This window comes from Equus caballus, chromosome 6, assembly GCF_041296265.1.
Source record: "Equus caballus isolate H_3958 breed thoroughbred chromosome 6, TB-T2T, whole genome shotgun sequence".
In the NCBI taxonomy this organism is placed as follows: domain Eukaryota; kingdom Metazoa; phylum Chordata; class Mammalia; order Perissodactyla; family Equidae; genus Equus; species Equus caballus.
In genome coordinates this window covers 52059508-52131596 of record NC_091689.1, presented here as the reverse complement: position 1 = coordinate 52131596, position 72089 = coordinate 52059508, and the positions used below count along the sequence as shown (strand labels likewise).

At 35.5% G+C, this 72089-nt stretch overlaps 3 protein-coding genes, 1 long non-coding RNA gene and 1 pseudogene across 4 annotated transcripts; 4 read left to right on the top strand and 1 right to left on the bottom strand.

Annotated features, from left to right (window-relative positions):
- The first annotated feature begins 10265 nt into the window (after window positions 1–10265).
- Window positions 10266–11174, top strand: LOC100065752 (putative taste receptor type 2 member 33). The gene has a single exon (XM_005611042.3). It carries the CDS (start codon window positions 10266–10268, stop codon window positions 11172–11174), a length of 909 nt encoding a protein of 302 aa, XP_005611099.1.
- Window positions 11175–12206: 1032 nt separating this feature from the next.
- LOC111773798 (uncharacterized) lies at window positions 12207–18904 on the bottom strand. The gene is made up of 3 exons (XR_002808426.2): window positions 18672–18904; window positions 17547–17626; window positions 12207–12475 (listed from the first exon to the last, which is right to left on the bottom strand). It is a non-coding gene; the product is annotated as an uncharacterized lncRNA (long non-coding RNA).
- Window positions 15365–16273, top strand: LOC100065729 (putative taste receptor type 2 member 33). Its single transcript, XM_001496240.4, has one exon. It carries the CDS (start codon window positions 15365–15367, stop codon window positions 16271–16273), a length of 909 nt encoding a protein of 302 aa, XP_001496290.2.
- A 28445-nt stretch (window positions 18905–47349) lies between the features above and the next one.
- Window positions 47350–49600, top strand: LOC102150630 (taste receptor type 2 member 43-like). Its single transcript, XM_014740511.1, is given in 2 exon segments — window positions 47350–47493; window positions 48671–49600. Coding segments are annotated over 2 exon segments (1074 nt in total).
- Window positions 49601–59295: 9695 nt separating this feature from the next.
- Window positions 59296–68419, top strand: LOC100146409 (taste receptor type 2 member 50-like; annotated as a pseudogene).
- Window positions 68420–72089: the final 3670 nt, after the last annotated feature.

Genomic DNA, 72089 nt, shown 5'->3' with positions numbered 1-72089 from the left:
TTCCATAACTTAAATGCTATTATATAAAATGAACAACACTTGAATATCATGATATTAAGTCTATATACTTTATGTTACATGATAAGGGAATAAGAGAGGGAAGAAAACAAAGATGTTTGCTTTATATATATATGTGCATATATATATATATATAATTCATGCACAAACACACATACAAATGTACTCATAACAAATAAAGAGATACTCATAACAATTAGAGTCCTCACTTTTGTAACTGGCCACATGGTCATAGCTGGTATTTATAATTACCTTCTTCTAGTACCCATTCTGTATTCTCTTTGTATTCAGGAAGTACCTCAGCTGGTCCTGACCTGAACCTTCATGCCTGAAGCATCTGGGTTATTAGTAGTCCTGCCGGGATTGCATTGTTGTAGTTTTCCATTGACCTGAATCACCTTGCATGATAATACTAGAAGACTACCTAGAAGATCTCTGCATTCCAGGCATACTCTTTCCTTCTTCCATCCTGGACCAGTAGTCTAATTTCTCCTTAGTAATGAGGATAAATTACTCCAGCCAGCACAGTATCTCCCCTCTTTGCCTGTTGATTCAGAGGCCTGAGGAGTCCAAAGTGGCTGGGCAGCAGTCTAAACTTACAATTCAATGGAATCATGATTGTATCTCCTGGTAGAAATGTTCCTCTCTTTTAAACTATGACCTCCAGGCCAACAGAGCATAACGTCATGTGCACAGGAAGCAAAAATTTTGTTATTGGGTTACTAGGTTACTGGGGATAATAATGAATGGTACCACTTTTATTTCTACCCTTGATTGATGGACTCATGAATTCTGGCTATTGGAGAAAGAGCACCATATATTGGATAAAGGTTCCAAGCATATGGAGCCTTCTAGAGAACCTTGCTCCAGATCTGCAAGTTATTGCCACCTACCTGACACTGTGAGTCTTCAAAAGACCATTCCACCATTCTGTCAAGCCAGCTACTTCAGGAATGTAGGGAACATGATAAGACCAGTGAATTCCATGAGCATGAGCCCATTGAAACATTTCTCTTGCTGTGAAGTTAGCTCCATGATCTGAAGCAATGCTGTGTGGAATAACTTGATGGTGGAAAAGGCATTCTGTAAGTGTGTGGATTACAATTTGGCAGAAGCATTGTGTGCAGGGAGAGAAAGCCCATATCCAGAATAAAGGTCTATCCCAGTAAGAACAAGTTACTCCTTCCATGATGAAAGCAGTCCAACGTAGTCAATCCGCTACTTGGTAATTGGCTGAGCCCCTTGGGGAATGGTGCCATCCATATCTGGGACTTAGTGTTGGTCTCTGCTGCTGGTGGATGAGGCATTTGGCAGTGGCCATAGCCAGATCATCCTTTGTGAGTAGACGTTCATGTTGCTGAGCCCACGCATAATCTCCACCCCTGCCACCATGGCCGCTTTGTTCATGAGCCTATTGGGCCAGGTCAGGGTGGTTGGGGAAAGAGGCTGACTGGTATCCACAGAATATGTCATCTTATCCACTTGATTATGAAAATCCTCCTCTACAGAGGTCATCCTTTGGTGAACATTCACATGGGACACAAATATATTCATGTTTTTGTCCATTCAGAGAGGTCTGTCTACAAACCTTTTCCTCAAATTCCCTTTTCATGAATTTTCCAGACTTGTTCCTTCCAAGTCTCTGACCACTTAGCTAAACCATTGGCCACAGCCCATGAAACAGTTTATGATTGCACATCTGTCCATTTCTCCTTCCAAGCACAGTGAATAATCAGGTACACTTCTTGGAATTCTGCCCACTGGGAGGACTTCCCTTCACCGCTGTCCTTCAGGGATGTCTCAGAAAGGGGTTTTGGTGCTGCAGCTGTCCACTTTTGAGTGGACCTTCATATTGGGCAGAATCATTTGTAAACCAGGCATAAGTCTTTTCATTCTCTGTCAACTGATTGTAGAGAACTCCCTCTAAGGCCATAGAGTCAGGCTGGGAAAAAGAGACAGTGTAGCAGAAGCAGGGATCATAGGCATTTACCACTCCTTCATGCTACTTCTGCCTCCATATACCACTTCATTTGATGATAAGTGTTGCTGTTCATGCCCAACTTTATTGCTTAGTGGTTTAGACAACACCCAGTTCATGATGGGCAGCTCAGGTTCCATGGTAACTTGGTGGCCCAAGATAAAGAGATCAGTCTCTGCTAAGGCCCAGTAGCAGACCAAGAACTATTTCTCAAAAGAAGAGTAATTGAGCTAAGGGAGGTGGCAGGGCTTTGCTTCAAAAATCTAAGGACTTGTACTCTGATTCTTCTATAGGGGCCTGCCAGAGACTTCAAACGGTATCCCTATCTGCCACTGACACTTCATATAAGAGACTTTATAATCTATTTTACTTATATTCTTCAGAGGTTGGCGAAGATTTAGTACTCATACAATAACAGGTAAAGCCTTTTGTCAGTTGTGGCAAGAAACACAGAGAGCTTGCTGCTTTAATTGTACAACATCAGCCTCAGGACAGAATAAATATAGAACCCCCAAATTCACTAGTATAAAGAGCACCATTCTCCTTTCCTGAAGAAGCAAGACATATTCTGGCAAAAAGAAACAAACAGATTAACCAAAGCCTAGCAAACCAAATTCTGGGGCAGTTCTCACCTGACAGAGAATAGATCTTCCCTACAAAACAGACCAAAAAATCAAATTCTCAATCATTGCTGCTGTATTCATGTGCTATCTCTGTGTCACAGATAACTTAAAATTTAGTGGCTTAAAACAACAAATTCATGTTTGGTATCTCACAGTTTTTTGGGGTCAGGAGTCTGGCCAAGGCTTAGCTGTGTTCTCTGCTTCAGGGTCTTGCCCAGCTGCAATCAAAGTTTTGAAAATACTGCATTCTCATCTGCATGCTTGACTGAAGGAGAACCCTCTTCCACACTCACTCAAGTTGTTGGCAGAATTCGTTTTCTTGCAGCCCTCTCCACAGATACTTCATAACATGGCTGCTTATTTCTTCAAGTCCAGCAAGAATCTCTCTCACTCAGGGGAGGCCAAGCCACTCTTTTAAAAGCTTTACCTGATTACAGGCCCATGAAGGGTAGTTTCCCTTTCAATTAACTCAAAATCAGTTGATTTGGGATCTTACATATTTAAAAACCCCTTCATGCTTGCCATTTTCTGCAGGCCAGAAGTGAATCACACTTCCTACCCTGCACTTATGGGAAGGGAACTGTACAGGGTGTCAACATCAGGGAGCAGTAATCACGGGGACCATGGTAGGCTCTGTACACCACAGCTGCCACAAATGAGGAATAATACAATGACAGCGCACAAATTGGAACCACAACCAAACTGGCCAACATTCAGAATCGTAAATAAAAACACAGATTCAGGAAGAAAAGGGAAACATCGAGTTGGTGAAAATCCAATTCTCTTGCCCCTTGGGACTTACTTGGAGCCTGGAAGAGACGTGCCTGGGCTTAAACAGCCTATAACTGACTTTTCTTTGGCCACATGATTTAGTTAGTTGGCTCTATCACATGAATCCACCTGGGCATCCTCTGGCCATGAAGAGTCAAAGCATAATTTTCAAAAAGTTGAAAACATGAATCTCCTAGAAATATAAAGTTAGAATGTGTCAAAGATGTATTTGACTCATTAATGGGAAAACAGCAGATGGTAGGGGTGATTTCATATCTCTGACTTTCCAGCTGGGGTAAGATTCCTTCTTCTTCAAGAGCATCTTTTTTAGAATTTCCATTAGTGAGGTCCTGCTGGAATTTTGTTTGCCTGAAAGTCTTTGTTTTACCCTCGTTTTAATTTATTGTGTTTACTTTAAAATTAACCTTATTGAGGTATAATTTACATATAGTATATCCATTTTGAGTATATATTTTGATGAGCTTTAACTGTTGTATACATACTTGAAACAATAACCATGATAAATTATAGAACAAAATTCCCCAAAGAGGATAATAGTATCACCCGCATTTTAGGGATGATTATATTCAGGCAGAGAGTACTTTTAAAACAGAGCCCAAGATCAGAAATATATGATGCAAGGAATCTGGGTTTTCCCTCCTGGCAGTCTGGTTCCCAAGATCCTCTGCTAAAGACAGTTATACTGTAAAAACTGAAACTGAATAAAATCCAAAAGTAGAGGCAGATTCTAGCATCTACCAATCTTAAAAATGTTAAGTAGTCAAAATGAATTAAACAGAGAAAATTAAACAGAATATTTACACATAAAGAAGTCTGGACTCTTCAATGGAAACTACATATTCTTTTTCAGTTTTCAAGGAATATGTTTAAAATTTCTGAATGTCTTAATTAAATAATTAATATTTAAATATTAAATTGACTCAAGAGGGAAACTTTATCGAAGGCTTAATCATGAGATATAAGTGATAACTAATAATAACGAACTAAAAAGCCTAAATGGGAAAAGATGGATTTAAACCCAGATGACCTCCCTGAGACTCATTTTCTATTTTGGAAATTATAATAATTCTTTCCATCCATGAGATGTGTTGTGTGTGTGGGTGCATGCTTATCAACTTGTGGAACATAAATTTGGTACATAAATGTTAGTTATCAGCAATCAGACTTTAGGGAGTATTGCCCTTACTGGGATTCCCAAGAAAACCTTGATGCTTGAATAGGAAAAGCTTAGATTCTTTCTATACAAATCTGACATTAAAAAAAAAAAATCCATAGTGACGATGATCCTAGTTATGATCAAGCTCCATATAACAATTTAAATATTTACCATATATGCTATGTAGTGGCTTTTAAAATTTTACTAAATGACAAAGTTGATGAACACAAATTATGGAGAGGTTAAACTAGGAAAAATTTGCAAAGGAATGCAAGAGAATATGTCTTTATTTGAATGCTAGAAATGAGAATTCTACTTTCACTTCAACATCAGTTATGAAATATTCCATCCTACAACAAGGGCATAAAGTATACGAATAAGAGTTAATTTGAGCTGTTGGGGGAGTGACAATATTTTTTCATAAAGACAGCACTGAGCCCTTCCATTAGCATAACCTGATGTTTCCCTACTTGACATTGGTCACAGAATTTAAAAGAAATAAGAATTTTACTGCACATTGAGAAATCAGTTGCACATAGAAGTTGAGGTCAGAACTTTAAAGGAATCACAACCAATGATATTACACTTGGCTTTTTTTTTAGACACGATAAATTTACTGAAAAGCATTTTTTTTAATCCTGGACATGATAGATACCAATTTAATATATGGAGAAAAGTCATTGATTTATGTACCATAATTTATTACTATTGTTACTGTGAATACATTTTTAAGATAAGGAAGATCTGAGTGTTCTTATCACAAGTTTGAGAAGAATTTTTAGGTAGCAAAATGGAGGAGACGATTGCCAATTCAGAGGCCCCAAGGTAGTTTAGGGGAAAACTGAATAATTTAACATCAGATGTTAACTTCAAAAAAGGTCTTCTTAATGGGGCTGGCCCCGTGGCCGAGTGGTTAAGTTAGCGCGCTCCGCTGCAGGCGGCCCAGTGTTTCGTTGGTTCGAATCCTGGGCAGTGGACATGACACTGCTCATCAAGCCATGCTGAGGCAGCGTCCCACATGCCACAACTAGAAGGACCCACAACGAAGAATATACAACTATGTACCGGGGGGCTTTGGGGAGAAAAAGGAAAAAATAAAGTCTTTAAAAAAAAAAAAAAAGGTCTTCTTAATTCAGAAACTGTAAGAAATTATTTTCCTAATTGCATCTGAAAACATAGTAGCATTGAAAACAAGTCATGACTGTAAGGACATATCTAGAGAATATTGATCAGTATTACTGTGATTATCAAAATAAAGAGTATTATGATAAAAATAGTATATTTATTTCTGAACTTCAACTACTGAGATTCATTTTTGCCAAGTTTTCCCAATTTATGAATTATTTTCAGCCACCTGAGATCCTCCAGCCTAGGTAGAGGTGAATTATTGTTGCTTTTTATTTGATTCCTATTACAGTATTGTAGTGAATGATGATGCTGATTGTGAGGTGATGATGAACTTCCATCTCTAAATTCAGTTTTCTAAATCAATTTTAATTCTGAAGATGGCTCTTAGAATCTCCTACTTTGGGATTTTGGGCTTTTTTCAATGTCCATTTTTGAGTAGGGCAGAAGGTGAAACAATGAAACAGAATCTTTCTCCAGTGGCATGTAAGCAAACTAAATTCTATTCTTCCACTCACATTAGAACATAAGTTACAGTACATATTACTATAAAAAGAGGAATATCCACTTTTGCTGTCAAGGATATCACAAACTAAGACTTTTTAAATGAACTGAAATGGCTTTCACAATGTTAGCTGAGGACCAGTGCGATAATAGGAGTTGGTGTTTATTGAAATGGAATGGAAGCCCCAACAAAAACAAAGAAGCGCCACAAAAAATTCTAGTTTTGAATCCATCGATTGATCAATAGTGCTATTGAGGATGGTAATTTTTCACTCAATAGAAATGTCAAGTGCACAGGACAATGTCTTTTTGGTTGTTTTAACTATGGAATTCATACTTGATACTTAGGGAAGTGGATTGATTGGAATAATGAACTGCATTATCTGGGTAAGACACAGGAAAATCATCTTCATTAACCTCATCCTCATGAGCTTATCTATAAACAGAACGTGTTTCTTGATCATGGGGTTGATTGATTCATTTCTGCTGGTGCTGTCTGCATAGCCACATAGAATGGTCAAATTGGAAAAGCCAATCTTCTGTTTTATGTCACGATCAACCACTTAAATGTCTGGTTTGACACCTGCTTCAGCATCTTCTGTTTCCTGAAGATTACTACATTTTACATCTTCTTTTTCTTTGATTAAAGTGGAGAATTAACAGGGTGGTTAGCATTATTTATCTGCAGTATTTGCTCTTTTTACTTTTTAGCATCCCAGTGATAGATCATATAGTTGCTGATATTTTAAATTTAGAAATAAACAAGACTTAGAGGATTAATGTGTATAAAACACAAACTACTATTTTCTTAGTGTTCATCAGTGTTGAGTTCACCATGCCCATAACTCTTTCCATAGCATTGGCTCTTCTGTTACTTCTTTCTCTTGGGAGGCGCATCTGGAGGATGGAGTTCAGTATCGCAGGGTCCCAAGGTCCCAGAATGAAGCTCATGGAAAAGCCATGAGAATGGTGACTTTGTTCATCTTTTTCTTTTTGATTTATATGGTGTTCATTCTTATAATAGTTTACAGCCATTTATTGTCCCCTAACAAGTTGATGTTGACATTTGGTAAATTAACAGCATCTACCCATTCTTTAGGCCATTTATTTATCCTAATTTAGAGAAACAGCAAGCTGAAGCAAGCTGCTGTTAGGATTCGGGGGCAGCTGAAGTGCTTTTTAAAAGGAAGGAAAACATAAACTCAATAAAAAATGACTCTCAAAAGGGAAAATAAGTATGCTAAGAATGTTTGGGGAGTTTAAAATATCTTTTTCTACATTCACCGATTGGACTTTCTTATATTTTAAAACATATTTCTTGAATAGAATCTTTTCTATATGGCTATATGTATATATTTATAATTATATAATTTACAATGTATTTATAATTTCCCAATTTTATAATGAAATCAGATGCATATTTATATGTTGAATGACACCTGAGGATACAGGCAAACTGTATTGTTCTTTAAGAATTATCCATCAGCTATGTAATAGACTATCACAAATTTAGTGGTTTAAACCGACAAATCCATGTATTATCTCACAGATTTTTGGGGTCAGGAGTGTGGGCAAGGTTCAGCTGTGTTCTCTGCTTCAGGATCTCACCTAACTGAAATAAAAGCTTTGCTGATATTGCATTCTTATTTACAGGCTTCACTGGAGAAGAATCCACTTACAAGCTCACTGAGGTTATTGGCAGAATTCATTTTCTTGTGGCCCTCTCCACAGGCACTTCATAATGTGGTTGCTTACTTCTTCAAGGCCGGCAGGAATCTCTCTCAATCAGGGGAGGACCAGCCACTCTGTTAAAGCTTTACCGGATCACATCAGGTCCAGGAAGGATAATCTCCCTTGATTAACTCAAAATCAGTTGAACTGGGATGTTAATTATATGAGAATTCCTTCATGCTTGCTGCATTCTGCAGGCCAGAAATAAGTCACAGATCCAACCCACACTTTGGGTAAGGAATTACACAGGCTGTGAACATCAGGGAACAGTAATCACAAAGAGCAAAAGTTTCAATTTAACGCAGCCCAATGTATTAGTTCATTAATTTTATGAATCATGATTTTGATATTTTATCTAAGAAGTCTACCTACCCTAAGTTTAGAAAATTTTTCTTCTATGGTTTCTTCCAAACTTTATAGTTGTTCCTTTTACATTTAGGTTTACAATCAATTTAGAGTTCATTTTGTGTATGATATGAAATAAGGACCTGAATCATCTTTATAAATTTGAATATCTTATTGTACCAACTTCATTTGTTGACAACAAGATCATTTTGCCATTGATTACCTTGACACTTTTATGGAAATCAATTGACCATGAATGTAATTGTTAATCAGGGCTCTCAATTTTGTTTCATCCACATATGTGTGTCTGCATGTGAGTACCACACTATCTTGATTATTGCAGCCTAGTAGTAAACTTTGACCTTAGGCATTGTAATGGTCCAACTTTGTTCTTTTTAAAAAAATTCTCTTTTAAAAGAAGAATTTCCATATACATTTTAGGAAAACTTTCTGAAAATAGAGCCCTCTGGCATTTGATAGGGATTGCACTGAATATAAGTCCATCTCTTCAGTGAAAAGACTCCCCTCATTCCAGATCTCAGTTGAGTTTCTCCTCCTTCCTTGCTCAGCTCTCTGATGAATTTAACATATAATTTTGACAATTTGTTCTCTGTATCCTTGTTGTTTTAGGAGGAAATTTTGCCTTTTAAACCTACTACTTGACTCCTAAGTGGGAGTGCTTACAGGTTAACTCTGAAGTATCAAATACCACATGATCAAATGAGTAAGTAACAAGCCTCCATGCCTGCTCTGTAGCGACAGGCAAAAGGGAACGTGCTTTACATAGACAGGATGCTCACTCCTCACAAAGATCACTGGATGAGGATCACATTACTATCTGCATTTTACTGACGATTGTACTCAGGCAGAGAGTAGTTTTAAAAGAGTCCAAGACCAGAGATATACGAAGCCAAGAATTTGGGTTTTCCATCCTGGCAGTCTGGGTCCAAGATCCTCTGCTAAAAGCAATTATAAGTGCTATAAAAACGGAAATTGCTTCAAATCCAAGGGTAGAGGCAGATTTTAAGACCTATTAATCTTAAAAAACACTAAATAGTCATAAATGAATTAAGGAGAAAAAATGATATTCATATATGGAAAACTCTGGAATCTGTAATGGAAAATACATGTTCTTATGAAATACCCAAGGGATATTTACAAAATCCCTGAATATTTTAGTTAAATAGACTCAAGAGAGAAACTTCATCAAAGACCTAAGCATGAGAGAGAAGTTTGATAGCTATGAATAATGAGCTGAAAAGCCTGCATGGGAAAAAAGGGGGATTTAAACCTAGATGACCTCCGTAACCTGATTTTACATTTTAGAAATTGTAGAACAATGATTCCATCCAGGAGATGTACGTGTGAATTTGTGTGTGTGTCTTCATGAACTTGTAAACAAAGCTATTAGTTTTCATCAACCAAAGTTTAGGGTATACTCCATTCCTGCGGTTCCCAAGAAAATCATGAATACTTTTGATAGGAAAAGCTTTAATTCTATTCAGAAATCTGGTATTAAAAAAAATAAATCCATAATATCGATGATTCTACTTATGAGAAATCTCCATCTAATAGTTTAGAAATTCAGTGTATGTTCTATGTATTGGGTTTTTAAATTTTGCTAACTAATGTTGATGAACACAAATTATGTACAGTTTAAACATGGAAACCATTGCAAAACATCTCATTTGCATGCCAACAAATGAGAATTTACATTTCACGTCAACATCAGTTATGAAATAACCCAGCCCATGGCAAGGACACATAGTATATAAATAGGAGTCAATTTGAACTGTTTCGGAAGTAACGATGTTTTTCATTGAGCTCTTCCTTCAGCATACCTTGTTGCTTTCCTGGTAGATATCAGTCACAGAATTTAAAAGAAACAAGAAATTTACTGAACATTCTGAAATCAGCTGCACATAGGAGTTAAGGTCAGAATATTAAAGGAATCACAAGCAGTGATATTAGACTCTCTCTTTTAAATCTAGACATGATAACTTTACTACCAAGCATTTTTTCCATCCTAATAACAACAGAATTTTTTCTTGGCAATTTTGCCAATGGCTTCATAGCACTGGTGAACTGCATTGACCGGGTCAAGAGACAAAAGTCGTCCTCAGCTGATCAAATTCTCACAGCTCTGGCGGTCTCCAGAATTGGTTTACTCTGGGTAATATTAATAAATTGGTATGTGACTGTGCTTCCTTCAGTTTTTTGTAGTTTAGAAGTAAGAATTATTGTTTGTGTTGCCTGGACAGTAAGCAACCATTTTAGCATCTGGCTTGCTACTAGCCTCAGCATATTTTATCTGCTCAAGATAGCTAATTTCTCTTGCTGTATATTTCTTTACCTAAAGTGGAGAGTTAATAGTTTACTTCTTGTAATACTGTTGGCAACTTTGGTCTTTTTGGTTCCTCACTTTGCAGTGCTGTGCGTAGATGAGACTATGCAGACTAAAGAGTATGAAGGAAACGTCACTCGGAAGACCAAATTGAGAGATGTTGTAGGCCTTTCAAATATGACTCTATTCACGCTAATACACTTCATACCCTTTACTATGTCCCTGACATCTTTTCTGCTGTTAATCGTTTCCCTATGGAAACATCTCAAGAAGATGCAGCTTAATGGCAAAGGATACCAAGATCCTAGCACCAAGGTCCACATAAGAGCCATGCAAACTGTGCTCTCTTTTCTCCTGCTATATTCCGGTTACTTCTTGGCTCTAGTTATCTCAGTTTGGAGTTCTAATCGACTGAAGAATGAACTAGTTCTCATGATTTGCCAGGCTCTTGGAATGCTGTATCCTTCAAGCCACTCATTCATCCTGATTTGGGGAAACCAGAAGCTAAGAAAGGCCTTGAAAAATGTAAGACAGATTATAAGATTACCACACGATTAACCAAATTTTGTGAGGTAAGCAATCTAATTTTACTAAATATTGTAAGAAATTCCTCAGGATTAGGAAGCAGTGTGTATTTCACATACTTATTCTATGTTATTATCTTCAAATTGAAGAATTTATGATCTATATGCATTTTTAAGAACTGACAACTTATCTCAGAAAATCGTTGCTCTTTTCATTGTAATTAGGACCAAACCTATGTACCGCAGTGTGTGTAGATTTTTTGTTTGAACCTCCAATCTTTTGGGTGTAATGATATTCAATTCTAAATCACACATTGAGAATGTATGATTGGGATAGATGTTATTTCTCTTGAATTCTTACTTCATGGTTAGTAGAGAACAGTCAGAACTATTGTTAAGAAAAGATGCGCACAATAATATTTGAGTGGCAAACATATTTAGATTAAATTTTATATATGTGTGCAATAAACAGTACTGCAGAATACTACATTTAATTTAAATAGATGAAACGCTTAGAAAAATATCAACTTGTACTATAGGGATGAAGAACAAAGAAAAACAATCATCACCTGCTTTTAATGCTGCAATGTTTCATATGCAGTTAGAAAGTCATTTCTTATGGTTTTTAATTAAGAAGACCTCTTTCAAAGTTGAGATCTGATATCAAATTATTCAGTTTTCCTCCAAATCACCTTGGACCACTGTATTGCCAATCATGTTCTCCATCATGCTACCTAAATATTCTTTTTAAACTTCAGATAAGAACACTAAGATCTTCCCCATCTTAAAAACATATTCACAGTGAGAATACTAACAAATTATGGTACATAATTCAATTACTTTTCTGCACATATTAAAATGGTATCTGTGATGTCTATGTAATACTTATAAGGAATATCTTCAAGATCTGTCTCATTATAATCTTTTGGAAATGAAATAGAATGTTAATATATTATTGATAGCAAGTTCTATTATAAGAAAGAAATTTATAGCCTTGTTTAACAACTGAATTACATTTCTATATTGATCCTTAGTATTATGAAATTTTAACAACACTATCTAAACATGAGATAAATCATTTCCACTTTATTGATTTGTTTTTAATCATGTAGAGAACATGTTATCACCAATAGGCTTCAAAACATAAAGTGACTCAAACAAAAATACTTTTAATGTTGCTCTTTTAGCAATACTGCTGTGTCTGAGGGAGCTTCTGTAGGCAGTTGTCCCAGGCATCAGGCTGATCAAAAGTTTGCCATCTTTAACCTGTGGATTCCAAGATTGCCTTGGAGTCATCTCCATCCCAGACAGCCAGGAGGAGAAAGGTGTATGGAGCTGTAAAACAAAAGAAGTTTCTCTGTTTACAAGCACCGTGTAACTTATACATGTCACTTTGATAATCGATATATGTCCTTACTTCAGTCTTGAATATAGGTTGTTTTTTCCTATCTCTTCATAAATTCTAAAGAATTTAAGTTCAATGTAAATGTTTCTATCTTCCTAAAAACATAACTGATTCTACAGTGTGGCACTTGTGGCTTCCTCATGATTATTCCCAGGATATTTTGCTTATAACTTCTGATTTAGCTCCTACAAATATTAAGTACTAATTATTTATAGTTATTATTCTAAGACTTGGATGTGTTCTGTGAACTAGAAATAATTGCATTAAATTATTTCTATAAATCATACTGAATCAACAAAAATACTTGAGAGGCAGAAGGATCTTGTTGATGAGTAACACATAATGACTGAATTTTTAAAATATAATATTAATTTTAGTTATTATGCAATTAATTTTTATTTTAAAATATGTTTGTTCTAGCAATTACTATTCAAAATCTAAAACACTTGCATTCAAATGTATGCCTCAGGGGAGATAAAGTATAAATTTGTGGAAAATAATCTCTCTCACATTTGCATGTTTACACACCTGACTTTATCCTTTTACTCATTAGCACAAATGGAAATTTGCAGCTGCTGCCAGAGTTAAGTGGACATCATTAGCGTTTACTCTGGAAACTACATAGTGACTGACTGAAAGTAATAAGAGGAGTATACATGAATCTTGTCTCTCTTAACAGGACTGTTTGGTTTACCACTGGAATTACAATATAAGGAGAATGAAGTATTTCATGAAGATCTCAGAAACCATATCACATAATAGAATTTTGGCTTTGCTTTCTGGAATTATGATGAAAACATTTATAAAAAGCATCGTAAATGGATGTCAATCTGCAACTGTTTAACTATAAAGCTGTCCATGAGGCACAATATTAGAAATATTTTCATGGAAATGTCATTTGGAATGAAGGCCTCCTTTCTGGTCGTGGCAACAGTAGAACTCATCTTAGGAACACTATCATATCCCTATTGATTGCCTTGATACTTTTTTTGAAATCATTTGACAATGAATATAAATGTTATTCTGGGCTCTCAAATGTGTTTCATTGATCTATATGTCTGTCTTCACGAGAGAACCACACTATCCTGATTAATGCAGCCTAGTAGCAAACTTTGATATTAGGAACTGTAATCCTCCAATGTTTTTCTGCTTTTAAAATAATTCTTTTGGCTATTCTGGGTGCTTTGGTATTTCCGTATACATATTTTAGGAAGTTTTTCACTTTCTACAAATAAACCCTGCTGGAATTTGCCAGAGATTCCGCTGAATATACTGATCATCTCTTTACCTGAATAGGCTCTCCTCATTCCAGATTTCAGCTTGGTTGGTCCTCCTTCCTTGCACAGCTCTCTGATGAGTTTAAAACCGTTTGGCCATTTATCCCCTGTATCTTTGTTATTGTAGGAGGAAATTTTGTCTTTTTCAACCTGCTACATTGTACTCCTAAGTGGGAGTCCTCACAGGTTAACTCTGAAGTATCAAATACCACAGGATCCAATGAGTAAGCAACAAACCTCCATGCCTGCTCTGTGGCAGACAGGCGGAAGGGAACGTGCTTTACACAGACAGGATGCTCACTCCTCATGAAGACACTGGATGAGCATAGCATTGTTATCTGCCCTTTACCAATGATTATACTGAGGCAGAGAGTGGTTTTAAAAGAGAGTCCAAGATCAGAGACGCGTGAAGCCGAGAAGTTGGGTTTTCCATCCTGGCTGTCTGGTTCCAAGATCCTCTGCTAAAAACAATTATAAGTGCTACAGAAACTAAAATTGCAAAAAATCCAAGGGTAGAGGTTGATTTTAACATCTACTAATCTTAAAATAAAACAGTCAAAAATGAATTAAACAGAAAATACCCCAGATATTCATATTGGAAAGATCTAGAATATGCAATGGAAAACACATATTCTTTTGAAGTGCAGGAGGAATATTTACAAAATAGTTAAATATTTCAAATAAATGTTAACATTTAATATTGAATAGACTCTGAAACTTTATCAAAGACCTACGCATGAGAGAGACGTTTGATAGCTATGAATAATGGATTGAAAACCCTGCATGGGAGAAAAGGGGGATTTAAACCTAGATGAACTCCTGACTCTGATTTTCCATTTTGGAAATTATGGGACAATAATTCCATCCCTGAGCTGTATGTGTGAATTTGTGTGTGTGTGTTTATAAGCTTATAAATAAGAAATTTATACATATGTATTAGCGTTCAGCAACCAGCATTTAGGGTCTATTGGCTTTCCTGAAGTTCCCAAGAAAATCTGGGATGCTTTTGATAGGAAAAGCTTGAAATTTTTCCATAAATCTGGCATTAAAATATAAATGAATACATAGTGCTAATAATCCTAGTTATAAGCAAACTCCCTCTAAAACTTGAGACATTTGCTGTATCTTTTATCCATTGGGTTTTTAAATTTTGCTAACAACTAGTGCTGCTGAACACAAATTATGGAGAGGTTCAACAAGGAAAAAATTGCAAAACAGTATGTCCTTATTTACATACTCGCAAATGAGAATTCAGCTTTCACTTGAACATCAGTTATGAAATAATCCAGCCCATGGCAAGGACACACAGTTCTATAAACAGGAGTCAATTTGAGCTGTTTTGGGAGTAACAATGTTTTTCATAAGACAGTATTGAGCTCTTCCATCAGCATAGTATGTTACTTTCCTGCTTGACATCGGTCACAGAATTTGAAAGACACAACAACTTTACTGGACGTTTCAGCTGCACATGGAAGTTAAGTTCCAAATATTAAAGGTATCACGACCTGTGATATTAAACTTGGCTTTTTTTTCTTTCTAGACATGGTAGCTTTACTACCAAACATTTTTTCTGTTCTAATAATGACAGAATTTATTCTGGGAAATTTTGCCAATGGCTTCATAGCACTGGTAAACTGCATTGACTGGGTCAAGAGACAAAGGATGTCCTCAGCTGATCAAATTCTCACAGCTCTGGCGATCTCCAGAATTGGTTTGCTCTGGGTAATATTAATAAATTGGTATACAGCTGTGCTCCGTACAGGTTTATATAGTTTAGAAGTAAGAACTGTTGTTCATGTTGCCTGGGCAGTAAGCAACCATTTTAACATCTGGTTTGCTACTAGCCTCAGCATATTTTATTTGGTCAAGATAGCTAATTTCTCTAGCTTTATATTTCTTTACCTAAAGCAGAGAGTTAAAAGTATACTTCTCGTAATAATCTTGGGGACTCCAGTCTTTTTGGTTCCTCATATTACAGTGCTATGCTTAGATGAGAATATGCGGACTAATGAATATGAAGGAAACATCACTCAGAAGACCAAATTGAAGGGCGTTTTTCACCTTTCATTTATGACTCTATTCACACTAGTAAACTTCATACCATTTTCTATTTCCCTGACATCTTGTCTGCTGTTAATCATTTCCCTGTGGAAACATCTCAAGAAAATTCAGCTGAATCTAAAAGGATCCCAAGATCTCAGCACCAGGGTCCACATAAGAGCCATGCAAACTGTGGTTTCCTTTCTCCTGCTACATGTCAGTTACTTCCTGGCTCTAATTATCTCAGTTTGGAATTCTGAAAGGCTGAAGAATCAACTATTTGTCATGCTTTGTGAGGTTCTTGCAATGTTGTATCCTCTAAGCCACTCATTTATCCTGATTTGGAAAAACAAGAAGCTAAGATCATACTTGAAAAACATAAGAAAGATTATAAGGTTACCATACCATTAATCAATTTTTTTTGAGGTAAGCAATATAATTTTACAAAATATTGTAAAAAAATTCCTCAGGATTAGGAAGCAATGTGTATTTCACATACATATTCTATGTTATCTTCTTTTAATGGAAGAGTTTGTGATATATTTATGCATTTTTAAGAACTGACAACTTATCTCAGGTGATCATTGCTACTTTCCATTGTAATTTGGATGAAATGTATGTACCACAGTGTATTTAGATTTTATTGTTTGAACCTCCAATCTTTTGGATGGTAATGATATTCAACTCTAAATCGCACATTGAGGATACATATTTGGGAAAGAAATTATTCCACCATGAATTCTTTCTTCATGGTTAATAGAGAACTATCAGAACTTTTGTTAGGAAAAGATGCACACAATGAAATTCAAGATTGACAAACATACTTAAAATAAATTTTATATATGTGTACAAAAACAGTACTGAAGAAGAATGTTAGATTTAATACAAGTAGATGAAAAGCTTATAAAAAATCAAGTTCTACAATAGGAATGAAGAGGAAAGAAAAATTATCATGGCCTGTTTTCAATGCTGCTGTGTTTTCATATGCAGTGAGGAAAGTCATTTGGTAAGTTTTTGAATTAAGAAGACCTATTTTGAAGTTGAGATCTGATGCCAAATTATTCAGTTTTCCCCTAAACCACCTTTGGGCCTCTGAATTGCCAATTATCTTTTCCATCTTGCCAACTAAATATTCTTTTCAAACTTCAGATAAGAACACACACAATTTCCCTATCTTAAAAATACATTCACAATAAGAATAGTAATAAATTATGGTACAAAATTCAATGACAATTCTGCATATATTAAAATTGTATCTATGATGTCTGTTTAATAACTATAGGCAATATCTTTAAGATCTGTTTTATTACAATCTTGTGAAAAATGATGAAATAGTAGATGGCTAGCAAGTTGCATTATAAGAAAGAAATGTATAACCTTATTTGACAACTGAATTTGCATGTCTATTTTAATTCTTAATACTATGAAATTTTAACAACATTTTGTAAAGCTTAAGATAAATCATTTCCACATCTGATTTATCCATTTGTTTTTAGTCATCTATCTGCCCCAGTAGAATATAAGCAGTATAATGCAAGGATCTTGTCTATCTTGTTTCTTCTGACTTCCCAGGACATAAAAGCCAACCCATAGAATACTTGGTCCAAATAATATTTGAATGACTAAATAAACAGGTGAATAAACCATGTTAGGACAGGAAAATCAATGAAAATGAAACTCTCACAAAGTCTGCAGGTCGCATGGATTTCCTGGTTTTGTTTCTTCACCATTCAAATGCCTCTCAGTTCCAATTTCTGCATTAGACTGGATAGATAAAATATTGTCACCAATAGGCTCCACAACAGAGTGAGCCAAATAAAAAATACCTTTAATATTGCTCTCTTAGCAATACTGCTGTGTCTGAGGAGCCTTTAGTATGCAAGTTATCCAGGGAATTAGGCTGATCAAAAGTATGCCATCTTTAACATGTGGCTTCCAAGGTTGCCTTGGAGGCATCTCCATTCTAGATTGCTGGGAGGAGAAAGGCTCAAGGAGGAGGGTTCATGGGGAGAGTTTTTGGGACAGGCCTGTAAATGGTGCACCTAACTTTCACTCACACAACATTGTTCAAAATTCAGTCACGTTGCCACAATCATCTGCAAGGGAAGCTGGGAAATAGAGTCTCTCTATATCCAAGAAAGAAGAGGAGAACATGGAATTTAGGACATGGCAGATGGAGGGCACTTCCTATTAATTCAACTGACATAGCCAATAAGTTATTGTAAAACAAAAGAATTTCCTCTGTTTAGAAGCATGACGTAGCTTGTTCATGTCACTTTATAATTTGTAATGTCCTTACATCAGTATTGAATATCAGCTCTTTTTTCTATCTCTTCATAAATTCTAAAGAATTTAAGTTTCAACTACATATTTCTATCCTTGTTAACCCATAATTGATTCTTCACGGTAGTGTTTGTAGATTACTCATGTATATCCCCAGTATATTTTGCTTCTAACATCTGATTTAGCTCCTGCAATGTTATGTACTAATTATTTACAGTTATTTGCTCTAGCACTTGCATGTATTCTTTGAACTGGAAATAATTACATGAAATTATTTCTATAAATCATATTAAATCAATAAAAATAGTAGATAGGTAGAAGGATCTTATTGATGAGTAACAAATAATGACTAAATTATTAAAACTTAAGATTAATTTTAGTTATACATTAATTTTAATTTTAAATTAAAATTCTTTCTAGCAATTTAAATTCAAATCTAAAATATTTGTGTTCAAACGTATGACTCAGGAGTTGAAAGTACAAATTAATAGAAAATAATTTCTCTCATATTTGCATGTTTACAAACCTGACTTCATATGTTTAGTCATTAGCACAAATGAAAATTTGCAGCTGGTGCCAAGGATAAGTAGACATTATCATTAACTCTGGAAATTATATAGCAGGTGACTCGAACTACTAAAAAAGGTATTCACGAAGCTCTGTCTCTCTTAACAGAACTGTTTGGTTTAGCATTGGAATTACAATATAAATAGAATGAACTATTCTTTCATGAAGATCTCTCAAACTATATGACATGGCAGAATTTTGACTGTAAGTTCTGGAATTATGATGAAAACATTTATAAATATGTCATAAATGGATGCCAATCTGCAACTGGGTAGTCTAAAGCTGTCATTAAGGCATAACATTAGAAATATTTCCTGAGAAATATGAGTTGGAATGAAGGTCTCCTTTCTTGTCATGGCAACAGGAGAACTCATCTTAGGAATACTGGGAAATGGGTTCATTGGACTGGTAAACTGCATCGAATGGGTCAAGAATGGGAAGGTCTCATCAGCTGATTTCATCCTTACCAGCTTGGTATGGCCAGAATCACTCAACCGTGGGTGACACTATCTGATTCATTTATAATGGCACTGTCTTCACATCTGTATGCCACCAGGAAACCAATAAAAGTGGTTACTATTCTTTGGGCACTAACTGATCACTGAACTACCTGGTTTGCCACCTGCCTAAGCATCTTCTGCTTCCTTAAGATGGCCAGTTTCGCCCACTTGTTTTTCATCTAGCTGTAGTGGAGAGTGAACAAAGTGGTTCTTATGCTTTTCCTGGGAACTTTCTTCTTGTTGTCTGTTAACCTCTTAATGCAGGATGCTCTTAGGAGTTGTGGATGAATATCTGTAGAGTACACGAAAGAAACATGACTTTGCATTTAGATGTAAATAAAATGCTCTATCTTAAAAGCTTTCTTCTTAGTTTGACCTATGTTATCCCCTTTCTTCTGTCCCTGACTTCTTTGCTCCTTTTGCTCCTGTCCTTGATGAGACACACCAAGAATTTGCAGGTCAACTTGATGGGCATGAGGGACTCCAGCACAGAGGCCATAAAAGGGCCATAAAAATGGTGAAAACCTTATTCCCCCTCTTGATAATTTGCTTTATTTCCACTCTAATAGCAAGTTGGATCTTCCTTAAGGTACAGAGGTATCATGTTATGATGTTTGTCATGGTGATTTCAACCATCTTTCCCTCAGGCCACTCATTAATTATAATTTTGGGAAACAGTGAGCTGAGACAGATCATCTGAGACTACAGTAGCATCTTAAATTCTCTATGGGAAAAGCCAAACTTTTTCTCCATAGGTAGAGTTTACAAGGGCTTCCTATATTCTATGAGAAAATAATAGAAGACTGTAGGTTCATTTTCAATTTCAATCTTTCTGTCTCCTTCTGGGTGTTGTTAAACAGCACAGGAATTTCCCTTACAAGTGCTGTTAACTAATCATTTTTTCTTAAAGTGATCTGACTTAGTGTTCGATTAATGAAATATCTTTGCTATAATAACACTTGCTTATAAAAGATTATTTGAGGCAAAGATTATAAAAATGTATAATAAATTATTAATAAATGTGTAAGTAATATAGAATACAATATCAATAAATGTATATGAAATAGTCATAGAAAGGGAAAACGAGTAATGCAATTTTTAAACTAAAGATAATTTCAAAATTAGAATAGAAAATGGGTTATAAAATATTAAGGGTAATATAAGAGTAATAATACTTTATTTAAACATAAAAGTATACATAACAGTCACATCTTACTAATTTTGGAAAGGATCTGAAGCAGTGGGAATTTTCATACATTATTCATAGGACTATAAATTGGTAAAACATCTTTATGCAACAGTATAGAATTATGTCATTAAGGTGAAGATGTATATCCTAAGAGACATCAATTGCAGTCTCATTCTAATACACTAAAAATCTTTGGTACATGTGCACCAGGATATATGTGCAAAACTGTATACATCACTATTTTTCTTAATAGCTGAAATTGAGAAGTCATACAAATGTCCATTAGTCAGAAAATAGATAAATTATGGCATACTGATACAATGCAATACTACACAATAATGAAAATGACAAAATCAGATCTACAAACTTTTTAGTTCTTTGTTAGAGAAAAAAAGACATAGACATAGAAAAGTAATTTGTAAAACATAACAGTTATGCAATGCAATGTTTAGATATGTTTGTACAGATGTAGTAGTACTCTGACTGCTGTAATAAAATAATTCAGATTTATTCATAGTAGGTGGGAATGCAAATAAGTAGGTGGGAGAATTTTGCTTGATAGTGGTGCTATTAAAATATAAAAGAAAGATTATATACTGTATTATTATCTAGAAAACGTACATGTCTAAGAAATTGCAATAAAAGCAAAGAACTATTTGTTTGAGATCACTTTTGTCATAATTTTTAGAAAGAAGTAAAGGAAAAAATAGCAAATACATCATCAGAAACACATTGATTTTAAGTTACTCTTGATGAAGTAGTACGTGAAGTTAATCTTTCAATTAGCCCCAATGCTGAGAATGATGTATTTATCATAAGAACATGGAGAAGATTGGTAGTGTTCTCCTATCATAGTGAACTCTACTACTTAGAAAACTGGATGAAGACACATCTGTCAGTTAGAGTTCTCCCATTTAGCTGCCACCATCATCATCATCATTATTATGTATCACATTTGATGATTTATATTTAAAGTGTTTACATACATATGTCGGACAATGTCCAAGTAATTTCCTAAAGATCATTGTGGGTAACTTACCTTAGTAAATAGTAAAATTCAAGTCAAACTGAATCCATTTAGAAATTGAGTGTTCTTTACTCTAAGTGCACTGCTTGAGCAAGTTATTTATGGGAGATCTTAAAATCACAGAGTTTAGGCACAAAGCCCTGTTTCCAATATTGGAAGTAGAATAAAAAGACTACTGAAAAATTGAGTCATGGAATAGGATTGCATTATTGTGATGATGGATTACATTTTGCTTATTTGATTGATATTTAGAGATCAAATCTTGCTCCTTGTCTTGCCGTATAACAAGAGCCTGTGGTGATGGCCCAGCAATAGATTATCTGCCAAGAAAGAAAATCCATTAACAGTTCCTTTCAACTTGGTAGAGAATGACTAGATGATCACTTTATCTTTTCCAAAAGTTTGGGAAAAGAAGGCAATTGTTAGCATTTTCTTAACACTACTAAAAATAAAAAAGCTTTAAGAGCTTGGTATTATGAGTGTTTAATCACTTTCCCCATTGGAAATGATTTATGGAAGAAGACCAAGAGATTGTCCATGTCACTGAAAGAATAAGACTGAGAAAATGAATAATCAAGATTAAGAATTCAATAGACATAAGTAACAACCAATTAGACACAGTGGAAGAAAGAATTAGTGAATTGAAAGATAACTACTCAGAGTGAAACATAAAGAGACAAAGAGATGGAAAATACAGGCTAGAGGGTAAGAGACACAAACATGACAGTCAGAAGTGTGACATTCTTCTGGAATTCTAGAACATAGAATAGAGAAAATGAAGTGGTAGGAATATTGCTGAGATTTTTTCTAAAAGTGATAAAACATTTCAATTAATTGATAGAAGATGATAAGATAATGAGATAAGATAACAATAAAATTTAACTCATGAACACTACAGGAAACAAAAGACCAAGAAAAAATATCTCATAAGTACCCAAAGAAAAAGAATAGGTTATATTAAAAGGAATGACTATTTGAATAATTTTTAAATAAGCTTTGTATGTTCCTGGGGGACAGTTATAGTTCAGCTGATTGTCAATTTAGGTTGGATATTGCTGGGAAATCTTGACTCCAGAGATCTCTCATTCTCCTCCTAGGGCCTGTGTATTAGCCTGGGAAGGTTCTCATGGTAATTGAGGAAGAGGAATACTAGGAAAGCCCCAATGTGGAAGTCATTTTAAATCTCTTTGTGTCACGTCACCTAATCCCCAATTCATCAAAGGAAGTTTACATGATTGAGCTCAGAGCCAAGGGACAAGGCAGTCATCTTGCCCATGTTGGAGGATACTACAAAATTACTTTCCAAAGCCTGTAGCTACAGTGAAGATAGTGAAGATTAAAGAATTTCAGGAAAATGAAGCAATCTATCCCAGTTTACACTCTTGGTTAAATTTTTCAGGTTCCTCCCATATATAAAATATGCTCATTCCTATCTGAGCATCTCCCAAAGTCTCATTTAGTTACAGAATTAGGCTTGAATTCCAGGATCTTATGATCCATATTTGGTTTGGTTTGTCGCTCTTCATTTGGTAATCAAGGAATTAAAAAGATAAGTTATCTCCCTGACAAAGATGTAGTACACAGGTTTGAAACAGGACAGGATAAACATAACAAAAAGTCCCATTCGAAGAGGGGAGGAAGAGAAACATACAGCAATTCTAGCTCATAGGAATTCAGAAATAATGTGTGGCAAATACTTTCATGACTCTCTTGTTTGTTCTCTTTCTTTAAAAATTACTTATTTTAAAGTTTTTTCTAGCTTTATTGAGCTAAAATTGACAAAAAATTTAATATATTTAAGGTGTATATCATAATTTTTTGATATATATATACATTATGCAAGAATTCCCACAATCAAGTTAATTAACAGACCCGTCACTTCACATTGTTACTTTTTTAAACGAAAAAGCTTAAGATTTACTCTCTTAGCAAAATCAATGACACAATTTAGTATTATCAACCATAGTTACCATGCTATACATTAGATCTTCAGAACTTACTCATCTGATAACTGAAAGTTTGTTCCCTTTTAGCAACCTCTCCACTTTTCCCCCACCCCCAGCCTCTGGCAACCAATTTTCTACTCTCTGTTTCTATGAGTTTGCCCTTTTTCGTTTTTTTTTAGGTCTCTCATATAAGTGCATTGTTTGTCTTCTCTGTCTGGCTTATCTCACTTAGCATTGGGGCTCTCAAGATCCATCCACATTGTCACACATGGTAGGATCTCCTACTGTTTTAAGGCTGAATGATATTTCAGTATATATATAGTATATTAAATTATACTATATTATATATATATCATATTAATATACTATTACATATATTGTATCTATCTATCTATCTATCTATCTATCTATCTATACACCACATTTTCTTTATGCATTTGTCTATGAACAGACACTTTGGTGGTTTCCATATCTTGGCCATTGTGAATAACGTTGCAACAAACATGGGAGTATAGATATCTCTTCCAGATAATGATTTTGTTTCCTTTGGGTATATACCAAAACATGAGATTGCTGGATCACATGGTGGTTTATTTTTAATTTCTTGAGGAGCCTCCATACTGTTTTCCATAGTGGCTATAGCAGTTTACATTCCCACCAACTGTAGAAGAGTTCCCTTTTCTTCACATCTTCGCCAGAATTTCTCTCCTTACTTTTTGATGATAGCCATTCTAACAAATGTGAGGTGACATCACACTGTTCTTTTGATTTTTATTTCCCCGATGATTAGTGATGTTGAGCACATTTTCATGTACCTATTGGCAATTTGTATGTCTTCTTTGGGAAAATGTCTTTCAGGTTCTCTGCCCATTTGTAAGGATTGTTTGTTTTTTTGCTACTGATTTGTATGAATGCCTTGCATATTTTTGATATTAATCCTTTATCAGATCTGTGATTTTCTCCCATTTCGTAGGTTGCCTTTTCACTTTGTTAATGGTTTCCTTTTCTGTGCAGAAGCTATTTAGTTTGAGATAGTCTCTCTTATTTTTGCTTTTATTGCCTTTGTTTGCGTCAAATCCAAAAAATCATTGTCAACACCAAAGTGAAGGAGCTTATCTGTATTTTTTTCTAGGAGTTTTATGGCTTCAGGTTTATGTTCAATCTCTAATCCATTTTGAGTTTATTTTTGTGTATGGTGTTAGATAGGAATCCAGCTTCATTCTTTTGCATGTGGATATCCTGTTTTGCCAAGACCATTTATTGAAGGAACTACCCTTTCCTTATTGTATATTCTTGGTGCCATTGTCCAAAATTAATTCACTATATATGCATGGGTTTGCTTCTGTGCTCACTGCTCTATTTCATTGATTTATTTGTCTGTTTTTATGCCCATACTGTACTGTTTTGATTACTATAACTTTGTAACATAGCTTGAAATCAGGAAGAGTGATACCTCCAGCTTTGTTCTTCTTTATCAAGATTGTTTTGGCTTTTCAGAGTCTTTTGTGGTTCCATATATATTTTAAGATTTTTTTTCTATTTCTGTAAAAAATGCCATTGGAATTTTGACAGAGATTGCATTACATGTGTGGATTGCTTTGGGTAGTCTGGACATTTTAACATTATTGATTCTTTGAATCCATGAACATGGAATATCCTTTCATTTATTTGTGTCTTCATCAATATCTTTCATTAATGTCTTACAGTTTTCAGCAGAGATTTTTCACCTTGTTGGTTAAAGTTCTGCCTAAGTATTATACTCTTTTTGATCCTATTTTAAATTAGATTGTTTCTTAATTTTTCTGATAGTTTGTTGTTAATATATAGAAACACAATGGCTTTTGTATATTGACTTTGTTTCCTGCATTTTTACAGAATTTTTTGTTAGTTCTCCATTTTTTGGTGAATTTTTTATGATTTGTTTATATATAACATTATGTCATTTGCAAACAGACAAAATTTTGCTTCTTCCTTTCTTATTTAGATGCCTTTTATTTATTTCTCTTGCATAATTGCTCTGGCAGGGACCTCCAGTGTTATTGAAGAGGAGTAGAGAAAGTGGGTGCTGTTGTCTTTTTCCTAATCTTATAGAGAAAGGTCTCAACCATTCACCATCACGTAAGATCTTTGCTGTGGGCTTATCAAATATGGTCTGTATTATTCTGAGGTATGTTCCTTTCATACTTAATTTGTTGAGAGTTTTTAACATGAAAAGATTTGAGTCATTGCCTTCTTTATTGATAACAGTTTCTAGAGATTTAGTCATCCTCTCCGTCCTGGCACAGAGAGGAATTCACCCTAACAAATGGAGATTTCTCTTATAAGTGTAGATTTTCTTTACACATGGGTAATTGCTACTAGGTTTTCAGAGCTTTTCCTGTGTCTGCTGTTTCTTAAAAAGAATCAGCCTAAAATATTTCTTATGCCAAAGAGGCATATTTTGGGGTGACAACTTCTCTTCCTGGTCCTGTGGTTACAAAAACGTACTTTATACTAGGAAAAAAAAAATGTTTCCCTTTGTACATGGACTACTAATTTGACCCTGTTGTTTGCGGTTTTTTTTTTTTTGAATATTATTATATTTGAGTGCATATTATTATATTTGGGTTGTTCCAATTTTTAATTCCTTCCATCTGTAGGATGCCTTCCGATTCATGTTCTTCAGTTGTGTGTTGATATAAAGTTAGCAAAATCTTACAATTTCTTTAGGTCTATATAACCTTCTGTTAGGGCTCAGGGTAGGCCACCCCAAAATATCCCACAATAGCATATTGATTATTTTGAATTTGAGTTACTTGAGAAGAAAAAGAGCATTCTGACCCTCCTATATCTGTTCCCCTGAAAGCAGGCAATAAATCTCCTCTGCGAAAGGTGCTCTCACTACATCCTTATCACCACAGCTGGGGAATTCAGAGCCAAGAAACAAACCTTGCTAATTTACTACCTCAAGCCTAAACTCTGCTTAAATTCCTCACTAATTATGTACCCCAAACCTAAGTTTCTTTGTCCTGTCAATTCTTCACAAATTTATTGTTTCTTTGTGTAAAAGATATATATACTCCCTGCCTTGTTCACTCTCGGAGCATCATTTCTTTGTGGTCTCCAGTACATGCATATTAAACTGGGTTTTTCTCATGTTAATCTGGTCTTGTGTCAATTTTACTGTTAGTTGAGTCACAAGAACACAAGAAGGGAAGAAAGGGGATTTTCCCCTGCCCTGGCAGTTTTGGGGAGCCAGGCAGGAGAATCACCAGCTGGGAAACTGCTTTCTCCTTGAAGCTGTTGCAGCTCAGAGATCCTGGGACCTCTGACACAGAAGCCAGAAAAAAGGTAAGCCTTCTTATGATGTCAGCCTCCCAGACCTCTGCCTGCAGAGTCCAATGGGAATGAAAGTGGTGAGAGTTTCTTTTTCTCTCTCTAAATTTAGATTAGCAGGAGAAAATATTTGTGAAACTAGTTTCTTGGACGTTAGTGACTTTGGCATCTGGTAATGAGTACTTTTGGTTTGTTGATCCTTTCCTCCAAGGGAAGGTCTTTGATTTCCTTTGTCTCTGCCTGTTGAGTCATTTGTCATAAGGAGGAAGAACCATAGGGCAGGACAGAAGGTACAGGCCCTTGATATGCCTGCTGTTGGAGCCAGCCTCACAGACTGGGAAGCTTTACTGTCCTTACCACCTGTGTCTATTTAGACCAACTTTGCTGTGAGTCCCCTACATAAAAACCAGATGAGGCTTTTCCTTCCATTTTGTTCTATGTCCTGAGAGCTTGGCTTTGTGACAAGTGAAAATGTTTTCTCTTGTCTCCACTATCCAGAAGGTGAATTTACTGGAGTGCACCTGATGGCCAGTTGAAAGACTGGGGCTCTGAGACATGCAGTCACAAGCAGCACTCTCTCTCTCTGGCTGTGCCAGCTCTCAGGAGAGCTTGTCATAAGTCCAATCCATAAGGGTTCTTGTCACCTCAACTCATTAGTGCCAGAAAAATCCCATTCCAGTAGCACCTGCCTGGGGTCACAGATTAGCAGGTCTGTGACTGCAGGTGTCTCATGCTCTGGTGGAAGACTGGAAACACCATTTTCATGACATCATCCTTACTGCCTGTGCCACAGGGTCTTTCCTTTCTAGACTATTTTTGGGAGCGAACTTTTGGATCTTGTGAGGGCTGCTTCTTTTGCATTCTCTTTCAGGGATGCCTCTTGCATCTGTTTGTTAAGTTATAAAAAGGCTTATTGGTTTGAGTTGTTGTTAAGATCCCACCATCAATGGCCAGACGATGGATCCTTTAAATTGGAAAAACTTCTAAGTTGGAAAAAATTTTTGAGAGCTTTCATATTGGTATAATGGCTAGCCGTTAAGACTTCCTTAATAAGATAGAAAGACAGAAATTAGAAGAAACATCAAGTCCACTCAGACCCCTTCTTATCTGCCTTTAGACATTTGTAGATATCATTTTTTAAAAAAAATCAAAACATTAAAAATACAATTGTCTGGCACTTAAAAAGGAAAAGGAAGGGGGCCTGCCCTGTGGCTGAGTGATTAAGTTCACATGCTCTGCTTTGATGGCCCAGGGTTTCACCAGTTCTGATCCTGGGCATAAACCTAGCACTGCTCGTCAGGCTATGCTGAGGTGGTGTCCCACATAGCACAACTAGAAGGAGCTACAACTATAATATACAACTGTGTACTGGGGGACTTTGTGGAGAAGAAGAAGAAGAAAAAATTGGCAACAGATGTTAGCTCAGGGCCAATCTTCAAAAAAGAAAAAGGAAAAGGAAAAAATTATATGACAGCTAAACTTAAGGGCTCCCTAACAAGAAGAGAGAACAAAAATTTAGAATTAACACAAAATGTAAAATGCCCTTTTAAAAATCTTGCTTCTTCTGCCTATTTTAGCTTCATTTTCCTGCAAGATTTACCAGGCTAATCTCTAAGAGTATACAGGTTACTCATGTAAATACTGAAAGGCAGAAAACAAATTCAGCAGGAGCATCTAGGACAGGAAATACAGCTCGCTTTGCTGGGTTCTACAATCAGGCTTTGCCAATTTCAGGCCTTCCTATGTAATATCCTTGTAGATTTATTCTACAACCACCTCCCATGGAATTCATGTCTCCTGAACGACAGTCCTTTTACCTCCACTGGGTGGCCACTTTGTAATGCCTGGTCAAAAGAAAAAAAATGTTTTTGCACTTTGTCCCTTCCTTTCCAAACCCAGACCCATCAATTATTGACCATTCTCTCCCAGGGATAGCTATTAACCTTCTTTCTTGCCTTGCTTTTTGTCCTAAGGTCTTGGTTTATCTTTCTGCCTGCCTGGGATATGCATGCAGCCTGTCAGTTCTTTCTTTTGTCTATCTTTGGTGATGACTCTGAATCTTAGAAGGTAATAATCTTTAAGGACACTTCTTGAGTCTACAGAGTTGTTTAATATGCCAAAAATATTTACTGTTTGTCTCAGATGAAAACTACAAGATATTTAGAAGGATTTTTTTCGTAGCTCTATGGTCAAAAATTGGCCCAATTAAAAACTAATATTCAGACCAAGGTAGAAATTTTTTTATAGGCTTTCTTCCTTGAGTTAAAATAAAGCTATATACCCAGAAAAAAGAAGCAAATTAGGAATAATGTAACTGGAAATGAAGATCAACCTATGACATGATAAACAAATGGCAAGCAATAGGATATGCTGGAGTATATGAGGAAGCCATTTGGTGTAAACCTAATCTGGCCTAACCTTGTTTTCCCAAAACGGACTGGCATGGGCATTGATCATGCATTGTATATCTGCTTTAAGCATTTGCTGTGTCCAAAAAGGCAAGAACAAATGGCCTTACGAGAAAGATGCAACTTCTCCCTTTTGGCATTTCCTTAAGGATAAGCATCTCTCCCTAGGCTAGAGAGGATTAGTGCTCACTCTGTGAGCACACAGCTCCAGAAAACAGACCTGCCACTGTGCTGTGTCCACCAAGACAGCAGATCTATTGCCTGCTGTGTGAATAGCTGTGTTGTGCCGGCTAGGCAAGCTCATGACTGTTGTAAAAGGGACATTCCTATCATACGTGATGTATGTTCTTTGTTCCAAGATGGCATATACCTGCTCTGTGTACCCAACTTCTTTGGTGCCCTTCCTTCTTTGGGGAAGGAAGTCACTGGGCTAAGTTAGCCCTCAGATCTGTCTCATAATAAACTCACCCAAATTTTGATTTATAGATTGGTTATGAATTATTTTCATTGACAGATTTAATTTATGTTACAATCCAATTTCTAAGAAATGAAGAACAACTGTCCTTATCTTACAAATCTTTGTAAAACTAAAATGCAATGCTAAAGGCAGTTCAATTTCACCCATTCCCTTTCACCAATCCCAAAACTTCCCCTATTTGTCTCAAAAAGCTTGTAATCTCACCAGGAACTCTTATTTAGATCCTCCTCAATTCCTAAGACTGAAGGAAAATTTTAAATCACAATTACCCCCAAATTCTTGTAAAAACACTTTCATTTTTTTCTCTCTGTCCCGTAAAGCTATAAATTTTGCCATAATTTTAAAATGTAAACACCCTAAAAGATAACTGCCTATAATTGCCTGAGACTAAACCTGGCTAACTTAATCAGTAAAGCCTGAGGTTAAAAAAAGGGAAAAAAATATTTATTTTAAACACATGCTTCCAGAGAGGCTCTTTTTCCCCAAATCTAATTCATGGCCTCCTTGTCCAAAGTAAATATAAGTTTTAAAAGTCTTCTCCACAAACTTTAACAACAATAAATACCTTTAAGTAGGTAACATCGACTTGTCTCATCGTCTAGTGACACAATTATTTATAAGTTAGTGAGTTTTGCATTGTACCTGATTCATGGCTGAAATTTTTAAAATAAAATTATAAGATCTCTGTGTCTGTCTATATATATATACATATCTTATAGATATGATATTTTTCTACCTCCAGATAGTATTAGCAAAATGATTTCTATAGAGCTCTATTTAATTGACTTAAAGAAAGCACATATAAATTATTTCTGAATATAATAAAAACCAAGTCAAATGTTTTTCAAGTTAACGTGATATAAAATAATCTTTGGTAAATCAAAATTTACTGAAGTTTGTTGATTTAGTTAAAGTATACATGCCTTCAGAGTTATCAGCATTTGATATAATGCAAATGCAACTTTTATTCTATCTGAATTATTAATCAAATAAGCTCATGTTATCTCTGTTATAAAATTTGTTGACAGTAATAATAATAACTTAAGATAATGACTAACTACTTTAATGTCATAAAATTTTCATAAATTATCAAGTACGATTGTTAAAAAATAAATTATATAGATAGCGAAATAAAGATTTTTGAGTACAATAATTATGTTTTGTGGTATGTGTACTTATAAATAAGTTCCCTGGGTCTTTTTAATGACTTAAAACTTTAAAATTTTACTAAGTAAGGTTAAATGATAAAAAGTTCATTAAATATCTATATCATTTCCAGATAAGAGAAAATAATAAAACATTTATTACTGTATAGTGGTTTATCTACTTTGACTTCTTATTACAAAGGAACTAAAAAATAAATTTGAATCTATTAATAGACATACTTTGTGTTTTATTAAAAGATTACACTACAAAAATATGTTTATAAAAATTATAAAAGATATGCATAAATTTGCCAATCTGAAGAATATAGATATACCATCCAATTCACAATTGCTTACTTCTCAGTTTTCACTAATAACTAAAGTTTCTAAGTGTTAAAATTCTAATTAATATATGTAATTAAAGCTACTAAAATTGTAGGGGAAAATCTCTGTTTACAAAGAAAATAAGATGTACGTTTTTCATAAAAGGTATAAGAATGGAAAAACATTTCGTTAAAAAAATAATTTTGTCTCAAAATAAAACTGATTATTTCTGGAAAAAAAGAAGGAGAGATTGAGAAAAGAGAATTTTACCTTGTGTGATCAAGTTATCAAAAATTAAGTAGTTATTTTAAGAATTTAAAAAATAATCTTCAATATCAATATTATTTTTATATAAAACTGGAACTTAATTTTCTTTTCATCTCTTAAAAGAACAAGAATTTTCTTGACATATTGGTGTTCTCTTGACAAGAGATTATTAAATATTTTTCCTTAATTTTTTGTATTTTCTCAGAACTATTTCCTGTGCTTTATGTTAAAAGTTGAGTCTTTCTACTTAAAAGAGCTAAAGTTTTGCAGCTTTGTAAACTTATTTGTCTTTGAAATATTCTTGTCACTTTGGTCAAATAGATAAACATGGTTTCATAGTGATCTGTGATCCTATTTAGGCAATGTTTTAAAATCTCCTTGATATTTTCGATAAACTTCCCCAGATCAAATTCTGGGTGAAGTCTCTTTGACCTCTAGTTAACTTTGGGGTCTTTCAGAGGATCCTTGAAACATCTCAAAGGATTTGTTCTCTCTTTGTAAAAAGAGGGATGTTAATCTAATTAGACTTATTTAATATGTTAAATTACATGGGAAACATTACCAAATAAGAAATAGCATTGTCTTATTTATGTTGTACCTATATAAATATATGCTATAAGAGTTCCATAAATTATGTGAAATTTCTAGAAGTGTAATATGTCCTGATATAAAATGTTGTTTGTTATCAAAAGCGAGGCTCACATCAAATATCAGGAGAATGTTTTAGCTGACTTTCATGCAAAGGCAGCAGTAACAGAATCTATAAGGGTTATGACACATGTAGATGAAGTCCATTCTGCTTCTGTCAAAAGAAAAAAAATAACTCCTCATTGCCAAACTTTTGCCATCCTGATGTCCCTGTAACATGGCAACAGTCTTCTCCTGAATCAGAGAAATTAAGATGGATAAACAATGGTTGTAAATTAAACAGTTGGTGCTATGGGAACCTAAGATGGTTGCTTGGTTATTCCCAGCTCCCTGGCAAACACTATTTTTCAGGTTTCACACTCCTTCACCCAATAGGAAAAACTCTTTCTGTCCCCAGAAGCCTCAGAACTCCTTCCTCTGGGTCCTTTGAGCACCTCCAGATGGACTTCATTCAACTGCCACTTAGTACGAGTTGTCAATATGTTCTTATTATACGTATTTTTTCTGGATGGATTGAAGCCTTCCTTTGCCACAAAGCTGATGCCCTCACAGTGGCAATTAAAACTGTTTGAAAATGCGTTTCCCACATGGAGGATACCTTCCACAATCTTCAGTGATTGAGGCACCCATTTCATTGGACAAATCATACAAGCCTTAACAAAAATCTTACAAACTTCTTAGAATTATCACTGTCTCTATCACACTCAATCATCAGGCAAAGTTGAGAGAGCTAATGGAAAAGCTGGATTCAAGCAGAACAAGAATTAATTACATGGGACTAAATGAACTGATGAGTATGATTATAATTTTTATGACTTTTTGTCTCAAAATTTAGTTTAGTTAAAGATTTAAGGAAAACTTTTTTATTTTCTCTTAAATGATCTATAAATTACAGCAACTTGGTAAATTATACCTTTGTAAGCAGAATTGAAACAATTTCTTTTTCTCCCTATTTGATCCCTCTAGAATTCAGAAACTCTCAGTATTCTTATTTTCATGACAAAAATTTATTTGCAAAGTTCACTATGAATCCATTCTCCCAATAACAGGACACAGTGAGAAACGTTGGTTATATTACCAAGGGTTTGACTGGAAGGTCATGTTTGAGAAAGAAATGCATAAACTCAGATATGACTAAATAAACTTAAGGAATTAAGGTTGACTCTATGAAGTTGACAAAGCTTCTTGGAAAAACAGCCTGGTCCCTCACTCTCAGGATTCCTTACAGCCTAACCAGGTGAGTAAAGAAAGTCATTTCCAGGAAGTTACAAGAACCTCAAGATATGTTGGGAGGATCAAGAGGAGAGGAATTCACCCAAATTTGTAGATATTGCAAGCAGAATATTTGGTTTGGCTTCTTAGCCTCGAGAGGATACTAAAAGTTCAATCTGAGATTCCTTATGATAAGTTCCAGCAAAGCAAATTTTAAAAAGCCTATATGATTAATCACTATTCTTACTGTACTTATGTAAATAACTAAGCCATGTTTATTAAAACTAGATTTATTTTACAAACTAACTAGTCTTAATTTGACTATCTTTGATAAAAATGGTGATTTTAGAGAGAAAAATTATTTTAGTAAAAACTATAATATACACGTGAATATTAGATTGTAGTGCTGTTAATTTTCTTTGAAGTTTATAATTTACCTAAAAACTGGACTAGATCTTAAATTCTTCTAATTTCCTAAAATATTTGGAAAGACCTCTCCAAACTAACAATTCTCTGACTTTTCTCCCACTTTTGACTTGGAATCAAGAACTAAAGCTGGCTTTTTTTCCCCTGAAGCACTGCAAACTGAAGCTGAACAACTTGATATAAAATTAAGAGAGATTGCCACAACAGCCAACGTTTAGAAAATCTTGGTGCCTGTTGCTGAGTAAGCCATTCAGAAAGTTTACCGATCATTTGACGACATCATAGAGGCATTTCAAACTACAAAAGATGCTTTGACAATGACATCTAGAAATCTTCTTGATTGGCTACCCCCTAGAATCAGAAACTGGTTTATAATTTGCTGCAACCATTAACCATTCTTTTTCTTGATTTCCATAGAAATGACTCATTAAATACCTGATTGCTTGCAACATACATTTAACTTTGGGAACCTACTTGCATCACTGCCTCCTGAAATGAGACACAACTGTTTAATTGAACTGACCTATTTTCAAGGCTAAAGGATTAATTCAGTGAAATAATGAAACAATATAGCTGCTCAACTTTTGATATGTGAAACTTCCAGGGAAGTTTCAGAGGAGGGAAATGTTGGGGCCCAAGGAAGGCCACCCCAAAATATCCCACAATAGCATATTGATTATTTTCAGTTAAAGTTACTTGGGAAGAAAAGCGACATTGTGACCCTCCTTTCCCTGTTCCCCTGAAAGCAGGAAAAAGATCTCCCATCTGACACCTTCTCTCCCAGCATCCTTATCATCAGAGCTGGGGATTTCAGGGCTGAGAAACCTACATAAACAAACCTTGCTAATCTACCACCTCAAGCCTAACTCTGCTTAAATTCCTCACTAATTATGTACCCCAAACCTAAATTTCTGTGTCCTGTAAATTCTTCACACATATATTGTTTCTTTGTGTATAAGATATATATACTGCCTATACTGTTCACTCTCCAAGCATCAGTTCTTTATGGTCTCAAATACTAACGTATTAATCTGAGTTTTTCTCCTGTTAAGCTGGTCTTGTGTCGATTTTACTATTAGCCCAGCCACAAGAACACACTAAGGGGAGGAAGGGGACTTTCCCCCACCCCGACACTTCTCATGAACCATACTTTGCTCCTTATCATTTGAGGCCTCCTGGGAGTTGAGTATTATAATAGGTCACGGCACTAACAGGAGGTAAGGATATGTCTTGAGGAGGGTCAGCATTCCTCTCCAAGGCAACCACCTCAGGGAGAAGAGGTTTTTGAGACAGGGGAATAACAAACTCCTCGAGAGGAGAGGGAAGCAGGTTTATTTGACAAAGGAGGCTAAGTAGAATTGAGGGGCCCAAGGTCTCACAGATTTTTTGAAGTCTCTCCATACTTCCCCGTCCCAACATCTAGAGTCTCTCTTCTTTTTAGCGAATGCCGTTCATTAACAAAGAAGGTTTTGAGGTTGTGAATTCAGTTTGCAATGCGAGTCATCTGTTTCAGGATCTGATATGGTTTGGATTTCAGAAATTTCAGCCTTTCTGCTACAGGAGAGAAAGATTTCTTTTATAATAGTCATAGAAACCTTCTGATCTTTGACTTGGATTTTAAGTTAGGAATTTAAAGTCTTAAACTCATCATTTTCTTTCTGCAAGTTTTCCAGCACAATTAGAAACAACCAACTAACCCATTTGCACTTCTAATTTCACTAATATATTCGATGGTAGCAACCACTTGCTCACCCTAAGCCTTGCCTTCTATAGGCACTTGATTACAGGTGGCTACAGTTGGCAATTTAAGTAACTATTATGTCACTGCATATCATGGATTACCAGTGTCCTCTTTGCCACTGTATGCAGGGTCTTGAATGACCTTAAATCTAAGCATATGAGATAACGAATTCCAGAGAACTCAGATCCAATTGCAAGAACATATCCTAAAGGTTTCATTTCTTTGGAACTACTTACATGACCAATGTTTGCATCAGTTGGGGTTTAATCAGGGAAGTGGAGTCACTGTGAGTGATATGGAATAAATGGTTTATTATAGGGATTAGACCGTCACAACTGTGAGAGCTTGTGAAGAATTCAGTTATGGGATGCTCTGCCTTTGTGTCTGATTGTGGTTTGGAAGGCAAGGTAGGTCAGCAATTCTGGCAGCCAGGATGAAAATTAGGATGTAAAGCAGAAGAAAACCAGGATAAACCAGAAATGGCAATGACAAGGTGCAACCCTGGAGGAAAATCCGAATTCTGCGTCAATTTCTAACTTGAATTTCACATAAGTTGGTGACATGTACAGGAAGCTAGTGCCCTTTGCCACTGAGCTAGACAGGCTCCCAAACTAGTACACCAAGAACATAAATCAGGCTCCCTAGCGGAACAGGATGAACTGCAGGCCTAGCTGACGCTCAAGCAACAAGTCATCCAGAAAATGAGCAATAACGCACTCAAGTGGCATCAACTCTTTCCCAGTTCAGACATATACGTAAGCTATCACAGCAAAAATGCCTCCCCCTCCCCTCTGCTTAAGGTTTGCAAAACATCATAGAATCAGTCAAAGACTTACCCAGAAGAGTAAAGGGGAGTGTATAGCTAGAGAGAAAACCAAAAGAAAAAATATGTAAGGATGCAAAGAGTGAGGGCTATCTATTGATAAAACATATTATACAAATATAAAAATCATATCCAGAATAGTCAGACTCAGAAATATAGACAGAGCATATAGTGCGATATTCTCTCTTGAGGGGAATTTAGCATAAATATACATATAATCTATGTCTATATCTCTCTACACACACATACACATTTGATCACATATATACTATGTGCATTTGACATATTTTGGACCTAATTGTAGAAATTTATCTTCATAAAATTTTCTTTATTTTCATAAGAAAATAATTACACATGTGCAAAGGAAATTGTTTCTAGAGATGCATATAATGTGTAAACATTAATTAAAAAGCCTAAAAATTTTTTAATTCTTTTTTTTTTCCTGATTTCTTCTCCCCAAATCCCCCCAGTACATAGTGGCATATTTTAGTTGTGGGTCCTTCTAGTTGTGGCATGTGGGACGCCACCTTAACATGGCCTAATGAGCGGTGCCATGTCCGCACCCAGGATCCAAACCCTGGGCCACCAAAGCAGAGCACACAAACTTAACCACTTGGCCACAGGGTTGGCCTCTTTTTAATTCTTAAGAGTACTGTGATGCATCAATATAACGGAATGACGCATGGTCATTAAAAGAGATATAGAGCAGTTTTCCCCAAAGTCCTAAAGAGCATTTCTTAAGTAGGGTATAAATAGATGTTACAAGGAAGCACTTCTCAACTATCAAATAATTTTGGGCAAGGCTAGGTTAAGCAAAATTAAGCATTACAATTTTTTTTAATCACAGGCTCTCTGTATACTCTGTTAATATGCAAAAGGGAGTACTGTATGTGGGGTTTCCCAAATATCTTTGTCTATGGGATCCTTTTCAGTTCACAGAATATCTTTTAAGTCAAATTTTTTGTAGAATTCAACTTGAAACACTCGAATACTGATGGACTGTGAATCAGTGATGAATAATTTCATTTTTAAAAACACATGTAGGCTTATATGTTAGTTTGGATGCAACAATAAATATAGTAAAAATGTAAGAGTGATACTCTGGATCAAAAGTCCTCTTTGAAGACCTAGTCTGTCACTGGTGGCTACATGATTTTGAGCAAACTATTTTAATTCTGTGATCTCCCATTTGCACATGTTCAAAATAGAATATTCTTATATCTCTACTAAATGATGTTTTAAGAAGCAAATGCAAAGTTAAGGATAAAAATTTGCTTGACTGTAAGCACATATCTAGAGAATACTGATCAGTATTACTGTAATTATCAAGTAAAGATTATTCTGGTAAAAATAGTATATTTCAAACTTCAACAAATGAGATTCATTTTTGCCAAGTTTTCCCAATTTATGAATTATTTGCACCTACCCACCTTCTTTCAGCCTAGGTGGTTGATCTATAGATGCTTTTTACTTTTTCCTCTTTTAGTACTATAGCGAATGATGATACTAATTGTGGTGGTGATGAATTTCCATCTCTAAATTCGGTTTTCTACACCAATTTTAATTCTGCAGATGGCTCTTAGAAGCTCCTACTTCAGGATTTGCATGGTTTTTTAATGTTCATTTTCATTTAGAGCATATGGTGAAACACTGAAAGAGAATCTTTCTCCATTTGCATGTAAGCAAACTAAATTCTATTCTTTCACTCATGTTGTAACATAACAAGTTAGAACAGCCATTACTAAAAGGGAGAAATATCCACATTTGCTGTCATGGAAATCACAGACCAAGACATTTGAAGTGAACTGAAGTGGTTTTCACAGTGCTAGCTGTGGACCCGCGTGAGGACCAGTGTCATAACAGAAGCTGGTGTTTATTGAAATGGAATGGGAGCTCCAATAAAAACAAAAAAGCACAAAAAAATACCAGTTCATGAATTTATCAACAGTGTTATTGGGGATGGTAATCTTTCACTCAGAAGAAATGTCAAGAGCACAGGACATCTTATTGGTTGTCTTAACCATGGGATTCATAATAGGTATTTGGGGAAATGGATTGTTTGGAATAATCAACTTCACCAACTGGGTAAGACACAGGGCAATCATCATCATTAACCTCATCCTCAACAGCTTATCCACAAGTAGAATATGTTTCTTGATCCTGATGCTGATTGAATCATTTCTACTGGTGCTGTCTGTACATCCACATAGCATTGGTCCATTTTGAAAAACTAATAATTTGTTTCACACACTGATAAAGCACTTAAGTGTCTGATGACGTCTGCCTCAGAATCTTGTTTCCTGAAGATAGCTACTTTTTTTCATCTGCTTTTTCTTTGATTAAAGTGGAGAATCAACAGGGTGATTATTACTATTTTTCTAGGGTCTTTGTTTTCTGTTGTTTTTAGAATCCTGGTTATAGGCCATATAATTCCTGATATTTTAATTCAAGAAACAAACAATACTTGGAAGATTAATAGGTATGAAACACAAACCATTATTTTCTTAGTGCACATCAGTGTTGAGATCATCACGCCCATAGCTATTTCCATAGCATCAGTTCTTCTGTTACTTCCTTCTCTTTAGAAGCATACCTAGAGGATGAAGTTCAGTATCATAGGGTCCCAAGGTCCCAGCAGTGAAGCTCATGGAAAAGCCATGAGAATGGTGACTTCCTTCTTATTTCTCTTTTTGATTAATATTGTGTTGATTCTTATAACAGTTTATAGGCACTTATTGTCCCCTAACAAGCTGATATTGACATTTGGTAAATTAACAGCATTTACCCATCCTTTAGGCCACTTTTTTTATCCTAATTTTGAGAAAGAGTAAGCTCAAGCAAGCTGCTCTTAGAATTTTGGGGCAGCTGAAGTGTTTTCTGAAAGGAAGGAAAACATTAACTCAATAAAAAATTATTTTCAAAAAGGAAAATATAGGAAATAAGTATGCTAAGAACGTTTGGGGAGTTAAAAAATCTATTCCTTGGTTCTCCCATTGCATTTTCTTATATGTTAAAACATATTCCTGGAGAATGATGTCAGCAACATGGTAGAGTAAGTTGTTCCCTTTATCTCTCCTGCTTCAAACTACAACTAAATGGACATTCACTGATTAATGGAGGATACTCACACAGCACAACAAGATGACTGAGAGACCCATGTTGCTATACATCCAAAGTTGGATGGACTACCCCTGGGGAGTTGGTGGAGATAGGTGACCGCTCTCTGGCCCCCTGCAGCCCTGTGCATGGGTGTGGCTGCTCTCCTGGCTGGAGCACCCATAGCACTACTGCAGCCCTGAGGGTGGGAGCATGCTTCAGTGTGACTGTGGAAACAGGTAACAGCATCCCTGAGCCCCTGCATGGTAACTTTTCCATCTGGTGGTAGAGCCTACTGTGATCCTGTGCTCCTAGGGAGTGCCCAGGCTCAGACCCAGTGGGCAGACCTTGCCCACCAAGCCCACAGGCTGGTGCTACATACAAGGAGGCAGTGGTGGACCAAGAAAATAAGTTCATGGCTGCCACAAATGCCGATAGTATGGCTGCAGCTCAGAATAGAGGAGCCCATCTCTGTGGGACTATGGGGGCGTGCACCAGCTGCTCTAAGCCCCAGTGTCATCACTTTCCAATTTAGGAGAATAAGTCCACAGTGCTGCTGTGGTCCCAAGGAGTGACCCAGTCTCAGACAGGCACAGCTGAGAGGGATTGCAGCAGGCTCAGAATTCACAGTTCCTACCCTCCACCCAGGGGTAGCAGGTGGAATCTGCGACCAGATACTATCACTATACAAAGCACAAATCCACCCCATCAAATGGTATGAAGAGGTATGTTCATACACCAGACCAGAAAGAAAAAGACAAATACCTAGAAATCAATCCTTAAGGCACAGAGGTTTACAATTTAAATGACAGAGAATTCAAAATAGTTATCATAAAAAATCTCAATGAGTTACAAGAAAATACAGACAGACAGTTCAATGAAATCAGGAATAAAATTAATGAGCAGAGGGAATTCTTTAGAAAATGGATTGAAACTATATAAAAAAATGAAATCAGAAATGTTTAAGATGAAAAACATAATGAATGAGATAAAGAAGAATCTGGAGTCCTTAATTAATAGAGCTGATTTGAGGAAGGAAGAATTTAGAGGATAGAAATATAGAAATGCTTTATATGGAGGAGGAGAGAGAACCTATACTAAAAAGAAATGAAGAAATTCTCCAAGAAATATTAGACTCAATTAAGAAATACAATATAAGACTTATAGGTATTCCAGCAGTAGAAGAAAAGGAGAAAGGAGCAGAGAGCTTGCTCAAAGAAATAATAGATTAGAACTTCCCAAACCTGGGGAAAGGGCTGGAATGGCAAGTAAAAGAAGCCAATAGAACTCCTAATTACATCAATGTAAAAAGACATTCTCTAAGAACGATAATATTAAAACTGGCAAACATCAATGACAAAGAAATGATATTAAGGGCAGCAAGGCAGAAGGAAGTAACCTGCAAAGGAACCCCTATCAGGCTTTTAGCAGATTTCTCAGCAGAAACCTTACAGGCTAGGAGAGAGTGAGATGATATATTCAAAATGCTGAAAGACAAAAACCTTCAGGCAAGAATGCTCTATCAAGTGAAAACATCCTTCAGATATGATGGACAAGTAAAAGCTTTCCCAGATAAACAAACGCTGAAGGAGTTCATTGCTATAAGATCCCCTTACAAGAAATCATAAAGAAGCCTCTCACACCTGAACAAAAAGAAAGAGTTTGCAAAGACTTGAGCAAGAGACAAATAGGCAGACAAAATCAGAAAATTGTATCTCTCTTTCAGAACAGATTAGCAAAAGATAACTATAACATTAATGATAAAGGGAAGGAATATATCAAGAATAAATATAATCACTTCATTTTAGCCTCAAACCCACAACATAAAATGGAATATGTTGTGACAACAATAACTTAGAGGGGGAAGGGGAAAGGGATGGAAACTGCTTAGATGAAGGACATAAGAGGCCACCAAAAAATGGACTATCTCGTCTATGAGATCTTTTATACAAACCTCATGGTAGCTACAAAACAAAAAGTCGGAACGGAGACATAAATGATAAATAAAGAGAAAACTGACAACACCATCATAGAGAGCCACCAAACTGAATTGGCAGTCCAAAATACACAGGATGAGAAACAAGGGAAATACAGAAAAACCAGAAAACAAGTGATGAAATGGCAGCATTAAGCCCTCATATATCAGTAATCACTATAAATGTAAATGGATTGAATTGTCCAATCAAAAGACATGGAGTGCCTGGAAGGATTCAAAAACAAGACCCAACAATATGCTGCCTACAGGAAACACACCTCAGCTCTAAAGACAAACACAGGCTTACAATGAAAGGATGGAAGACAATACTCTAAGCTAATGGCAAACAAAAGAAAGCAGGTGTTGCCATATTATTTCAGATGAAGTAGGCTTCAAGATAAAAAAAGCAATGAGAGAAAGAGGGGCAGCATATAATGATAAAAGAGACACTCCACCAAGAGGACATAACACTTATAAATATATATGCATCTAACACAGGTTCACAAGGTACATAAAGCAACTATTAATTGACCTGAAAGGAGATATCAATAGCAACATAATAAAAGTAGGAGACCTTAACACCCCACTTACATCAATCAATAGATCTTCCAGACAGAAAGTCAACAAGGAACTAGGGGAACTAAACAAAATCTAGACCAGATGGACTTAATAGATTTATATAGAACACTCAATGCAAAAACAGCAGAATACACATTCTTCTCAAGTGTACATGGAATACCCTCAAAAATAGAGCCTATGTTGGGAAACAAGGCAAGCCTCAATAAATTTAAGAAGGTTGAAATCATATCAGGCATCTTTTCCAACCATAATGCTATGAAACTAGAAATCAACTACAAGAGAAAAGCTAGTAGAGTGACAAATATCTGGAGACAAAAAAACATGCTACTGAACAACCAATGGATAATTGAAGAAATTAAAGGAGAAATTAAAAAAATCTGGAAAAGAATGAAAATGAAAATACACCATACGAACTCATATGGGATGCAGCAAAAGTGGTCCTCAGTGGGAAATTCATAGCAATATAGGTGCACCTTAACAAACAAGAAAAATTTCAAATAAACAATCTTAAACTAAAAGAAGAGCAAACTAAGATTAAAGTCAGAGGGAGGAGGGAAATAATAAAAATTAGAGCAGTAATAAATGAAATTGAAAACAAACAAACAGTAGAAAGGAGCAATGAAACTAAGAGCTGGTTCTTGGAGAAGATAAACAAAATTGACAAACCCTTAGCCAGACTCACTAAGAATAAAAAGAGAAGGCTCAAATAACTGAAATTAGAAATGAAAGAGGAGAAATTACAGTAGATACCACAGAAATACAAAGGATTATGAGAGTACTATGAAAAACTCTATTCCAACAAATTGGATAATTTAGAAAAAATGGATAAATTCTTAGACTCACATAACTTCTCCAAATTGACTCAAGAAGAAACAGAGAATCTGAATAGACCAATCACAAGCAGAGATTGAAACAGTAATCAAAAAATAAAGTCCAGGACCAGATGGTTTCTCTGAAGAATTCTACCAAACATTCAAAGAAGATGAATATTTAATACCTATCCTTCTCAAACTATTCAAAAAGTTGAAGAAGACAGAACAATTCATAACACATTTTATGAGATCAACATCACCCTGATGCCAACTCCAGACAAGGACAAGACAAAGAAGGAAATTACAGACCAAGATCATTGATGAATATAGATGCAAAAATCCTCAACAAAATATTGGCAAACCAAATACATAAATACATTAAAAGGATCATACACCATGGTCAAGTGGGATTTATACAAGGGATGCAGAGATGGTTCAACATCCACAAATGAATCAACATGATACAGCACATTACAAAATGAGCAATAAAAACCACACGATCATCTCAATAGACACAGAGAAAGAATTTGACAGGATCCAACATCCATTCATGATAAAAACTCTCAATATAATGGGTATAGAAGGAAAGTATTTCAAGATAATAAAGGCTAAATATGACACACTCATAGCCAACATAATACTCAACGGGGAAAAATGGAAAGCCAACCCTCTGAGAACAGGAACAAGACAAGTGTGCCCACTCTCGCCACTCTTATTCAACATAGTACTGGAGGTTTTGGCTGGAGTAATTAGGCAAGAAAAATTTAAAAATGTATCCCAATTGACAAGGAAGAAGTAAAACTCTCGCTGTTTGTAGATGACATGTTTTTATATATAGAAAATCCTAAAGAACCCATCACAAAACTATTAAAAATATTTGACAACTACAGCAACGTAGAAGGGTACAAACTCAACTTACAGAAATCATTTGCATTTCTATACTCTAATAATGAACTAACAGAAAAAGAATTCAAGAATACACTTCCATTTATGATCACAAAAAAATAGAATGAGATATCTAGGAATAAATTTAACCAAGTGGGTTAAAGACCCAAGAAATGAAAACTATAAGACATTATTGAAAGAAATTGATGATGACATAAAGACATGGAAAGATATTCCACATACAAGAATTGGAACAATAAACATAGTTAAAATGTCCATACTACCTAATGCAATCTACAGATTCAATGCAATGCCTATCAGAAACCCAATGACATTCTTCATGGAAATAGAGCAAAGGATCCTAAAATTTACATGGGGCAAAAAAAGAACCCAAATAGCTAAAGCAATTTAGAGAAAAAAAGAACAAAACTGGAGACATCACAATCCCTGACTTTAAAATGTACTACAAAGCTACAGTGATCAAGACAGCATGGTACCGGTACAAAAATAGACAGAAAGATCAGTGGAACAGATTTGAAAGCCCAGAAATAAAACCACACATCTATGGACAGCTAATCTTAGACAAAGGAGCCAAGAACATACAATGGAGTAAGGAAAGTCTCTTCAATAAATGGTGCTGGGAAAACTGAACAGCCCCATGTTGAACAGTGAAGGTAGACCATTACATTTCACCATACCCAAAAATTAACTCAAAGTGGATTAAAGACTTGAAGGTAAGAAGTGAGGGGCCAGCCCGGTGGCACAGCGGTTAAGTTCGAACGTTCCACTTCTCTGTGGCCTGGGGTTTGCAAGTTTGGATCCTGGGTGCGGACATGTCACCGTATGGCAAACACCATGCTGTGGTAGGTGTCCCACATATAAAGTGGAGGAAGATGGGCATGGATGTTAGCTCAGGGCCAGTCTTCCTAAGCAAAAAGAGGAGGATTGCAGGTAGTTAGCTCAGGGCTAATCTTCCTAAAAAAGAAAAGTGAAACCATAAAACACGTAGAAGAAAATATAGGCAGTATACTCTTTGAAATCAGTCTTAAAAGGATTTTTTTGAATACCATGTCTACTTGGACAAGGGAAACAAAAGAAAAAATAAACAACTGGGACTTCATCAGACTGAAGAGCTTCTGCAAGGCAAAGGAAACCATGAGCAAAATAAAAAGACAACCCATCAACTGGGACAAAATATTTGCAAATCATATATAAGACAAGGGGTCAATCTCCAAAATACATAGAAAACTTATACAACTCAACGTCGTAAAAACTCAGAACCCAATCAAAAAATAGGCAGAGGATATGAACAGACATTTTTCCAATGAAGCTTTACAGATGGCCAATAGGCACATGAAAAGATGTTCAACATCATTAATCATCAGGGAAATGCAAATGAAAGCTACAATGACATATCAACTTACACCTGTTAGAATGGCCAAGAAAAAAACAACAAATGTTGGAGAGGTTTTAGAGAAAAGGGAACCCTCATATACTGCTGGTGGGAATGCAAACTGGTGCAGCCAGTACGGAAAACACTATGGAGATTTCACAAAAAAATAACAATAGAAATACCATATGATCCAGCTATCCCACTATTGGGTATTTATCCAAAGAACTTGAAATCAACAATTCAAAAAGGCTTATGTAGCTTTATGTTCATCGCAGCATTATTCACAATAGCCAAGATTGGAAGCAACCCAAGTGCCCATCACTGATGAATGGATAAAGACTAGTACATATATACAATGGAAACCACTCAGCCATAAGAAAAGACAAAATCATCCCATTTGCAACAACATAGATGGACCTCGAGGGTATTATCTTATGTGAAATAAGCCAGACAAAGACAAACAGTGTATGATTTTACTCATATGTGGAAGACAAATAAACACATGGACAAAGGAACAGATTAGTGGTTTTCAAAGGGAAGAGGGTTGGGGTGAGCATGAGGATTAAAGGGGGACATAGATATGGTGACTGACAAATCATAATGTACAATTGAAACGTCACAGTTATAAGCTATTATGACCTTAAGAAAATTTTTAAAAAATAACAGAGTTGCATCCAACACAAAATTAAAATTCATTAAAAAGCCATCCATATAATGCCTGATAACCTAAGAAAGCTAACTTTTCTAATGTATTAATGACAAAAAAGAATAAAATAGGTATACTAGAAAAAAAACATATTCCTAGAATAGAATCTTTTCTACATGTCTAGAGATCTATACATATTTATAATTTTATAATTTACAATGTATTTATAATTTCACAATTTTATCATGGAATCAAATGAGTTCTTGAATATGTCAAATGACACCTGAAGATGTAGACAATCTGTATTCTTCTTTAGGAATTACCCATCAGCTGTGTAACAGATAACCACAAATTTAGTGGCTTAAACCAACAAACACATGTGTTATCTCACAGAATTTTGGGGGTCAGGAATCAGGGCAAGGTTTACCTGTGTTCTCTCCTTGAGGATCTCAACGTGATGAAATAAAAGTTTTGGTAATATCGCTTTCTATCTGCAGGCTTTGCTGGAGAAGAGCCCACTTCCAAGCTCACTCAAGTTGTTGGCAGAACTCATTTTCTTGCAGCCCCACTCCACAAGCACTTCATAACGTGGGTGCTTACTTCTTCAGGGCCAGCAGGAGTCTTTCTCACTCAGGAGAGTCCCAGGCACATTTTGAAAGCTTTACCTGATTATTTCAGGCCCATGAAGGTTATTCTTCTTTTCAATTAACTCAAAATGAGGTCATTTGGGATCTTAATTATCTGCAAAATTACTTCATACTTGCCATATTCTTGAGGCCAGAAGCAAGTCACAGGTCCTGCCCACACTGAAGGACAGGGAATTATACAGGCTGTGAACATCAGGGAGCAATAGTCACCGGGGGCAAAAGTTTTCCATTTTGATGCAGTCCAATTTATTAGTTCACTAATTTTATAAATCATGCTTTTGGTATTGTATCTAGGAGATCTGCTTATATCAAGTTTAGAAAACTTTTCTTCTATACTTTCTTGTAAAATTTGTAGTTGTTTTTCTTACACTTAGGTCTATGCTCAATTTTCAGTTAATTTTTTGTATAGTATGAAGTAAGGATCCAAATTCATTTTTATAAATGTTAATATCGAATTGGTCCAACTTCATTTGTTGGAAAGAAAACATCATTTCCCTATTAATTGCCTTGACAACTTTTTAGGAATCATGACCATAAATGTAAATGTTAATCTGGTCTCTCAGTTGTTTCATTGATATATACGTCTGTCTTCTTGAGAGAACCACACTATCCTAATTAACGCAGCCTAGTGCTAAACTTTGATATTAGGAGCTATAATACTCCAACCTTGTTATTTTTTAAAAAAATTCTTTTGGCTATTCTAGCTGCTTTGCATTTCCATAGACATTTCAGGAACAGTTTTTCACTTTCTGCTAATAGAGCCTCCTGGGATTTGATAGGGATGTCACTGAATATATTGACCGTCTCTTTAACTGAAAAGACTCTCCTCGTTCCAGATTTCAGTTCAGTTGGCCCTCCTTCCCTGCACAGCTCTCTGATAAATTTAAAACACAATTTTGGCAATTTATTCCCTGTAACCTTGTTGTTGTAGGAGGAAATTTTGATATTTGAATCCACTACATTGTACTCCTAAGTGGGAGTGCTCACGCCTTAACTCTGAAGTATCCAATACCACAGGGTCAACTAAGTAAGTAACAAGCTTCCAAGCCTGCTCTGTAGCAGACAGGCAAAAGGGAACGTGCTTTACACAGACAGGATGCTCACTCCTCACAAAGCCCACTGGATGAGGATTCCCCTATTATCTGCACTTTACTGATGGCGATACTGAGGCAGAGGGTACTTTTAAAACAGAGTCCAAGATCAGAGATCTATGAGGCTGAGAATTTGGGTTTTTCCATCCTGGCAATCTGGCTCCCAGATACTCTGATAAAAACACTCATAAATAGTGTAAAACTGAAAGTGAGTAAAATCCCAGGGGAGAGGTTGATTTTGATATCTGTTAATCTGTCCAAGATCAGAGATCTATGAGGCTGAGAATTTGGGTTTTCCATCCTGGCAGTTTGGCTCCAAGATCCTCTGATAACAACAATTATAAGTGCTATAAAAACTGAAACTGAGTAAAATCCAAGGATAGAAGTTGATTTTAACGTCTATTAATCTTAAAAAATAATAAGTATTCAAAAATGAGTGAAACAGGACATAAATCTCACATGCATATATGGAATAAGTTTGGAAACTGCAATGTAAAACACATATTCTTATGAAGTGTCCAGGAAATATTTACGAAATCCCTGAATATTTAATTAAATATTAATATTTAATATTAAATAGACTCAAAGGAGAAACTTTATCAAATGCCTAAGCATGAGAGAGAATTATGATGGTATGAATAAAGGGTTGAAAAGCCTGCATGGGAGAAAAGGGAGATTTAAATCTAGATGACCTCCTGACACTGATTTTCCATTTTGAAATTACAGAACAATAATCCATCCAGAAGATGTATCTGTGAGTTTGTGTGTATGTGTTTATGTGATGTAAAAAAATGTATTAGTTTTCAGCAACCAGTGTTTAGGGTGTGTTGGCCTTCCTGGGGTTCCCAAGAAAATCCTGAATGTTTTTGATAGGAAAACCTTGAATTCTATTCAGAAATCTGGCATTAAGAAAAATAAATAAATCCATAGTACTGATGATTCTAGTTATGAGAAATCTCTCTCTAAGAATTTAGACATTCACTGTATTTTCTATGTATTGGCTTTTTAAATTTTTCTAGCAACTAAGGTTGAGGGACATAAATTATGGAGAGGTTAAAGAAGAAAAAATTTGCAAAACAATATGTCCCTATTTGCATGCTAGCAAATGAAAATTCACCTTTCACTTCAACATCAGTTACAAAATAATCTACCCCGTGACAAGGACACACAGTCTATAAATAGGAGTCAATCTGAGCTGTTTGGGGAGTAACAGTGTTTTTCATAAAGATGGCATTGTGCTCCTCCATTAGCATTCCCAGTTGCTTTCCTGCTTGACATCGGTCATGGAATGTAAAGGAAACATGAACTTTACTGAGTGTTCTCAAATCAGCTGCACATAGGAGTCAAGGTCAGAATATTAAAGGAGTCATGGCCAGCGATATTAGACTTGTTTTCTTTTTCTACATACAATAACTTTACTACCAATCATTTTTTCCGTCCTGAAAATGACAGAATTTATTCTAGGAAATTTTGCCAATGGCTTCATAGCACTGGTGAACTGCATTTACGGGGTCAAGAGATGAAAGATGTCCTCAGCTGATCAAATTCTCATGGCTCTTTCCATCTCCAGAACTGGTTTGCTGTGGCTCATGTTAATAAATTGGCATGCAACTGTACTTACTCCAGTTTTATATAGTTTAGAAGTAAGAATGATTGTTCGTATTGCCTGGGCAGTGAGCAACCATTTTAGCATGTGGCTTGCTACTAGCCTCAGCATATTTTATTTGCTAAAGATAGCTAATTTCTCAAGCTGTATATTTCTTTACTTAAAGTGGAGAGTTAAAAGTGTACTTCTCGGAATACTGTTGGGGACATCGGTCTTTTTGGTTTCTTATCTTCCAGTGCTATGCATAGATGAGAATATACAGACTAATGAGTATGAAGGAAAGATCACTTGGAAGACCAAATTGAGGCACACGGTATACCTTTCAAATATGACTCTATTCATGCTAATAAACTTTGTACCCTTTGTTATGTCCTTGACATGTTTTCTGCTGTTAATTATTTCCCTATGGAAACATCTCAGGAAGATGCAGCTCAATGACAAAGGATCCCAAGATCCCAGCACCAAGGTCCATCTAAGAGCCATGCAAACTGTGGTCTCCTTTCTCTTCCTATTGTCCTGTTACTTCCTGACTCTAGTTATCTCAGTTTGGAATTCTAATAGGCTCCAGAATGAATGGCTTCTCATGCTTTGCCAGGCTCTTGGAATGTTGCATCCTTCAAGCCATTCGTTTATCCTGATTTGGGGAAACAAGAAGCTAAGACAGGCCTTGAAAAATATAAGAAAGATGATAAGATTACCATACCATTAACCAATTTTTCTGAGGTAAGCAACCTAAATTTACAAGATATTAAAAAAATTTTTTCAGGATTAGGAAGCAATATGTATTTAACATAGATATTCTATGTTATCTTCCAATTGAAGAATTTATCATGTATATTTATGCATTTTTAAGAACTGACAACTTAACTCAGGAAATTATTGCTATATTCACTGTCATTGGACCAAACATTTGTACCACAGTGTGTGTAGATTTTATTGCTTGAACCTCCAATCTTTTGGATGGTAATGATATTCACTTCTAAATCACAAATTGAGGATGCATGATTGGGAAAGATATTATTCCTCTTGAATTCTTACTTCATGGTTAATAGAGAACAATCAGGACTGTTATTATGAAACGATGCACACAATAAATTCAAGACTGAGAAACACATTTACAATAAATTTTATATATGTGTGAAATAGTACTGAGGATTATTAGATTTAATACAAGTAGGTGAAAAGATTAGGAAAAAAATCAAGCTATACAATAGGGATGAAGAACAAAGTAAAGTGATCATGACTTGCTTTTAATGCTGCAATTTCTTCATATGCAGTTAGGAAAGTCATTTCTTATGGTTTTTGAATTAAGAAGACCTATTTTGAAGTTGAGATCTTAAGTCAAATCATTCAGTTTTCCTCCAAACCACCTTGGGCCTCTGTGTTGTCAATCATGTTCTCCATCATGCTACCTAAAAATTCTTTTTAAACTTCAGATAAGAACACTTTAATCTTCTTGATCTTAAAAAAATGTTCACAGTAAGAATAGTAATAAATTATGGTACAGAATTCCATTACTTTGCTGCATATATTAAAATGGCATCTATAATGTCTATTCAATACTTAGGAATAGCTTCAAGATGTGTTTAATTATAATTTTTTTGGAAATGATGAGTAGAAAGTGTGTTAATATATTATTGATAGCAAGTGCTAATATAAGGAAGAAATTTATAATCTTGTTTAACAATCGAATTGCATCTTTATATTCATACTTACTATTATGAAATTTTAACATTATCTAAACCTAAGGTAAATCATTTCTGCTTTATTTGTTTGTTTTTAGAAATCTCTCTGCCCCAGTAGAATACAAGCAGTTATAATGCAAGAATCTTGTCTAGCTTCTTTTCTGCTCACTCCACAGGACATAAAATAGACATAGAGTAGTTGGTCCAAATGACTAAATAAATGGATGAATAAACCATATTCGAGCTGGAAAAGCAATCAAAATAAAACCCCTCACCAAATCTGTATGGATTTCCTGGTTTTGTTTCTTCACCATTCAAATACCTCTGAAGAAATCCGCACAACCTCAGTTCCAATTTCTGCATTTGACTGCCTAGACCAAATGCTGTCACCAATAGGATCCACAACATAGAGTGACTCAAACACAAAATACATTTAATATTGCTCTTTGAGCAGTACTGCTATGTCTGAGCTGCCTTCTGTATGCAGTCATCCAAGGAATCAGTCTGATCAAAAGTATGCCAGGTTTAACATGTCACTTCCAGATTGCCTTGGAGTCATCACTATTCCAAACAGCTGGGAGAATGGCATAGGGAGGAGTGTGCATGGGGAGAGCTTTTGGGATGGGCCTGTAAATGGTGCACATAATTTTCACTCACATGACATTGTTCAGATTTCAGTCACACTGCCACAACCATCTGTAAGGGAGGCTGGGGAATATGGTCTCTGTGTAGCCCAGAAAGAAGAGGAAAACATGGAATTTAGGACATGGAAGTTTAGGGCACTTAGAAATATTTCAGTTGACCTAGCCAATAAGTTATAGTAACACAAAAGAGGTTTCTCTGTTTAGAAGTGTGGTGTAGCTTGTTCAAGTCACTTTGATAATTCGTACATGTCCTTACATCAGTATTGAATATCAGTTCTTTTATCTTCTCTTCATAATTCTAAATAAGTTAAATGTTTCTATCTTCCTAAAAACATAATTGATTATGCACTGTAGTATTTTTACCTTCCTCATGTACGTTCACAGTATATTTTGCTTATAACTTCTCATTTAGCTCCTACAACATTAAGTGCTAATTATTTGTAGTTACTATTTTATGACTTGGATGTGTTCTTTGAAGTAGAAATAACTGCATTAGGTTATTTCTATAAATCATGTTGAATCAACAAAAATACTTGAGAGGAGGAAGCATCTTATTGATGAATAACAAATAATGAAAGAATTATTAAAGGTTAATGTTAATATTAATTAATTATGCAATTAATTTTAAATTATTTTCTCTAGTAATTACTATTCAAAATCTAAAATATTTGCCTTCAAATGTATGGCTCAGGAGAGATAAAGCGTAAAATTGTGGAAAATAAACTCTCACATTTGCATGTTTTCATACCTAACTTTATCCTTCTGGTCATTATCACAAACGAAAATTTGCAGCTGGTGCCAAGGTTAAGTGGACATCATTAGCATTAACTCTGGAAATTGTATAGTAACTGACTGTAAGTAATAAGAAAGGTATTCATGAATCTTCTATCTCTTAACAGAATTGTTGGATTTATCACTGGAATTACAATATAATGAGAATGAACTATTTTTTCATGAAGATCTCTGAAACTTTATCACATGGTAGAATTTTGGCTGCACTTTCTTCAGTTATGATGACAACATTCATAAAAGCATCATAAATGGATGTCAGTTTGCAATTGTTTAACTATATAGCTGCCAGTGAGGCACAACATTTGAAAGATTTTCAAAGAAATGTCAATTGGAATGAAGGTCTCCCTTTTTGTTGTAGCAACAGGAGAACTCATTTTAGAAATGCAGGGAAATGGGTTCATTGGACTGGTGAACTCATCAAATGCATCAACAATGGGAAGATCCTATCAGCTGATTTCAACCTTACCAGCATGCTATGACCAGAATCATTCAACTGTGGGTAACAGCATTTGGTTTATTTAATGTGAGGGCTCTTTCCACATCTGTAAGCCACCAGTAAATCAGCAAAAGCAGTTACTATCCTTTGGGCACTAACCAATCACTTAACTACCTGGTTTGCCACCTGCCTAAGCATTTTCTGCTTCCTTAAGATAACCAGTTTCTCCCACTTGTTCATCTGGCTGAAGTGGAGAGTGAACAGAATGTTTCTTCTGCTTTTTCTGGGGTCTTCCTTCTTGATGTCTGTTAACCTCTTAATGGAAGATGCTCTTAATGAGTTGTTGATTAGTACCTATTGCATATATGAAAGGAACATGATTTCACTTTTATTTAGATGTAAATAAATTTTCTATATCAAAAGACTTCTTCTTCTTAGCTTGACCTATGTCCTTTCTTCTGTCACTGACCTCTTTGCTGCTTTGCTGGTGAGACACACCAAGAATTTTCAGCTCAATCAGATGGGCCGGAGGGACTCCAGCACAGCAACCCATAAAAGGGCCATGAAAATGTTGACAACCTTCTTTCTCCTCTTCAGCATTTGCTTTATTTTCACTCTAATAACAAGTAGGATCTTCCTTAAGGTACAGAGGTATCAGGTTATGGTGTTTATCATGGTGATTTCACCCTTCTTTCCCTCAGGCCACTCATTCATTATAATTTTTGGAAACAGTGAGCTAAGACAGATCACTTGAGACTACTGTAGCATTTTAAATTCTAAGAAAAGAAAACTTTTATCTTCAGAGGCAGAATTTTAAGGAACTTCCTATATTCTATGGGAAAAACCCTAACATAAGACCTTGTAGGTTCATTCTCAGTTTCAGTGTATCTTTCATCAGGACCTTTTAGGTGTTGTTAAATCACAAGAAATTCCCTTACTACATGTGTTACAAAGTCATATTTTCTCTAAGTGATCTGGCATAGTGTTGGATTAAAGGAAATATCTGTGCTATAATAACACTTTCTGGTAACAAATGAGTATTTGAGACTGCATAAAAAGATTATCAAACTATATAATGTTATTAATAAATATTTATGTAATTGCACTTAATAAGTTATTAATAAATATTTATGTAATTGTTAATGCAATATGGGTAAATGTATGTGAAATCACAGTTATACAAAGGAAAAAGAGTAACTTAATTTGTCAAACGAAAGATAAATTTGAATTTAGAATAGGAAAAGGATTATAAGATGTTAAGTGTACCAATGTTTTATATAAATATAAAGGTATAAAAATTAGTCTGATATTATGAATTTTGAAAAGAGTATGAAGCAATAGCAATTTTTATATACTACTGCTAGAATTAAAAATTGGTACAACTACTTTGGCCAACAATATGGTGTATTTAAGTTGAACATATGTATCCTTAGACCAGTAATTGTACTCCTACTTTTATACCTTAGAGAATCGTTAGTGCATATGCACCAGGATACATATCCTGTAATGTGCATATCACTATTGTTCGTAACTGGAAGTGAGATGCCACCCAAAGCTCTATCATTGATAAAAGGGACATAATAGGATAGTGACATAAGAGAAAACTATACAGCAATGAAAAAAAAAACAAATTAGAGCTCCACGTTTACAGTAGAATCTGTATAACAAAGAAAACCAACAAATTAAAGCTAGATAATGCCCATGGAAAATCGAAAGGAAGTATCAATATATTAAAAAAATGTTCAGTATAATCCCAGTTATACAAAGTTAAAAAACAGGTGAACTGCATAGTTTTTAAAATTTATTACATTTGTGACAAAATTCTAAAGTGAAACAAATTAATTATTATCATAATAATTGGGTCGTAGGGAGGGAGGAAAGGGAAGCGAAATGGCATCAATAGGAAGGTGTATATGGGGAATGTCTGGATAGCTGGGAAAATTCTGTATATTGCCTAAAACGTAACATGGGTATTAATGTTATAATTTTTTCTCTTACTTTGCATTTATGTTTTATTATGTCCTATCTGTATGTTATCTTTCAAAATAATGAGAATGTTTAGAAAGCAGAGAAAAGAAAGTAAATTAGAGAATGAAAAATTAACCTAGAGCCGCATATTCTCATAGATACCATTGTAATTAGATGTGTGGTTGAATAAAGAAGAATATAGGGTTATGGTAGTATAAGATCCAAGTTAAAATTGAAAAAATATTTTTATTTAAGTGACAAAGGGGAAGTTGTAAGCAGGAACTATAAATCCATATTTTTAGTACTAATCTTTTTTTTTTGTGAAGAAGATTGGCCCTGAGCTAATATCTATTGCCAATCTTCCTCTTTTTGCCTGAGGATGATTGTTGCGGAACTAACACCTGCTCCAGTCTTCCTCTATTTTATGTGAGATGCTGCCACAGCATGGCTTGATGAACAGTGCTAGGTCCATGCCTGATATCCAAACCTGGGAACCGTGGGAAGTCGAAGAAGAGTGCGAAAACTTAACCACTATGCAACCATGTTGGCTCCCTCTTAGTACTAATCTTAGTTTGAAACTTCAAATTTTAAATATCTAGATTACTCTACACACTTGTTTTCTCATTTCCAATTTAATTATTTTCAATACGTATTTTAAAGTGGCACAAATTAGTGAATTTCCAATGAATTAAAGCATAAATACCAAATACATAGGACAGTTATCCCTGTTTATCATTAAATTAAATAACTACACTCTTCTTGCTACCATCCAAAGTTCATAATCTTAATCACACACTAAGAATTGACGTGTGTGTCTGTGTGTGATTATGGATGTACACACATGTGTGTTGAGGCATATATTTTGTTACTGTAAATTTTTTAGTTCTTTGCTAGAGAAAAAAGACATAGACATCAAAAGGTAAATTTGTTAAAGATAATGCCTATTCAGTGTGATGTTTGAATATGTTTATGTGCATGTAATGCTACTTTGACTGCTGTAATAAAATTACCTGGATTTAATCACAGTAGCTAGGAATGCAAATAAACAAGTGGGAGGATTTTGCTTACTAATGATGCTATTAAAATATGAAACAAAGCTTATAAACTGTATTATTTTATGGAGGATTTATGTACATGCCCATATGAGAAGGCAATAAAAACAAAGTATTGTGTGTTTGAGGTAACTTTGCCATACTTTTTAGAACATAGTAAGGGAAAAAACTAGCAAGTAAATCATCATAAATCTGTTGATTTTAAGATATTCTTGATGAATTAGTACATGAAGGTGTTCTTTCAGGCTAAGGTCCAAAGCTAAGCATGATACAGCTATCATAAGGCGATGGGCAAGATTGTCAGTGTTCAATCACAGTGAACTCTGCCACTTGGAAAACTGGATGAAGTCACATCTATCATTTAGAGTTCTCTCATTTAGTTGCCATCATCATGATCATGATTTATCTCATTTAATGATATATATTTGAAATGTTTCTATACACAATTTGAACAATGTATAAGTAATTTCCTAAACATTATAATTTTGCGTAACTTATCTTAGTAAACAGCAAAATTCAAGTGAAGCGGAATACATTTAGAAATTGAATGTGCTTTAGTTTAAAATGTATTACTTGAGCAAATTATTTATAGATGATTGCAAACTCATCAAGAGGTAACTACTAAAGAGACTTAGCTTTTAGCATAAATAAAATGCCTTTAATGAAAAAAAAAAGAGTAAATAAATAAACCTCTTTATGAACAAATTCTTATTTCTAAAGACAGGGCCTTAGGAGTCAATGGGCCAAATAGGAGTAAGCCCTTATATCTTACATATCATCCTGGGTGATGATGAAATTCTGAGGCACAGAGTCCCATTTGTAACAATACAAGCAGAGTAAAAGGATTACTGAAAAATATTGAGCCATGGAATAAGACGGTGTTAGTGTGATTGATGTATTCTATTTTGTTTACACTACTGTTACACTACTAATTGTTAGACTACTTATGCTAACAACTTATACTAACAACTTTTATTTTTAGCACTACTTGTTAACAATTCAAAAAATAAGAAAGTTTTCTTTCAGAGCTTGGTATTAGCATTTTATTCCATTTCCCCTTAGAACATGACTTATAGAAGAACCAAAGATTTTTCCTATCACTGAAACGAGTGAGGAAACAAATATTCAAGATTAAGAATTCAACAGACAGATTTGATAACCAATTAGACACAGTAAAGACAGAATTAGTGAATTGGGAAATTACTATCCAGGATGAAATATGAAAAGACAAAGAGGTATAAAACACGGGCTAGAGGGTGAGAGACGCGAAGGTTATAGTCAGAAAGTTTAACATACTTCTGGATTTCTGGAAATAGAAGAAAGAAAATGGGGTTGAAGCAATATTGCTGAGATTTCCCCTAAAAGTGATACAACGTATCAGCTATTAACTGAAGAAACCATCAAACCTCAGAGAATATAACTAAGGAACTTTAAATATAAACATTACAGGAAACCAAAGTCCAAGGGAAAAATCTCCTAAGTGGCCAGAGAAAAAAAGGCACAATATATTAAAAGGATCAGGTGTTTGAAAGACAGCTAATTTCAGACAACAAATGGAAGTCAGAACTACAAGGAATAATATCTTCCGTGTGTTTCAAAAGAAGAGCAGATTTTTCATAGCCAGCAATTCAATAATATATTTCTCATATAGAAGAAATATTATTTCAAATACAAAGTTGAAGATTCAAGAATGACTGAAAATTAATGTAAATGGTAAATATGTGTATAAACCTCAATGAATGTTAGCTGTCTAAAACAATCATGTTTTGTCATGTTTTGTGGGGTTAAAATATATAATGAATAAAATGTATGAGAATAACAACATAGAGACTGAGAGCAAATGTGAAAAGGGTACATTTAGTTGAATTGCATTTTGAACTTTTCATTTTCTGTGAGGAGAGTCAGAGTATCATATTCAAGGACCCTGCAATTCTACTGTAATTGTATACCAAGATCAGAGCATCAAATAGTATGCAAAAGAATGCCCATAGGATCATTATTTTAAATAGCTCAAAAAAGAAACAGTATGGTTAATGGATGTTAACCAGACTTGTTGTGGTAATTATTTGCAATATATACAAATATTGAAACATTTTATTGTATACCTGAAGCTAATATAATGTCATATGTCAATTATACCTCAACAAAAAAAATCTAATGAAGATAAAAAATAGAAAAGCCACAAATACCTGTCAACTAAAAATCTACAAATAAACGAATATTTTAGTGAACTCATTCAATGGACTAATACAGAGGAATGAAAAGGAATGAACCACATGTACATGCAACAATGTGCATAAATTTGAGAAACATAATGTTCAATAAAAAAGAAGCCACAAAAAGGAATGTAATTATAAGATTTTATTTACAAAAGTTCAAAAAGCAGACAAAATAAAGCTACAGAGTTGAGAGTTGCATTTTTAGGTGGTCAGGTATAAAGAAGATGAAGGAAATGATCATCACAAATTATGGATATTGGTCACTCTGGAGAAGCGGAGACAGGTGTGGTGATTGGAAAGTGTATGGAAGAGACACGGGCTGTTGGTAATGTGCCATTTCTTGACCTGCATGGTGCTTGCATGGGTGTTTGCTTTGTGATAAATAATTGCACTTCACATTTTGTTTAGGCTATTTCATGTGTGCATTATAATTTTTAATAAAAAATTCTCAATTAGGAGAAATTTCCCATACAATTCAATCATTATTGTGTTCATTATATACCTCAGGGGAAAATCTACCATCTATCTGGTAGTCAAGTCTAAGAGAATTAAAGTGGGAACTTTCTTATTTTAGTTGCAATATGCAGAAATTTGAGGTGATCATATCTGCAGCTGTCAAGAGCTTTACAAAAGCTTGCTTCGACCCTTAATTGTCTACATCCCATGACAAAACTTTGATATACTCCATTGTTCCACCACATGCCCAGTTGGGTGAGCAGTGCAGGATAGGTTGCCCAGAGACCGAAGAAAAGACCTGGAGTCAGCGAACGAGACATATAGGTTTATTGGGAGTTACTTACAGGAAAGGTCCAGTGGCAGCCAGCTGGACCACAACATGCACCTGCCACTGCCCCCTGAGAGAAGCTTGCTTAAGTAGGCAGAGGACAAAGGCTGCATGCTGGTCAAGGGGGACCGTCCCTGTATGACCTGCATTCCAAGACCAGAGCACAGCTTCCCCACCACCCCAGGGCTTCCGTGTTCCCCCAGACCATGAGGGTCTTGGAGCTAACTCTCCCAAGAGAAAGCAGCTGGGTTGGCCAAGCCCAGGACTGTTATCATCCTGAGTGCTGGCTCATAGCCCAGACAAGGAGCCTCAAGGACACATGGTTTTTAAAGGGGCACACCTGTTAATGTCCCTACATCCATCTATTTTTCCTCTGGCTCCTGAATTACTGATACACCAAAGTAAATGGGTGAAAATATTTTCCACAGTTAGGTTAGCACAGTACCTGTATTAGTTTGCTTTTGCCGAAAAAGGAACCACTCCAAAACTTCACTGTCAAATTATGTAGATATTTATATCTCACATGTCTGTACAATTCAGTTTTTCTGGCTGGACTTTGTTGGATGGCTCTAATGATTTTAAATGGGCTCGGCCATCTCTGGGAGCCAATTATGGTTTGGCTGATTGGAAATTTAAGCTGGATCTTGCTGGGACAACTTAACTCCATGAGTCTCCGATTCTCCTCTTGGGAGCAGTGCACTAGCCTGGGTAAGTTCTCGTGGTGATTGTAGAAGCACAAGACTGGGCCAGCCCCAGGAGGAAGTCATTTGAAACCTCCACTTATGCCAAGTCTGATAATTCCCCATTTTTCAAAGCAAGTTTACATGACTGAGTTCAGAGTGAAAGACAAGATAGTCACCCTGGCCATGGTGGAGGATACAGCAATATTGCATGTCAAAGGGTATAGATACAGTAGGGGCTAAAGAATTGCAAGAAATAGCAGGAGTTGCAGGAAAAAGAATTACAGGACTACCTCAGTCCTCCTTCTTGGCTATAATTGTTCATTTTCCTCTTGAATATAAATATACTAATTCCATTTGAGCATTCACCAATTCAATTAATCATTCAATTATAACATTAGGCTTGAATTCCAGGATCTTCTGATCTACCTCTTGTTTGGTTATGGCTCCTTTTTATCTAGAAAAAAGGAATTCAAAAGACAATTAATCTATATGCCAGAGATGAAGTGCACAGGGATGAAACAGGGCAGGATAACTGTAACAAACTGTCCCATTCAAAGAGGGGAACAATAGAAACATACAGCAATTCTGGCTCATGGGAATTCTCAACTCACACATGGAAAACATTTTCGTGTCCCTCTCCTTTGCAGTAGAGCCTGTTTCTTGATTAGGCCCCTTTGGCGCTTTCCAGTCCATTGTTCTCTATGGCTTTTGGCTTTGCCCTCTGGGATGTCCTTTTTTCTCCATCACTATTTTTCAATAGTTTTGAAGAGGGAAATGGAAAATATGCCCTTTGAGTAATGTTTTCACCTGTTTCTTGATGCAGCAGGTTGGAGTCCAGATACTTTTTTACATTTTAGAGAGTCTCAGTCCATACTGGCAGCAATTTTACAATAGAGCTGACTCAAAAACGTTCTTCATTTTCTATGTATTTGATTATAATGTATTCCATGAGCCAAAAGTCACATTCAAACTTTTTCTCAGCACTTACTTCTCTCCGTATAGATTAATTGCACCACTTTAGGCATACTAGATTGCTGCTGGAAACACTCTTAATATCCAGCAAATCCCACAATACTTGGGCTCTCTCTGTCTTCTCTAAATCCTCCTTTTAAATTGGATAGTTCCTTTGGAATTCATCTCTTTCTTTTAGTACCATAACTATATGACTAAAAGCAATCATTTAATGTTTTCAACATTTTGCCTCATGATGTCTTCACCCGAATACAAAAGTTCATTTCACTCTTTTTCTGTCTTCCAAGTTGTCTTGAAAGAAGAATTACAAATATTTCACAAGTTCCCAACATGTGCCACTATTTTTACAGCCTTCTCTATCTGTTTTTTCAAAATTAATGATACATATTTAGGCTCTTGTTGCCATTATGGCCCACTTCAAATACCCATTTTTGTACCAGTTAGCTTTCACTGTGTTAACAACCACAAAACTCAGTGATGGACAGCAATAAGTATTTATTTCTTATATACCCCTGGAGACCAATGATGTAGGCTGGAATTTCCTAGACCTCACTGCTGTTTTCAGATGATCAGTTATGTGTCTGGAGGTCAACTGGAGGTGAGTTGATCAAAGATGGACCTGATGGAGCCACTTGGATCCTCATATCTCTCATCCATCTACCTGGACCAGTTCACTCGTCTGGACATAGTAACAGTTGAATATGTATAATGGTGAATGAGGCCCAGTATGCTAGCTCCAGTGACTTAAGCTCCAGTGATGCAAGACACTGCTTGCAAAATATCTGCTAACATCTATTTAGCCAAAGCAAGTCACATGGCTGAGCATAGAGTCAAGGAATGGAAGAGATCCTCCCTCTCTGGTACAGGCTGATGAATTGGGATCTACGTAAGCAAGCCACCAAGGTATCTCCTACATTGTAAGCAAGATTTACATCCTTTTATACACCCTAGTCTCTATTATCTACTCTTAACTGGAATTCTCCATCTATGGTAAGATCTTAAAGATTTATGATGGCTCCACTTTGCTTTATAATACAGAGATGATTATTACTGCTTTCTTTCCAGAATTCTGCAAGTTTTGCTTGTTGATGGACATTTCATACAAGTCCCTCCCTTTGTCCAGGTGTATACTTCTCCTCAAAGGTTTCTGCTTATCAATAACTCCATTCTGTTAGTTCCTCCATGTGTTTCATTCATCTTTTCTCTGGAATCTTCTTACTGGTGAGTTTTCTTGCACTTTGTTAAAAATACTGGGCAGATAACCACAGAATATGCACTTTTTGTTTTTCACCCCCCCCTTATTATTTTTCTAAATTTTACCTTTTGAGAACCCTTGATATAGTAAGATATATGGTGTAAATATGTTTCATTTTTGATGGGCGCAACTACTGTTTAAATAAATTCAACTCATTTCCTTGTCATTGACTAGGTAATATGATCCAAACGTACATCCCATCATCAAACATCGACTCTAAGATTTAATTTAGTCCATTGTCATCTTGCCTGATTCTTCCTCCCTTATCTTCCATATACTTTGTTTTAATGTCTTAACTTTGCATATTTCTGTACATTTAGATACCATGTCATTCTTAACTTCTTAGCCACATTCAGGTATATCTTGAATTCAAAAATTAATCCCAGAAATGTCTCCATGTTCTACTAATGCTTTTTGAAGTCACCTTAGCAATAAGAACTCACAGTTTGTAAGTGCCAGAGCCAGAAACGGGATTGAGGGTTTTCTTCTACTTAGGCTGGCCTATAAGCCCAGAACTGTCTTATCTGTGTGCTTTGTATGATTCAACATTAGCTGTAAATTGAGATAAAAGTGATTCTTTAACAGGAACCAAAATTGGGCAAATGATTCCTAAGTCTCTCTCACAACATAATCATATCTGTTCAAATGGAACTACAGGCTGTGGATTTTCTCGTATTAGAGATATCTTAGTTTTAGGTCAGAGAAAAGCAACTCAAACAGATTTATGGCTTATACAACTGAAAATTCTAGAGATAGGGCAGCTTCCTGTATGGTTAGATTTAGATGACCATGACAGCTTTAGCCAAGCCCAAAGATAAATCTTGAAAATTAGCATACTTGTTCTCAACCACTATAGCAATAATAGAATGAATTCTGTCACAGGGTTGCACCTGGCTATGAGCCCCGTAGTCATCTCATGTAGGTAGATTCCCTATCGATGACCTTATTCTTTATTACATTGAATAGCCTTCCCTCCTGTGGTGGGTAAAATAATGACCCCTCAACAATGTCCATATTCTAATCCCTGGAACCTGTGAACCTTATTATGTTGCAAGGAAAAGGGGAATTATGGGATGCAGATGGAATTAAGTTTGCTAATCAGCTGACCTTGAAATGTGGAGATTACCCTGCATTACCATGGAGCATCCCCTGGAATTACAAGAGTCCTTTTAAGTGGAAGATAGAGACAGGAGATTCCCAATGAGAGAAGGAGATGGGAAGACGGAAGCAGAGAGTAAAGGATCATGGTTGCTGGCTTTAAAGAAGAAAAGGGACGTTAGACTGAAGAATGCAACCAGCCTCTAGGGGCTGGATAAAGCAAGCAATTGGTTCTCCCCTAAAACCTCCAGGAAGAAGCGTCTCTGTCAATGCATTGATTTTGTTCCACCATAGTTTTAGATCAGTGAGATCCATTTAAGGCTTCTGCCCACCAGAATTGTATGATAACAAATTTGTGTTGTTGAAGCTACTAAATTTGTGATCATTTATTATAACAGCACTAGGAGACTAATTTACCTCCTTATGCAAAACACACTGAATTTTTCACCATAGATAACTTGTGATATCTATCTGTTTGGACAATGATATTCATGGCATACCCAAATATTTGATTTCTGGCTTCTTTCTATAACCTGTTTCTGAAAAGGACTGTTTAAATTCCAGAATATTTCCTTTCCATGTACTGCATAAATTGGCAGGTCAGTTTCAGCCGATCGGGTGCACTTACCATAGCCATGAATATCTTTATTTCCAAATGTCATATTGACAATATGACTGGTACATGAACGTAACTCACAGTTTGATTATACTCTTTAATTTCAAACATCCTATTCCACAATCTCCAATTGCAGTAGTTGTTGTCTCCAATCTCACTAGTTGTGGTCCCACTACCATGCTAGCATCAAGCCAGCACCAAGAGGTTTAGCAACTGGTAACTCAAGACAATTTCTAAGGTATAACAAGCTAGATATGGCTGAGGGTAGGTAACCAGCTCTGAAAATTATGAAAGAAAGTATGACTGAGAAAAGGAGTGTGACTCAATTCCAAATACACAGACACTATCCATCCTTTCTGAAAACTAGAAGAATAATGCGTTGGGCCATTCAGCATCACAGAATTAATCAACACAAAACTTTCCAACTTCAGATACTCTAAAACTCAGAGATCCATCTACATTTTCAACTGCTTTCTTCTCTTGCCAACCCATGAAAACTCTACCTTTGATTACACTAACCTAAACTGTGTGAAAGAAATTTTGGAAATATTAATAACACAGCCACATTAAATACCTGATACTGGGGAAGAAAAGGTCAAGAAAAACCATCAGGAGGCCTTTGGTCTCTCTTCAAGAATTTAATAGAAGTCATCAGGAATTACAACTAGGTGAACCAGAAGGTAGGAAGGTGGTGTGGGCAAGAACTACTATTTTAGATGGCTGTGGATTCCATTCTCATCATAGATAATGACATTTAAATAATGTGTTCACAGTCTTTCTCCTAAAACCAACACATCAGCAATGGCAATCCTTCTAAACAATGACTCTGGCCTCTGTGCATTGCTCTTAAACTGCTTACCTCTTCCTTCAGTTTTCTTTTCTCTGTTTCATAGTGATTTTTCGTCTTAATATTTTTTTCTTGACTTAATTGGTTTAAGATCTTCTAGAAAAGACAGGATCATTTTTCCAGGTTTCTGCACAGTTCTCTGTTTTTCCTTCAAGTGAGAAAATCCATATGTAAACCCATATACCATGAATAATATTGGCAAGGTTTTAACCTCTCTTTAGTGAGTGGAGGTTCAGGAAAGCTGGTATTTTGATCCAAATAAGCTAAGCATTAGGTAAAAAAGAAAACTGCAAATCAATGCAAGTTATTCTTTCTTATATTTGCATGATAATCAAATGGAATTCAGCCTTTCAATCATCATCACTCATAGAATGTTACTGCCTAGGATTAGCAGAACTGTTTGATAGGAAGAAAAACTGCTCCACGTTATTACAAATTTTTTGCCCTCAACATGTCTGACCGATTTCTAGATTAAAACCATATGATAAAGCACCGCATATCTGCCACACCTCATGAGATATGGAACAAAGTGAAGGAAACAATTAACTGTAACCTTGGAGATTAAGATTTTTCTCTCTTTAGGTATTTCAGTTGATTTGGAGAATATGATGCTGACAGTAGAATCAGAAGAATGATAGGAGTTTTTTGGAATTGTTTGATAATACTCATAAATTGCATTTATTGGCTCAAGTATCAGATTTTCTTGGTTTACTTTATCCTAATAAATTTATCTTCAGAATTGGTTTTGTTGAATACTATGTGTAATTTTTTATATCACTTTTGTATCCCAATATTAAATCAGGAAATAAGCCCCACAATTTTCCTTTGTATATGGATTATTCATTTGACTCTCTTGTTTGCCATTTTTTTTGTATATCTGTTAGTGAGCCCATATTATTGTGTATAGTATGAAATAAGAATCTAAATTCATCTTTATAAATGTGAATATCTAATTGTTCCAACTTCATTTGTTAACAAAAGGTCATTTCCCCATTGATTTGCCTTGACACTGTTTTTGAAATCAATTGACTATGAATGAGATTGTTAATTGGGGCTTTCAATTGTGTTTCATCCACATATATTTGTGTCTTCACCAGAGTACCACACTATCTTGATTAATGCAGCCTAGTAGTAAACTTTGACATTAGCACTGTAATCCTTCAACTTTGTTGTTTATTAAAAAATTCTTCTGGCTATTCTTGGTGATTTGCAGGTCCATATACATTTTAGGAATAGTTTTGCTTTCCGCTAATAGAGCCTGCAGGGATTTGAGAGGGATCACACTGAATACATCGACCATCTCTTTACCTGAAAAGACTCTCCTCATTCCAGATTTCAGTTCAGTTGGCCCTCCTTCCCTCCACAGCACTCTGGTTAATTTAAAATACAATTTTGGCGATTTATTCTCTGTATCCCTGTTGTTGTAGGAGGAAATTTTGCCTTTTTCAACCTGCTACATTGTACTTCTAAGTGGGAGTTCTCAGGTTAATTCTGAAGTATGAAATACCACAGGATCCAATGAGTAGGTAACAAGCCTCCCTGCCTGCTCTGTAGCAGACAGGTGAAAAGGAACGTGCTTTACACAGACAGGATGCTCACTCCTCACAAAGACCACTGGATGAGGATACCACTATTATCTTAGTTTTCCTGGTGATTATAGTGAGACAGAGAGTAGTTTTAAAACAGAGTCCAAGATCACAGAATTACGAAGCCGAGAATTTGGGTATTCAGCCTAGCAGTCTGGCTCCAAGATCATTTGCTAAAAATAATTATAAGTACTGTAAAATCTGAAAGTGCCTAAAATCTAAGAGTATAGATTGATTATCACATCTATTAATCTTAAAAAATACTGAATAGTCAGAAACGATTTAAAGAGAAAAAATGATATTCATACATGGAAAACTATGGAATCTACAATGGAAAACATGTTCTTATGAAGTGCCCAAGGGATATTTACAAAATCCCTGAATATTTAATTAAATATTAATATTTAATATTAAATAGACTCAAAAGAGAAACTTTATCAAAGATCAAAGTATGAGAAATATGTTTGATAGCTATTAATAACAGGTTGAAAAGCCTGCGTGGGAGAAACGGGGGATTTAAACCTAGATGACCTCCTGACTCTGATTTTACATTTTGGAAATTATAGGACAATAATTCCACCCATGAGATGTATGTGTGAATCTATGTGTGTGTGTGTGTTTATGATGAGCTTGTAAATAGAAACTTTTTATATAAGTATTGGTTTTCAGCAACCAGCATTGAGGGTGTATTGGTCTTCCTGGGGTTCCCAAGAAAATCCTGGATGCTTTTGATAGGAAAACCTTGAATTCTTTCTCCATAAATCTGGTATTGAAAATAAATAAATAAGGCCAGCCCTGGTGGCCTACTGGCTAAGTTTAATGCATTCTGCTTCAGTGTGCCACGTTCAGTTCCTGGTTGTAGACCTACGCTGCTCGTTGGTGGCCATGCTGTGGCTTCAGCTCACATTCAAAATAGAGGAAGATTGGCAACGGATGTTAGCTCCGTGCAAATATTCCTTGACAAAAAAATAAATAAATAGATAAATAAATAAATAAATCCATAGTGATGATGATCCCAGTTATAAGCAAGCTCCCTCTGGTAGTTTAGACATTCAATGTATGTTCTGTTTACCGGATTTTTAAATTTTGCTAACAAGTAATGTTGATGAATAAAAATTATGGAGATGTTAAACAAAAGAGAAAATTGCAAAACAATGTCCTTATTTGCATACTAGCAAATGAGAATTCATCTTGTACTTCGGCATCAGTTACAAAATAATCCAGCCTACAGCAAGGACACACAGTATGTAAATAATAGGTCAATCTGAGCTGTTTTCAGAGTAACAAGGTGGTTCCTAAAGACAGTATTTAGCTCTTCTGTTAGCATACCTTATTGCTTTCCTGCTTGACATCGGGCACAGATTTTAAAAGAAACAAGTGAAACCAGCAGAGTTAGCCATTGATGATTAAGTAGCTAGGAACTAAAGGTTTTTTTCCTTTTTGCAATTACTGATTACAGCTTTTAGCTGTTTAACTCACCCATTGTTAACTGTGCTGTTTAGGCAATATGCTATCTGACTCCCACTAGGCTCCTATAGATTACATCTTTCTGGAGCCTGGGTCACCATGGTATTGGGTATGTGAGCTGTTTTTCAGGAATTAGAACTCCTTGTCTGCATCAGGCTGGTTGAGACCACCAACTCATCAACTGGGCCCATGTAGATGTCCAATAGGTGACCTTTGACATCAAGAGGCTAAAAACTCCACCCTCAGATCATGCTAATGCCGCCATTTTGTGGACATGGGTCCTATGAAGAGGCAGGAAATCTGACTATGCTTGCGCAGATCGTCAATTACCTCACCTCCAATCACCTCTCTCTACATTTCAGACTACCTTGCTCCCTATCCCATAAATATCTCTGAGTCCCTATTTTTGGGGAAGCATATTTGAGGCTCATGCTCTTGCTTCCTTGCATGGCTGCCTTGTGAATAAACCCTCTCCCTGCTGCAATCTCGTCGTCTTGGTGTTTGGGTTTCTGGGTGGCGGGCAATAACAAACCTGGCTCAGTAAAACAAGAACTTTACTAAACATTCAGAAATAAGCTGCACATAGAAGTTAAGGTCAGAATATGAAAGGAATCAAGACCAATGATATTAGACTTGGATTTTTTTTTTTCTTCCTAGACATGAGAAGTTTACTACAAAGCATTTTTTTTTTATCCTAATAATGACAGAATTTATTCTGGGAAATTTTGCCAGTGGCTTCATAGCACTGGTGAACTGCACTGGCTGAGTCAAGAGATGAAAGATGTCCTCAGCTGATCAAATTCTCACTGCTCTTGTGGTCTTGAGAATTGGTTTGCTCTGGGTAATATCAATAAATTGGTATACAACTGTACTTACTCCAGTTTTATATTTTAGAAGTAAGAATTATTGTTTATGTTGCCTTCACAGTAAGCAGCCATTTTAGCATGTGGCTTGCTACTAGGCTCAGCATATTTTATTTGCTCAAGATAGCTAATTTCTCTAGCTTGAGAGTTAAAATTTTATTTCTCAGAATACTGCTGGGGAGTTTGGTCTTTTTCTTATCTTGCAGTGCTATTCATAGATGAGAATACACAGACTAATGCACATGAAGGAAACATCACTGGGAAGACCAAATAGAGGGATTTTGTAGGCCTTTCAAATATGACTCTACTCACGCTAGTAAACTTGATACCCTTTACCATGTCCCTGACATCTTTTCTGCTGTTAATCATTTCCCTCAATGGCAAAGGATCCCAAGATGCCAGGACCAAGGTCCACATAAGAGCCATGCAAACTGTGGTCTCCTTTCTCTTGCCATATGCCAGTTACTTCCTGGCTCTAGTTATTTCAGTTTGGAACCTAACAGGTGGCAGAATGAACCAGTTTTTATGCTTTGCCAAGCTCTTAGAATGCTGTATCCTTGAAGCTACTTATTTATACTGATTTGGGGAAACAAAAGTTAAGACAGGCCCTGAAAAATATGAGATGGATTATAAGATTACCATATCATTAATCAGTATTTTTGATATAAGGAAACTATTCTTACTAAATATCACAAGAAATTCATCAGGATTAGGAAGCAATATGTATTTTATATAATATTCTTTATCATCTTCCAATAGAAGAATTTATGAGCTATCCTCATGTGTTTTAAAGAACAGACAATTTATCTCAGGAAATCAATGCCTTTTCATTGTAATTAGGACCAAATATAAGTACCAAAGTGAGTTTAGATTTTATAGTTTGCACCTCCAATATTTCAGATGGTCATGATTTTCAATTCTAAATCATACATAAGGATGTATGTTTGGGATAGATATTATTCCACCATGAATTGTTACTTCATGGTTAATGGAGAGCAATGAGAACTGTTGTTACAAAAAGATGCACACAATAATATTAAAGAATGGCAAACGTATTTAGAGTACGTTTTGTATATGTGTGCAATAAACATCACTGAGTAATATTAGATTTAATACAATTAGGTGAAAAATCTAGAAAAGATTAGGTTGTACAACAGGGATGAAGAAGAAAGAAAAATGATCATGACTTGTTTTCAATGCTGCACGTTTTTATATGCAGTTTGTAAAATCATTCTTTACAGTTTTTGAATTAAGAAGACCTTTTTAGAAGTTGAGATCTGATGTCAAATTATTCAGTTTTCCCCTAAACCACATTTGGCTCTAAAATACCAGTCATCTCCACCATCTTGCTACCTAAAAATTCTTTCAGACTTCAAATATGAACCCTCAAATCTTCCCTATTTTAAAAATATGTTCATGATAACAATAATAGTAAATTATGGTACATAATTCAATGACCTCTATGTATATATTAAAATGATATGTAGGATGTGTGTGTAATAATAGCAAGGAATATATTCAAGATCTGTTCTTTTATAATCTTGTAGAAAATGATGAAATAGGAAGTGTATTAATATATTTTTGATAGCTAGTTCTATTATAAGAAAGAAAAGTATAACCTTCTTCAGCAACTGAATTTACACGTCTCTATTAATTCTTATATTATGAAATTTTAACATTTTATAAATCCTAAGATAAATCATTTCCACATCTGATTTGCTCCTTTTTTTGGTCATATGTCTGCCCCAGTAGAATATAAGAAGCATAATGTGAGGAGCTTGTCTATTCTTGTTTTCTGCTGATTCCCCTGGACACAGATGCAGCCCATAAAATCGTTGGCCCAAATGATATTCTAATGGCTAAGTAAATGGATGAATAAACCATATTAGGAGTGGAAATCCAATGAAAATGAAACCCCTGACAAAGTCTGCAGGTTGCATCGATTGCCTGGCTTTGTTTCTTCACCATTCAAATGCATCTAAACAAATCCGCACACTCTCAGTTCCAATTTCTGTGTTAGACCGGACAGACAAAATGCTGTCACCGATAGGCTCCACAACATAGAGTGACTCAAACACAAAGTACATTTTTGATTGCTCTTTTGGCAGTACTGCTGTGTCTGAGGAGCCTTGTCTATGCAGTTATCCAGGGAATCAGCCTAATCTAGATTATGCCATCTTTAACAGGTGGCTTCCAAGGTTGCCTTGGAGTCATCTCCATTCCAGATAGCCAGGAAGAGAAAAGCACATGGAGGAGTGTGCATGGGAGAGTTTTTGGGACGGGACTGTAAATTTTACACATAATTTTCACTCACATGACATTGTTCAGATTTCAGCCACGTTGCCACAACCATCTGTAAGGGATGCTGGGAAATATAGTCTCTGTATATCCCAGAAAGAAGAGGAGAACGTGGAAGTTAGGACTTGGAAATTTAGAGCACTTAGAAATAATTCAGTTGAAATAGCCATTAAGTTATTGTAAAAGAAAATAAGTCCCTCCATTTAGAAGCAAGATGTAGCTTGTTCATGTCACTTTGAAAATTGGTACATGTCCTTGCATAAGTCTTGAATATCAGTTCGTTTTTCTATTTTCTCATGAATTCTAAAGAATTTAAGTCCAAACTAAATGTTTCTATCTTCCTAAAAACATAATTGATTCTCCACTATGGCATTTGTATCTTCCTCATGAATATTCCCAGTATATATTGCTTATAACTTCTGATTTAGCTCCTACAATATTATTTATTAATTATTTACAGTTATTAATCTAAGACTTGGATGTGTTTTTTGAACTATAAATTGCATCAAATTGTTTCTATAAATCATATTGAATCAACAAAAATGTTTGGGAGGTAAAAGGATCTTACTTATGAATAACAAATAATGACTGAATTATTAATTTACAAAACATTTTAATTAGTCATACAATTGATTTTCAAACCATTTTTTTACCAACAATGATTGTTCAGTATCTAAAATATTTGCATTCAAATGTATGGCTTAGGGGAGATAAAGTACAAATTTGTGGAAAATAATCTCGCTCATATTTTCATGTTTACTTACTTGACTTTATCCTTTTAGTCATTAGCACAAATGGAAATTTGTAGGTAATGCCAATTATAAGAGAACATCCTTAGCATTAACTCTGGAAATTGTACAGTAACAGATCGTAAGTAATAAAAAAGGTGTTCATGAAGCTTTGTAACTCTTAATAGGACTGTTTGGTTTATTACTGGAATTACAAAATAAATAGAATGAACTATTCTTTCATGAAGATCTCTGAAACTATATTACATCAGAATTTTGGCTGCACATCCTGGAATTATGATGAAATCATTCATAAAATGCATTATAAATGGATGTCAATCTGCAACTGTTTATCTCTAAAGCTGTCGGTGAGGCACAACATTGGAAATATTTTCCTAGAAATGTCAGTTGGAATGAAGGTCTACTTTCTGATGTGGCAGCAGGAGAACTCATTTTAGGAATGCTGGGAAATGGGTTCATTGGAGTGATAAACACTATCAGATGAGTCAAGAATGGGAAAGTCTCATCAGCTGACTTCAACCTTACTAGCTTGGCTCTGCCTAGAATCATTCAACTGTGGTTAACACTATTTGATTCAGTTATAATGGGGCTCTCTCCACATCTGTATGCCACCAATAAACTAGCAAAAGTGGTTAGTATTCTTTAGGCACTAACTCATCACTTAACTACCTGGTTTACCACCTGCCTAAGCATTTTCTGCTTCCTTAAGATAACCAGTTTCTCCCACTTCTTTTTCATCCTGCTGAAGTGCAGAGTGAACTGAGTGGTTTTTGTGCTTTTCCTGGGATCTTTCTTCTTGTTGTCTGTTACCTCTTAATGCAGGATCAGGAAGCTCTTAATGAGTGGTGGATGAACACCTCTAGAGTATATGAAAGAAACATGACTTTGTATTTAGATGTAAATAAAATTTTCTATCTTACAAACCTTCTTCTTCTTAATTTGACCTATGTTATCACCTTTCTTCTGTCCCTGACCTCTTTGTTGGTTTTATTTCTGTCCTTGGTGAGGCCCACCAAGAATTTATAGCTCAGCCTGATGGGCATGAGGGACTCCAGCACAGAGGCCCATAAAAGACCATGAAAATGGTGACAACCTTCTTCCTCCTGTTCATCATTTACTTTATTTCCACTCTAATAGCAAGCTGGATCTTCCTTAAGGGACATAAGTATTAGGTTATGATGTTT

Excerpts from the sequence above, each read along its gene's own strand:
- LOC100065752 (XM_005611042.3), top strand. The coding sequence starts at position 10,266 with ATGATAACTTTACTACCAAGCATTTTTTCCATCCTAATAACAACAGAA.
- LOC100065729 (XM_001496240.4), top strand. The coding sequence starts at position 15,365 with ATGGTAGCTTTACTACCAAACATTTTTTCTGTTCTAATAATGACAGAA.